Source organism: Gallinula chloropus (genome assembly GCF_964237585.1).
Source record: "Gallinula chloropus genome assembly, chromosome: 4".
Taxonomy (NCBI): Eukaryota; Metazoa; Chordata; class Aves; order Gruiformes; family Rallidae; genus Gallinula; species Gallinula chloropus.
The window spans coordinates 91,688,578-91,753,636 of NC_140088.1; the positions used below are offsets into that span (position 1 = coordinate 91,688,578).

At 51.8% G+C, this 65,059-nt stretch overlaps 4 protein-coding genes across 5 annotated transcripts; 1 reads left to right on the top strand and 3 right to left on the bottom strand.

Moving 5' to 3' along the window:
- Positions 1 to 3,483: 3,483 nt before the first annotated feature.
- On the bottom strand, positions 3,484 to 8,447 carry RCHY1 (ring finger and CHY zinc finger domain containing 1). Its single transcript, XM_084263012.1, has 9 exons — positions 8,385 to 8,447; positions 7,802 to 7,921; positions 7,546 to 7,661; positions 7,340 to 7,418; positions 6,876 to 6,920; positions 6,710 to 6,768; positions 5,912 to 5,938; positions 5,518 to 5,638; positions 3,484 to 4,820 (listed from the first exon to the last, which is right to left on the bottom strand). Exons 1-9 carry the CDS (start codon positions 8,439 to 8,441, stop codon positions 4,692 to 4,694), a joined length of 753 nt encoding a protein of 250 aa, XP_084119138.1. The 5' UTR covers positions 8,442 to 8,447; the 3' UTR covers positions 3,484 to 4,691.
- Positions 8,448 to 9,446: 999 nt separating this feature from the next.
- Positions 9,447 to 24,206, bottom strand: CDKL2 (cyclin dependent kinase like 2; the record flags this gene model as incomplete). The annotated part of the gene is made up of 13 exons (XM_084263522.1): positions 9,447 to 10,495; positions 11,347 to 11,439; positions 12,158 to 12,264; positions 12,385 to 12,496; positions 13,238 to 13,328; positions 13,973 to 14,247; positions 15,043 to 15,169; positions 15,650 to 15,738; positions 16,393 to 16,532; positions 16,848 to 16,960; positions 17,793 to 17,971; positions 18,739 to 18,933; positions 24,039 to 24,206. The coding sequence occupies 12 exons, from the start codon at positions 24,204 to 24,206 to the stop codon at positions 11,380 to 11,382; spliced, it is 1,656 nt and encodes a 551-aa protein (XP_084119648.1). The 3' UTR covers positions 9,447 to 10,495; positions 11,347 to 11,379.
- A 4,092-nt stretch (positions 24,207 to 28,298) lies between these two features.
- On the top strand, positions 28,299 to 46,696 carry AP1AR (adaptor related protein complex 1 associated regulatory protein; the record flags this gene model as incomplete). The annotated part of the gene is made up of 10 exons (XM_084262768.1): positions 28,299 to 28,375; positions 33,223 to 33,271; positions 35,160 to 35,186; positions 35,951 to 35,976; positions 36,829 to 36,925; positions 37,637 to 37,735; positions 40,774 to 40,835; positions 41,939 to 42,012; positions 42,887 to 43,015; positions 46,410 to 46,696. 10 exons carry the CDS (start codon positions 28,299 to 28,301, stop codon positions 46,673 to 46,675), a joined length of 906 nt encoding a protein of 301 aa, XP_084118894.1. The 3' UTR covers positions 46,676 to 46,696.
- Positions 46,697 to 51,242: 4,546 nt separating this feature from the next.
- TIFA (TRAF interacting protein with forkhead associated domain) lies at positions 51,243 to 56,017 on the bottom strand. Of its 2 annotated transcripts, none has more exons than XM_084263355.1 (2): positions 55,993 to 56,017; positions 51,243 to 52,484 (listed from the first exon to the last, which is right to left on the bottom strand). In XM_084263355.1, the coding sequence occupies exon 2, from the start codon at positions 52,462 to 52,464 to the stop codon at positions 51,901 to 51,903; it is 564 nt and encodes a 187-aa protein (XP_084119481.1). In that variant the 5' UTR covers positions 52,465 to 52,484; positions 55,993 to 56,017; the 3' UTR covers positions 51,243 to 51,900. The 2 variants fall into 2 exon arrangements, 1 of the variants encoding a protein (XP_084119481.1); XR_014617269.1 differs by lacking the exon at positions 55,993 to 56,017 and adding an exon at positions 55,717 to 55,848 and having other exon boundaries at positions 52,466 to 52,484.
- Positions 56,018 to 65,059: the final 9,042 nt, after the last annotated feature.

Here is a 65,059-nt window from a genome sequence, read left to right on the forward strand (position 1 = left end):
TCCTGGCACGCCCCTGGGCTAAACCAGCCCTGCTCAGAGCTGGAGAAACAGATGCTCTGCTAGCCCTGAGTTATAAATAGCAGGACACGACAGGAGGAGCCTTTCCCTAATTGTGTTCCTTCCAGTTGGAAAGGGAAAACAAATGGTTTCTCTGCAGCCAGGCAGGGGAAAGACAACAGCTTCAGCCCTGGGCAGCCAAGGCTCTTCTGCTGCAGGACAGGGGCTGTTAAACAAGCAGGAACCTGCACAGCTTCAGGGAAGGGTCTTCTCCCACCCAAGGCAGGGAGGAGACAGTGGCAAAATGCTCCCTTGCCTTTCCCTAAGCCCCCCAGGGATGCAGGTTGAACACCCACACACAGAGTGCTGCTCCTTCATTAGAGCTTTGGGTTGAGTTTCACAGCCACCAGCTCCGGGTACCACTGCAGCACCCCTCTGGCTCCAGCCCTGCACCCACACCCCCCTCCCTGGGCATACAGCCAGCCCGAGCCCGTGGGAGGGAGAAGCTGTACAGGAGGTTTAATAGGCAATACCCCCTCCCCCAGTGCTGTTATTGGACCCCAGGCCATCAGACCACACGTACCTGCTTTCTGCCAGCAAGTTCAGAACCACACAGACTCATTAACCCCATCCTTCCAGCCCCAAATCAGGGCTCCCCTCACCCACTGCTGCTCCCAAGCCACGGCCCTGCACCGTCCTGCAGGAGGGGAGGGCTCAGCCGAGCCCCCTGATCCTGCATCACCCCCCTGGTCAGCGTAACAGTTCCCTGTCCCCAGTCCTGGGGGCTACAGCAGGCCCTGGCGCTATTAATAGCTGCACTGGCCTTGCCTGTGCCTGCTGGAACACCGCGCTCCTCCCCACCAGCCCGCTCTAACCCCGGCTGCTCCCCACTGCTGCCGAGCTGAGGTTGGGGGCAGGCAGCGGGGGGCTCAGTGCTGTGCCCTGCAGTGCTGCGGACAGCAAGGCCTGGCCAAGCCACCACTCCCCCTTCAGCCCAGGGCCCCCACAGCGCTCTGCTCCGAGCATCCCTCCTGCTCTCGGTGGTGCTCAGCTGCTTGGCTGGGTTGACACACAGCAGGATGGAGATGGGGGCACCCCGCACACCCAAGGGCAAGACCACATGTCTCCCCTTGATGCCAGCCCACAGCAAGGAGGGGCAGCAGCACCAGCCCACCCTTACAGCCCCGCAACCTGCCCTGCAGAAGCTGAGCAGGCCCGGCTGCTCCATCCTGAGGGGCCAGGAAGCAGGGGACCAGCCTCCCCCGATGCCCCGGGGACAGGGCTGAACCCCAGGACACAGGATCAAAGCCCACTTGGCACAACAGCAGCACTACAGAGGCCTCTCCTCCCCACAGTCCCAAAAAGGAGACTGCATCCAGCATCCCTGCGGGACAGGGCAGCCCCTTCCATCCCGTGCAGCAGCTCCCTGTCTGCCTTTACCCCGACACTGCTCCCTATCACCTCAGCCAGCCACTTGTTTCCCTGCTGTGCAATGCCATTTATTTCCCTGGCAAGGGTTGGTGAGGGCTGGGTGCCAAGCCACACGCCTGATAAAGAGCTTCAGCTGGTGGCATCGGGTTGCCCAGCTGCCCCCCACCCCCACTCTGCAGAGACAAACGCCAAAGGCAGGAGAGCAAAAGGGCAGAGGCAGCTGGATCCCACCCCCCAAGAGCATTTCCCTCCCCGACCCAACGCAGAGAGCCCAGCTGGGGAGGGAGCTGCTCTCCCACAGCTCCGTCCCGCTGAGGATGTTCTTTCAGCCTCCTCTGGTGGCGGGAGCCGCAGCAGGAGCGTTTCCAGCTGGGATGGAAGCAGCTTACCGGTTAGCATCACGTCTGCTGGGTTGTGGACTTGCCCAGCGTGGTTTTACCGCTGGCCACACAGCCCCAGGCTGCTCCACTGCTGAGTGCTCCAGGGTGGTGATTACCGGCTATAAGGAACTGTAAAACCACCCCACAACACCCCCGAACAAAACCAACCCCCGCACCACAAACAAGAACCGCTTTGGTGGCAACAAGCGGAGCACTGTGGGAACAATAGCTGCCAAGACAGACAGACAGACAGACATTCAGCCTTGGTAAGCCACAGACCTGCACCGTCCCCATGTCCTTCAGCTCCAGGAGAGCCTCTCTCTTTAAACATCCATTGCACCCAGTTAACCAACAAATCTCTGCATCTGTTTCTTCCTCACAGCTGCTGGCAGGGAGAATTTGCCTGCTCTGGTTTATTTTAATTAAGGCTGGATTGCTGCTTCTGGCTGTCCCCAACAGCATCTGCTGGCTGAGGAGGTTTGTGTCCTCACAGCCCAGCATCCATCACCGCCGGCTTTCCTGCTCTCGTGACCACAGTGCTGCTCTTGGAGAGGGAAGGGCTGCCAGAGACAAGGGGGGCTGGCAGCCCCCGTGCCCAAAGGCTCGCCAGCACAGGCACTGGGGTGGGGAAGCAGCCCCCAGTCAGAGGGGGCAAGCCCAGCCCTTCCCGAGGAGGTGGTGGGGGTCTCAGTCTCCGTTTCTCTACTGCCAGCACAACCCCCTATAGAGACACTAAAAGGCAAGTTCCTCCACCTCCAGCAGCACTTCAGGTGTAAAATCACAAACCCTACAGCAGTTTGGGTTGGAAGGGACCTCCCCCCCGCCCCATCCAGAGACACCACGACACTCATCTGCAGCGACAGCCTGTCCCAGTTTTGGAGCCCAGGAGGACTAGACACAGCTCCTCAGCCTCCTAAGCATCCATTCACCAGTCTTTAACAGAGGACTTTCACTGTCAGCTCCTTTCCCTAGCTATGCTGCATGCCCTCAGCACATCCCCACGCTGTCTCTGCTCCTCAGCTACGACCCAAACCCCGTCCTTGCTACAGGCACTGCCTGTGGAGATGGTGTCTAACACCACTGACAGGCTTCTGGAGCCTCAGCCGAGTATGGTGAAGATTTTCTCCCTCCTCTTCAGCAGGAGAACTAATGCTGCTTTAGTAACACAGAAAACCAGCATTTCTCAGATTCATCTCAAAGACATCATTTGGCATCACTTTTTCATCCTATTTACTGCTCATTTCATAGACTCACAGCCTGGTCTGGGTTGGGAGGGACCCCAGGGATCACAGAGCTCCAACCCCCTGCCACAGGCAGGGACACCAACCTCCAGGCCTGGAGTTACACAAGATTGCCCAGGGCCCCAGCCAACCTGGCCTTGAACACCCACAGGGGTAGGGCACTCACCCCCTCTCTGGGCAGCCCCTTCCAGCCCCTCACCACTCTCTCTGCAAAGAACTTCCCCCCAATATCCAATCTAAACCTTCCCCCTTCCTGGGGAGCCTGGACTGGCACCAGTCCCACCACCCCCTCCCCTCGTACCACAGAAATACAGGGGTTGCTGAGACAGCTGTTTTCACAATGAAGACCCAGAAATGACACATCCAGACACTCAACTCTCTTTGTGTCCTTGGGTGGGACTTTCTGGAGCACAGGTGCAACAGGAGAGCACAGCACAGGTAAACTGCTTTAATAGAGATGTTCTTGTACAATTATTTAGAGTACTGAGGAAAATGCTGCAGAGAAAGATACTCCAGCACAGGCAGCTACAGCAACGCTGTCCTCCGAGCCTGGGAATTTCGTACAGAGGGACTTGGTCAGATGAAGAAAAGCTGCTGCTTCACCACAGAGCTGCTTTACACTGAGCAGTTCTTACAGTGAAGAAGAACTGGGCCTCTAAACGTGTACTGAGCAGTTATTTGTTCTACAATTCTCACAACCTAAGAACCTCCTGCAATGTTTAGACTGCAGAACACCTTAGGCAGGGTGTTACATCAAGGCTGGGTTGTAGTTCTCTTAAAGCACTCCTCCATCCTTTTTCTCCACCCAGTGCCATCAGATACCATTAAAAAACCCCCCAACCACCCCAAACCACAGAAAATTGGTCCCTGCACTACCCGAGTGTCCCTGTGAAATGAGAGCTTTAGCCAACATCTCAGGCTCAGCCCCATCAGACGGCTGGACCTCAATCCTGGCAGGACAAGGCCACTCAGAACACCATCTGTGTACCCACCTACAGCCCCACGGCACCCTGGCCCAAGGGAGTAAAACAAAACAAGGGAGAAACAGGTGGAAACTGCTCAAACTGAGCCAAGGGGATGCTACCTCTGCGCTCGCTGTGCCCCTTCCAGCCAGCTGTGCCCCCTCCAGCCAGCTGTGCAGCAGCTCTGAAGCCCCCGAACAAACCCCTCATTTAGGAGGCCCAAATGTGCTCATGCAGAGCCCTGCAGATGTCAGCTTGATGTACAAAGGGCGCTGTGGGAGCTTCCCCAGCAGCTGCACACAGAACAGCTACACCTCCACCTCCTGTGCCCCTCGCAACCTGCAGCTGCCCCAAAATGTCTGCTGCTGCGGCAGCTGCTGCTGGCTCCTCATCCTGGCTCGTTAAGTTACTCTTCTAGGCTGGCTCTGACAGTCAACAGCTCTTTTTGAGGGCATCGGTCTCCCTGAAAGTCTTCATCAGGATCATGTTGCTCCACAGGGAATTTCCCAGAGGGGGCACAAGCAGCGAAACTCTGTCGCACCAGCACTAATTAAGTCTTGGAACCATTTCACTGGTGCCACGACAACTCTGAATGGTATTTTCTTACTGACAAGCATGTTCTTTGTGTTTGGGTTTTTTTAAGTCTCCTCCAGGAGCCCTGCTGGTGCAGCTCCCCTCGCTCAGTGCTCCTCCGCAGGCAGCCGGCACGTCCCGTCTTGGGCTGTGTTGTACGACTGGCAGCTGCTGCACTTCATGCCCAGGAAGTGGAACTGCACTGTCGACCGGGCACTGCAGTCATTGCACAGGATCTGCACACCAAGGAGAGGTGGACAGGCTTTAGCACCCATGGGGCACGAGTATGTAACAACAAAGCCAAGTGCAGGGTCCTGCCCCCGAGCTGGCACAACCCCCGTTATCTGCACAGGTCAGCAGATGATGTGCTGGGAAGCAGCCCCAAGGAAAAGACTTGGGGAGACTCCTGGGGGAGAAGCTGAACAGGAGCCACCAATGTGCATCTGCAGCCCAGAGGGCCAACCCCATCCTGGCTGCATCCCAAGGAGTGTGGCCAGCAGATCCAGAGAGGGGATTCTGCCCCAGTGCTCTGCTCTGGGGAGACCCCACCTGGAGTGCTGGGTCCAGCTCTGGAGCCCTCAGCACAAGGAGGACATGGAGCTGTCGGAGAGCATCCAGAGGTGGCCACAAAAATTGTCAGAGGGCTGGAGCAGCTCTGCTGTGAGGGCAGGCTGGGAGGGCTGGGCTGGCCCAGCCTGGAGAAGAGAAGGCTCTGAGGACCACAGGTTGTGTGGTTGGTGGTTTGTTTAGTGTTGGAGTGCAGGTAGGGGGTGCTTTTTATGTGTATTTGTAAAAAGCTCCAGTCAGTGATGAGCACTGTAAGCCTACACACAACATCAGTTCATCATTCCCTAGCCATCAGCTGCAGGACAAGTTCCTGGCGCCCTCTACTGCCGGCAAGGCAGAGGGACTGCCCCGGGCCCCGGCTCTTACCTCCACCCTCATGTTCTGGTACTCGGCGGGCATGGGAGTCCGCGCCACTTCGTCATCCAGCTGGCGCCAGTACCGCGTCATGTCCAGGGCCGAGTGCATGCACAAAGGACACCGGTAGCCTCTGGCAGAAAGGGGAGGGGGAAAAGGTCTGCATCAGAAAACGGAGTGGGGCTGTGACACAAGCACACCAAGAGGAGAAACCTGCACATCGTACCGAAGCCAAACACCATGAGTCAAGACGTTCTCCCAAGCAGAACTGGGAATCAAAAGCCCCTCATCCCTTCAGGAGCTGGCTTTAAGTTACTTGCTACAGGATCAGCATTGTGACCTTTCTCTCCTGAAGTAATCTGCTGGGACTTTCCAAGAGCATTAAGAGAAGCTTGGAAATACTTACTCCTTCAGCATGTCCTCATAGCATGTTCTGAAAAGAAAATGCAGGGAGAAGGTCAGCAAAGAACAAGACAGTTCCTGACTGGAAATGCATCTGGACTGAACCACGGGAAAAGGCACACAGCTCTCCCCGGATCAGAAGGTAAAAACTATCCTAAGTCCAGGTGATAAAAAAGCTCTCCAGCAAAATCACTGGGTACTGTGGCCAAAATTCCAGAAAGAAAGCACACTTAATCCCATTCTAAAGTCTTCTAACCCATCACAAGGGAACAGGGACAAGGCTGTGACAGCTCGTGTGGTTCAGGTAGGATCTGTCACCAGGTAAGTTTAAGATGGAGAGGAACTGAAGCCTGGCATTCAGCCTGGAGGAATTCAATCAGGAATTCAGTCTGGAGAGACCCAAGTCAAACACAGAGGTGACTCAGTGCACAGCAACAACCAGGTGTGGGGGGAAACAAGAGAGTCAACCCAGTAACCAAACGCTGCACCTGCAACATGAGACAGGCACAGGAAGGGAGAATGGAAGGGGAGCACGTGGCAACTGTTCCTCCAAAGGCACCCAATGCCACCTATGGCATGGCTCTGACGCCCCAGCACAGCTGGCAGGCTCTGCACACAACGAGGCACGCTGCTGGCACGAGGGGCTGCATCAAGGAAAGAATCTAAACCCTAACTGACCACCTGCCTCTGACCTCTCAACACCATCGTGCCATTGCTTTCTGCACCAGGGAGGGTCTTCAAGGGCTCTTTAAAACTTAAATAGTACCAGCAGGAAACTCAGCGTGGGAAAATTGAGTTTTACCTGTGAAGAAGGTGACCACAGGGCAGAACGTGAGCTCCAACACGAGAGGTGTGGATGTCCTGTTCAAGGGGAGTTAGCAGACAGAGAGACAGGAGAATGAATTCAAGTGCAGTCAAAACAACACAGCTGCAGGCAAAGTCATCAGAGAGGAAAAGCAGCAGCTCACCTCCAGACATATGGGGCAGTCCTGCCTGGAGACATTCTCAATACACTGTGCAAAGGGAAAACCAAAAATAATTACTAAATCCAACAGTTACTGTGCTGTGTGGATAGCTGCGTTCTGAATCCTGGGCTGGAGTGAAGCTGGAGGAGGGAAGGGGGAGAGGAGAGACTGGGGGGAAGTTCTTTGCAGAGAGAGTGGTGAGGGGCTGGAAGGGGCTGCCCAGAGAGGGGGTGGGTGCCCCGTCCCTGGGGGTGTTCAAGGCCAGGTTGGCTGGGGCCCTGGGCAGCCTTGTGTAGCTCCAGGCCTGGAGGTTGGTGTCCCTGCCTGTGGCAGGGGGCTGGAGCTCTGTGCTCCTTGGGGTCCCTCCCAGCCCAGGCCAGGCTGTGATGGAGAGGAGGCACTGCCGAGGTGTGCTGTTTGGGTTGGGGTGGTTTTTTAAGGTAGGGAGTCATCTGCTGCCTTCTTACCTTGTGCTTTCCTCGGAGACTCAAGCTTAAGCATAAATTGCACTTTGAGCAGTGGAAGAAATCCTCCTTCGGGCCGATCCTGAGGAGAAAAGCGTGAGGCAGAGGCCGGTCCCGTCCCCAGCCCCGGCCCCACCTGAGCGGGACAGGGACAGGGCCAGGGCCAAGGGCCCCGCGGAGAGGCCGGAGCCCGGCCGCCCCTCACGCACCTGCAGATGCCGCACTCGGAGCAGTGATACTGCTTCTTGTCGCGGTCGAAGAGGTGGCAGATGCCGCAGTAGTACTCGCCGAAGAGGCTGTGGCAGCCCTCGCAGCTCTGCTGGGCCTATCGCCGTGCCGCGGCGAGCGAGAGGGCGGGGAGGCGGCCGCTGAGGTGCGCGGGCCGGCGCCGCACGCAACACGGCGCCGCCCCCGCGCCCCGCGCCCCGCCCCCCGCGCCGGCGGCACCCCCCTCCCCGGGCTCACCTTCTGCAGCAGGCGGCAGCGCGCGCACTGCACCTCGGCCACGCGGAAGCGGTCCAGACGGTGCCCCTCGGCGGCGTCGTGGCACAGCCGGCAGGCGTAGAGCTTCCCGCAGCACGGCGCCTGCCAACGGCACGGCTCGGCTCGGCTCGGCTCGGCTCGGCTCGGCTCGGCACGGCACGGAACGGCTCGGCTCGGCTCGGCTCGGCACGGCACGGCTCGGCTCGGCACGGCTCGGCTCGGCACGGCACGGCACGGCTCGGCTCGGCACGGCTCGGCCCGGCTCGGCTCGGCACGGCACGGCACGGCTCGGCACGGCTCGGCTCGGCACGGCACGGCACGGCTCGGCTCGGCACGGCTCGGCTCGGCACGGCACGGCTCGGCTCGGCACGGCTCGGCTCGGCACGGCACGGCACGGCTCGGCTCGGCACGGCTCGGCTCGGCACGGCACGGCTCGGCTCGGCACGGCTCGGCTCGGCACGGCCCGGCTCGGCTCGGCGCCACCCGCGCCGCCGCCCAGCCCCCCCCTCCCCTCCCCTCCCCTCCCCTCCCCTCCCCTCCCCTCCCCGCCGCGCCGGGTCCTCACCCGCAGCCGGCAGCCGCGCCGGTAGTGCTCGCAGCCCTCCTCCCCGCCCGCCGCCATGGCCGCCGCGCTCGCCCGGCGCGCTGGCTCCGCCGCTTCCGCCCGGCCGCTTCCGCCTCCTGTGCCCGGAGCGGGCCGGGTGCCGCAGCTCCGGCTTCCCGCCCCACCTCCGCCCCAGCGTCAGCTTTTCTTTCTTCCTCCCCTCTCCCCTCAACCCTTCCCCTCCTAAACTCTTCCCCACCCCTCCCTAAAATCCTCCCGCCCCACAGCGCGATGCCGGGCATCTCGGCACTTGCCCCCTCAGGGACTGTCCGGCTGCTGTAAGGTCCCCCCGGAGCCTTCATAGAATCACAGAACCCCAGCCTGGCCTGGGCTGGGAGGGACCCCAAGGGTCACAGAGCTCCAGCCCCCTGCCACAGGCAGGGACACCAACCTCCAGGCCTGGAGCTACACAAGGTTGCCCAGGGCCCCAGCCAACCTGGCCTTGAACACCCCCAGGGACGGGGCACCCACCCCCTCTCTGGGCAGCCCCTTCCAGCCCCTCACCACTCTCTCTGCAAAGAACTTCCCCCCAGTCTCTCCTCTCCCCCTTCCCTCCTCCAGCTTCACCCCAGCCCCTTGTCCTGCCAGTCTCTGCCCTTTAACAAGCCCATTCCCCTCCTGTTCCTGGGGTCCCTTCAGGGACGGGGAGGCTGCAGTGAGGTCCCCCCACAGCCTTCTCTTCTCCAGGCTGGACCCAGCCCAGCTCCCTCAGCCTCTCTGCGTAGGGGAGCTGCTCCAGCCCTCTGAGCATTGTTGTAGACTCCTCGGGCCCCTCTCCAACAGCTCCGTGCCTTTCCTGTCCTGGGGACTCCAGAGCTGGACCCAGCACGTCAGGTGGGGTCTCACGATAACTCTTGTGAGCAGCAGAAGGCAGAAGGGGGATGGAGGGTACCAGTACTATAGAGCCTGCGAGCTTCCTGGAGACAGATACAATACAAATAAGCAGGTAAAACACCACGTCCTGGGAAGGCTGAGTGAGCACATCTCATGGTTGTAAGCACGCACCAGTACCAAGACGTTTGGGATTTAAATACCCTTTTATTTACAAAACACGGCATAGCCAGAGAGCTCTGAACACCACCACACTTGTGCTGTGTTCTGCCATGACACACAGCTGGGAAAGGCCATGTTTTGAGGAAAGACAAGTCCCCAAATGACACCGTACAGGGGCGTGAGCTGTGACAGCAACCTCAAGCTCCTGGAAAACAGAGTAGTGAGCAATGTTGGGGTATGTTAGAGCTGGCTACAGCCAACCTGCGGGAAGCTGAGCAACAAATGTATCGTGACAGGCACAAGATAAAAGCCAGCGTCGAGTCTTGACACTGATGTGTCCCATTCCCCCAAGGAATGGCTCACAGAAGCCATTTCACATGCCACCTGTGTCACAGCTCAGTGTTTTACACCCACACTCTTCCTCTGCCACTAACAGCAGCCAGATACTGACCCAGCGCGGCCGGACAACAGCCCCACACCCAAGTGACAGCGGCCCAGAGCCCAGGGGGACGAAAGCTCGCAGGGAAAAGGAACCTGGCACACGTCACACGTGCTGTCGAGCATTAGCAAGGGTTTCAAAGCAGCAGCTGGGGACGCTCACACACTCAAACGTTGTATTCCTTGCACAAACGCTTTCGTCGCTGACATTTCAGTCAAGGCAAAGGTGACGTGATCCGTACGTGCCAGTACGGACGGGGCAGCCCCCAAAACACCGCCCCGCGAGCAGACACCCGCACTGCTCACTCACAGAGACAGCCCTCGAGAGGGCGGCCACTGGACCAACAGGGAGCCCAGCTTCCCTCAAAATCCTCCACATCAGTTTCTGCCCTTGCCACAACCACTTTTCGAGGGATCTCAGGTGAGACCCGGGTCAGGAAGTCAGACGTTTCAGGAGCAGTTTTGCATGCAGGAAATCCAGCAGCAACGGCACTGCGAGCCCTGTGCTCTGACTGGCCCCCAGCCCCGTCCCACGGCAGCCGGCTGCACTAAGATAGCAAGGGATCCTCCTTTGCCCTGCAGAGACCTTGCAGCCTCAGCACCTGGAAACTCAGGTGGATTGTTCCCATCATTCCCACCACCTGCATCAAGAGGAGAAAAGCAGAACGATGTACAACAAGGGGTAACAATACCCAAGAGGGAAAAAAGCCAAACAGTGTACAAATCCACGCCACAGCTTTGCCTCTGAGTTCTGTTTCAGACCAGAACTGCATGGCTTTCACTGGGCAAGGCAAGAAACCAGTGAAACCACATTTCAAAGGCTCAGCTTCAAACAACCTGGAATGAGAAGATGCAATGCACAAGTGCAAACAGGGTACTCTGATCTCAAGGGCACAAGTCAACCACACAGGCAGGACTCTTCCGAAGCCTCCTTCTCTCCCAGACTCCCGTTTCATGCCGAGAGCACTGAGGTATCAACACCTACATTAAATACATTTGATCACATGACACTGTAACTAAATAAATTCCCTAATATTAAACTTGACAAGCCCCCTCCCCAAATGCAAGAAGGGATCCTCTTCACCAAAGCCCATTTTCTGCGATGCACCTGATGGGGCTGTACACACAACCCGTGTTCTTCCCCATCCCAATGAAAAGCAGCCAGTTCCCCCTTTTTGTCAGTCTATCACTTTGCTCAACCCTCAACTTCACGAGCTCCTTAATTTCCAACCCCAGTGCCCAGCACCTCAGCTCAGAAAAATTATCTACCTACCACAGCAAACTTCCAGTATCCCTCAAGAAAGCTGCGCGCTGCCCTCAGCAAGGAGCCTGTTGTAGCTCCGTGTCCTAACCAAGGGTGTGAAGTGAGATTGTTCCTGCTGCACCTCCCAACCAGGTAAGCACTGATGGAACTCTCCACCTGAGAGAGCCCAAAGACTGCACAGCAAAGGGAAAGCCACCAGAAGGCTGCATAGCAGAAGTGATGGCCTACCTTTCACAGGCAGGTGTAGTCTTCTCTGTAGGGCTAGTGGTCGACTCTGGGGAAGCTGGATTCTGGTGCATCGGGCACAAAGGTCCCAGACAGCTATGAATCAGGAAGGAGGGAAAGGAGAGAAAGGCAGGAAGGAGAGAAAGTCATAGCATAGAGAGAATAATCACAAACCGCTTCTAGGGACGTATGCAGTGCCAACATGGAAGTGGAAACAAATGCACTCTGATCAAATCAGACTTCAGTACAGCCTGACAAATCCCAACTGGAAGCAAGGTGGCCAAAGCAACTGCTGACAGAATTGCTTACCTCTCCAACATCATCTGTGTTAGCAGGAACTCATCTTTGAGAGCTGCACGTTCTCCCTATGCCTGGCTCCTGTGCTTTCCCCCCCTCACTGCACTCAGCCCCCTCAAACGCCCAACACAGCCCCAGCACACACGTCCCTCCTGGCCTCCCCTCAACTCAGTTACTTCCACCTTGATCAGCCAAATGAAACAGTGGCACTTCAGATTCAGGAAGGGACCTCTGGAGATCATCTAGTCCAATCCCCCTGCTAGAGCAGGATTACCTAAAGCAACATTGCCTTAGCAGTGAGAGTCTAGTATTTAGGTAGGTGCTGAGACACAAACGGAGCCCCGTGTTTCATCCACGGCCCTTCCCTCTTTCCCCAGCACAAGGACTCCCTCAGGTCCTCTCACTTCGATAGTTCAGAAACCAAGGCAAGTTCTGCTTGTGTTAGGGGCCATGCCGTTAAGAAAGACCCAAACCAAACAAACCCAGAGCAGTGCAAACCCTTTTATTGCTTCGTTACCTGCTGTGAGGCCAGGCTGGGGTTGTGGAGGTCAATAGCAGCAAGGGAGGGGACACGGGACTCCGAAATGGTTTTGTTTTCCTTTTTCAGAAACCTGGGGTGCCACGCTGCAAAACACAGCCAGCACAACCACGTTACAGAAGCAAGAGCTGACTGCTCTAATCCACACTGCTTCCTGCCACTTATTTAGGATGTGGGTTTTATTTAGAGGACAACAAAGCTCGTACCTTCCACTCCTCTCAGTTCAGGGAGATGATTGAGTTCTGGCAAGCGCACATCTGTCTTGCAGAACTCCCACTTTTTCCTGTTTGCCTGAAGGATGTTTTTTTCATTAGTAACCTACAATCAAGAGCATAATTACGAGGTCATGCCAATACAGAAAAAGCACAGCAATTTTCAGGTTTCAGATCCCATCAGGCTTCCACTGTAGCTGGAACTCACATGAAGGAAAAGTCTGGAAATGCACATGCAGGGATCTGTTCTGCTCCAGCATCATTTATCCATTAAACCCTCAGGGCAGCAAACCCCCATCACCTATGGGAGACTGCTTTCAGAGAGACAGAGCACGACACTTGGAGAGTGGCTCTGTAAAGAGGGAAATGTTCCTGCTGGCCTTGGTAGCAAGTGCAGTGGAAAGCCTTTCATTCCATTTGTTTTCATCATGAATTTTTAATGCCTTTATGACAAGACTAAATGAGGCCCCGACTGTGTTAAGCCCAAATCCTAAATTCCACTTCAGTAGAGCAGCACGTAAGGCCTGCTTTCCTGGCCAGGCTGGAGGTCATGAGCCAGCAGTGTGCCCCAGGGGCTGAGAAGGCTGATGGGATCCTGGGGGGCATCAAAAGGAGCATGGCCAGCAGGTCAAAGGAGAGGATCCTCCCCCTCTGCTATACATTTCGTATAGGATAACTATTAGCAAAGGAAAACAGACAACACACCCGCAGGAAAAAAAAGGCTAAAGAGAAGAGCATTTCTAGCTGGGAGTTGTGGTGAAGGCTTCAACAGATGGGATTCTTGACAATCAGTGACAAACTGGAGCTCAGAATTTATTTCTGGGGAAAGGGGAGAGGGATGACTTACTGATGTCAAGCTGACGCTGTAACGGCCCGCTGGAGAGTGCTTCCGTTGCTTTAGAAACGGGTCCAAGTATTTTTTGCTCTTGTCATCAACTCTGTAATCAAAAATGCCCCAAACTTTTAATGAACTAGCTAACACAGCGAATAAACACACATGCATGACCCCCTGAAACACCATCAGCAAACTCTTCTAACAGCTCACGGGGAGAATATCCTTCATGAGCTCAGTTATGGGAGAAGTTTGGTCCAGAGGACAAGCTGCAAGTCAAAGAAAGGCCAGTGCCACAGCAGCTGGCAAACCCCTGCTGTCCAGCAGCGCTGTGCCAGACCTGGAAACCAGAGACCCTGTGCCAGGCTCTCTCACCCACTTACAGTCCCACCCCCAACAAGAGCTGTTTCTAGTCCTATCCAAAACCCACATCATCACCCCACACCCCTCTCAGGATGTTACAGGTCCTTGGAGACAGGACAAGGGGCGATGGGCTCAAGTTGGAGCACAGGGAGTTCCCCACCAATGTGGGGAAGAACTTTTCCCCAGTGAGGGTGAGGGAGCCCTGGGACAGGCTGCCCAGGGGGTGTGGAGTCTCCTTCTCTGGAGAGATTCCAGCCCCATCTGGACGCCGACCTGTGTGTCCTGTCCTAGGGACCCTGCTTGGGCAGGGGGTTGGACCCCATGGGCTCTGGGGGTCCCTTCCAACCCCTCTGTGACTCTATGATTCTTCTAGCTCTGCTCCCGTACCTGTAATTAAGTTTTCTGGGCACAGGACCCATCCCAACCGCAGTGGGAGAAAAGTTCTGGTTGATGGGAGGGATAACTATGCTGGTGTTCTTGGCATAGTCCAAGCTGCTGCTGGAATCTTTTAGGCTGGTTTGAGAGCTTATTTTAAATGGGTTGATCGCGCTGTCGTAGAAAGAGTTCAGATTGGAGGATCGGCCTGCTTTCTCTGCATCAGCTTTGGAGGGCTTTGTCTTTAGTAGCTTTGTATCCCTGTTCTTGGAGTCAATGCTGAAATCCTGCTTGGGAGAGATAAGCAGCATCCTTCTCTTAAAGTGGTGTTAAAAAGCAGCTTAGAGCAGCACAGGCAGGGGAAAAGAAGTCAAAAGCCTAAACCTGCACGATTATGCACAATTTGATGGAGATGGAAACATTTTGAGTCAAAACCCTCTGTGTTTTCCATCAAACAGGAGGAGACTTGTCAGGGTTCCAGCACTCTCTGTAAATAAGTTACCTTAGAATGGCATTGGAATGAAGGAGGAAGAACAGACACATCCTGTGTCACTCCAAAGAAGTGAAGTAAGAATTGAGCCTGATTTCACCTCAGAGCTACCCTGAAGCTTCTGCTTAGTATGTCACTGAAAGCAAAACATCATTCTGGGGCCAGGGCTTTACCACAGGCAGCACAGAAGCACATTTTCGTTATTCCACATGACTGAAGGCTTCCCAACTGATTCTTCCTTCAGCTCTGTACTTGCCAGTAACGGCATCACAACAGAGCTTACCTCCTAGGGGCTCTCAGACTGCCAAGCCAAGTACCTGTAGCAGCCCAACAAGCTCGAGGCAAGGGCACAGAGTGTCAGAGCTGTGGTGAGGCAGGGGGACTGCCCTGATTTGGGTGACAAGGTCTTTGGCACCACCTGGGCTCACAGCAGTCTCTGAAGGTGAGCTGCTCCGGCACACCGCGCTTACCCAGAGAAATGCACAATTATGTGTACATTTTTGCTAAGAAGAACTGCTGCACATTCTTACACAGAGATTTTAAAGCATTCACACAAAATAAATACAGGTCTGGAAAACAAAGATGGACCAACCTGAACACCAAGCATTTTTCTTTCTTCTAAAAGATCATCTTTGTCCCTTTTGCTGAGTTTTGATTTCTTTTGTAACTGACGGTCTCTGGCGTCTTTCTGAATCTTTACTTTCAGCTCCTGAGCAAATCTACATTCCAGAAGAAGAAGAAGAAAAAAGGCTTCTATTAATATCATCACAAGCTGGTGTTCCGCACAGGCTCCTGTAGCCTTCACAGCAACCAAACAAGTCGTGCTTTTAACTCAGGAGGAGCCAGCCAAATACAACATGCCCATTACAATAAATAAACCCCTGGAAGCCCAGGCTCTTCACTTCAGAGCAGTAAAGGTGGCTGTATCCCAGCCCAGTGCAGCGTGAGGCTGTGCTACCCGATCTGGTGGGACACTGGGTGCTCACACGGACAAGCTCGTGCCGTGACAAGGTGATGAGGCAAACACACCACTGCAGCGTTTCAACTCCTTCAACTGTGCTATTTCTAGGAAGGCTAAACCCAAAAAGAACCCCAGACATTCAGTGGCTGCCAGCTCTGCAGACTCAGCAAGCAATCTCTGAGCGCAGCTGCTGAACCTCCTAATATCTGCCTGCTTGGAGAAGACATTAACTCCTCACCTTTCAGCAAATCCATCCTCGTTAAAGAAATCGCTCTGCAAGAGCTCAGCACAGGACGGTCTTTTGTCTGGATCAATCTGCAAGCACATCTGTCAAACCAAGGAGAACATTAGAAGGCAAATACATCAGAAACAGAGCCAAAGCTTTACCATGTCCGAGTGGAAAGCCGCAGAACTCCCCTTTCCAGGGCCTGAGATGAGCCCAAGAGACACAACTACCAGAGAAGTTTAATGTCTGCTGGCTGCTTCCATCCCAATCACTAACACCCACAGGGGCTCGCTGCAAGGGAATACCTGGCACACAAACAGATCACCCTGTCCTCAGCAAACCTCCCCTGTTTTCAGTAACTGTAGAATCCGAGCGGATCATTAGGCATTTCAAATACAACCATGCTGGTTTGAGGTTTAGTTACCCAACATATCAGTGCTCCAGATTGCTGCATGGAAGCACAAAAACTCTCCCTGGAAGGATTCTGTGGGATTTATTCCAGAGTTGTAAGCTTCCTGTCTCCCACGTAGCAGACACATAGCTCTAAGAGCAACGGATGCCACCCCACCCAAGCCTACGTGCTTGCAGTGCCTCCACCAGCAGGTAGAGGAAGGGCTGGCAGAAAACATGCCCACAGCTCTGCTACTAAATACAAAGTAAGCTGCTGTGTATTACCTACAAAGCATCCACTTCGGCAGCAGGTGAGGGGCAAAGCTTGTTGGGAGACCCTTCCCAGTAAATGATGGGTTAATTACCTTGGCTAAGTGTAGTACTGCAGCAGGGAGCTTGGGATAGCGTTTGTCCAGAGATTCGGCCTCCTTCACTTCAGGCAACCTCATGCCAGCAAAGAGGGGATTTTTGTAGAATAACTCTTGGTGTCTTGGAATTAAGTTACCTGGAATCACATCAACAAAGCAACCATATGGAAGAAATACAGAACAGTCCCATAAAACATTTGAGGGGCTGAAATACTGGGTCAGCACTACTGCAAGGGCTACAGTCAGGGTCTTTCTCTGTCCGCCTGTACGCCATGAACTGATGCTGTACTTACAAGCTCCTAGCTGCCCCGGTGAAAAGGGCCCTAAGAGCACACACAAAACAGCTCAGCACACACCACAGCCTTTCTCTTCACACCCTCCTCCCCTCCCAAAACATATCTGACCCCCTTGATTACTGAGCAGGCCCCGAGAGCCCAACCGGCTGTTCTCACCCAGGCACTTGGTGATGTGGTAGAGCTGGTCTATGTCCGAATCTCCAGGGAAGAGGGGCTCTCCCGTGAGCACTTCTGTTACCAGAGAGCCGATGGCCCACACATCCACAGCCCTGGAGAAAGGAGACAACAAACGCCACCCCAGCTCAGCGTGGCTTTATTCATCACTTTGATCCCAAGGCCAGGCTGGCACACCGCAGGTTACAAGCCCCCAAGGGCAGTTGTGCCCCTGAACAGCAGGACAGCTGTTTCCCAAGCTGGCCAGTGTGCTGGTGAACGGGTTCCCCTCCTGAAGCAGGGAAACGCTGGCAGAAGCCTGACAGGTACAAATCAGTGCTTCCAAAATACACATACAACATAGCACACTGCATGCAGTGCAACCCCGTGCTTCAGAGAGCAGCAACTCCTTCTGCAGGTATCCACTCCTCAGGCACAGTTACTGGGAATTAAGCCATGCAGGGATACACAGAGACCTGCACAACTAACAGCCCTGTGGTAACAGGTGACACTCCAACCTGGGTGGCAGTAAGGAGCATCTCATTCACCCTACCTGCTCCCTTCACTGTACGCCTCTAGAGTTGTTTGAAAGACCTTTCTGCCTTCCCCCCACAACTCCAGCTGCACAGCAGGGAGGTCTACTGTAGCCTCCCCACGTGCTACCATCAACAACTGCACAGCTCCTACAGACAACAGACCAGGAATTGTGAGGGCTCTCCTCACCTGCTGGGCCAGGAAAGCCTACCCCTGGCAGAAGTTAGCTGCAGAGTGGGAGAGAGAAGAGCAAGGCTTAACCCTCTACAAGCGAATAACCACGGACCACTGAACAGCATCCCTTCGACCCGTTTGCCAAGCGATAGTCCCCTGCCTCCCCCAGAGAAACAGAGCCCCCCCTCGATACTGCCCCCGAGCCCACAACCCTGCTGCAGCCTCACGTGCCAGTCTTACTTGCCATACTTGATATCTCCCACCAGCAGCTCTGGAGCTCTGTACCACCGGGTTGCCACGTAGTCAGTGTAAGGCTCCCCAGAAGCTGCTAAGGTACGGGCAAATCCGAAGTCACACAGCTTCACCACTCCCGACTGGGAAACCAGAATGTTCTCTGGCTTAATATCCCGGTGTATTATCTGCACAGAGAAAAGCAAGTCAAGAGAAACGAATTCCCCAATTCTTCACAGCAAATTGGCTGGCTCACCAAAACTACTGGCTTTCTGAGACCCAGGTAGGGAGTGGCATTTTTGCAGGCAGGGGGAACCGAAAGGTGTTTTGAACAGGCACAATTCATTATGCTTGACAAACCCGGCCATGACCACAAGTTTAGAAGGTGTTAAGTACTGCAAGGGCCACAGGCATGTCCTGCAGTTAAATGCTAACAGTGTTTTAGGGATTCAGAAGAGACACCGTTTCCCTGCCATCAAAACAAATAAATAAATGCACATGTGCTTACACAGGTAGTTACACAGCTATGGTTAAACTGGCAAACCTGTCAGCAATCAGCTGAGCACAAGCCCCTGGAAACGGTGAAGAGGAAAAGCAAGGCTGCCTGTTTACAGGCATGGAAAAGGTTTGGGGAAAGTGACTACCTCCCTCTGCAAGACAAGCCAGCCCATGGTGAGGTGCCACTGAGTCTCAGATCCCCATGGACATCCAGGCCCTTCCTGTGAAACTCTCTCAGAAAGCAAATCAGAGACAAACTACTGGGTGAGCTGACATCAAGCTCTGACATTTTAATATGAAATTCACAGTCCAGCTCTTCTGCCCTGCCTCTTCCTTTACAGCCAAAGCTTTATGCCTCTAAGGTTTAATACACAGGGGAAAACATTAAAATAAAGAAATGCTTCTGTATCTGCTCATTCCCTGTTAACTGCAGAGCTTCCTCCCCAGGGATACTTACATTATGGCTGTGACAGAACGCTATTCCTCTTATAATCTGAAACAAGTATTTCTGAGCCCTGCTGAAGTCTAGTCCGTTTGGAAAGGCCTCAAGGTCATCAAGCACCGTGTGATCCACAAATTCAAACACCAGGTACCACCGCTTCTTCTTTTTATACACCTCCAGCAGGTTCACCAGGTTCTCATGCCTGAGTTGCTGTTATAGAACAGGAAATATTTGGTAAGAGTTTGACAGCGTATCAATGGGTAATACTTTTAACTGCCCTGGGATGCTGCTCTTGTCACGGCACACTCACTCATTCATTCTCAAAATCAGCTCACTGGTATTTCAGAATAGGTTGGATTTTACCAGTGTCATTTTATTTTAACATTACCTGGAGGATTCCCACCACCTCATATATACAGGCACCTGGTTTTGTAACGCAAAAATAAATCAAACACTGAGTAAGGACACTTCATCTTTATGAGGATGCTCAAAATAGACCATTCTGTTGCTGGGAGATGTCAAGCGCTCTGCTCCTCCCAGTGCTCTCCTGAGAGGCAACACTAACTCGTGCCCTGATCTTGACAAGCTTTAGAGCAAGCCTGTGTTCCAGTGAGGGAGATGGGTGAGGAAGTCAGAAAGAATTCCAGAGGAGCACACGGCTCTCAGGCACCTAACAGCGTCTACCCACAGGGACTGTGGAGAGCAAAGGAGAACCCCGAGCTGCCAGGGAAGGCAGGGCAGGACAGCCTGTAGCGGGAAGCTCGGCGCGCTGCGGAGGACGGCTCTGGCCTCAGAGAACAGCAGCACTCTGAGCCACGGTGAAGAGCTGCAGAGACCCCTGGCTCGCTGCCTGTGTGCATTACAGACAGCTCGAGCAGCAGCCAACGCTGCTGTACCCCAACGCTGGGCTGTATCCGTGAGCCAAACCCCTTTAGGAGATATTCTCCTCAAGGTGCCCCTGCTCCCCTGCCTGCTCCCTCAGGGCAAGGCGCAAGGAGGCAGCTCCCAATGTGCTGCTTTAAGGAAAAGCTTTTCTCTCCTCTCCCGACAGCCCAAAGCTGATACACCTTTTCTCCCATGCTCCCAGGAAGCTTTACTGTTCTCTGCCATACCTTTCTCCAGCTCATCTTTTAAAAAGCCTCTTACCTCCCCACTTAAAAGGAAAACAAAAGCAGTTTGTTCCACCAGTCTGCCAGTTCATCACCAGCTACTCGGTGTCTGTATCTTATTTTTTCCTCATACACCTCATAGAAGATGGATCTTTTAAGCTCCTACTGTGCCCCAGAGCATTTCTCTCAGCACTGGCAGCTGACACACATCCACAGTAATGTGTGCCAGGACACCAGCACACTGAACAAACAGCAAAGTTCAGCGTTCTTACCTAAAACAGCGTTAACAATTAAAGTGGCTTTTATTGAGCTAGTGGGTTCAGAGTGAAAAGTCACAGGCCAGGGCTTTGAAGAGGGCTTTGATTTTTGTTTAGTTTATATTATGCAGAGAGGAAAGATGAAGATAGGTTAGAGCTCTTGCAGCTGGGAAGGGCGATGGGATCCTGGGCTCCATCAGCAGAGGGGTGGCAGCAGGGACAGGGAGGGGATTGTCCCTCTCTGCTCTGCCCTCCCCAGCTGGAGTCCTGTGTCCAGAGCTGGGGCCCAACACAAGGAAGATGTGGGGCTGGTGGAGAGGGGTCAGAGGAGCCACGAAGGTGATCAGAGGGCTGTAGCAGCTCCCCTACGGAGAGAGGCTGAGGGAGCTGGGCTGGGTCAGCCTGGAGAAGAGAAGGCTGTGGGGGGACCTCACTGCAGCCTTCCAGTCCCTGAAGGGACCCCAGGAACAGGAGGGGAATGGTCTTGTTAAAGGGCAGAGACTGGCAGGACAAGGGGATGGAGTGAAGCTGGAGGAGGGAAGGAGGAGAGGAGAGACTGGGGGGAAGTTCTGTGCAGAGAGAGTGGTGAGGGGCTGGAAGGGGCTGCCCAGAGAGGGGGTGGGTGCCCCGTCCCTGGGGGTGTTCAAGGCCAGGTTGGCTGGGGCCCTGGGCAACCTTGTGTAGCTCCAGGCCTGGAGGTTGGTGTCCCTGCCTGTGGCAGGGGGTTGGAGCTCTGGGACCCTTGGGGTCCCTTCCAACCCAGACCAGTCTTTGAGTCTATGAAAAAACCCACAACATGAATGGGGAAGAAAAAGAAAAGAAGAAAAAAAGAAAAAAGTTGCATTTTCTAATTCTTTTGTCATCCCATTCTAACCAGCCCAGAACCCACCTCCCATTCGTTAACGTTTGGAACGCTGGTTTATCACACACCCCTAAACAAAACAGACCTTGCTACAAGGAGCAGGTATTTATTAGCTCGGAGCCCAGGAGGGAAATACCATGGGAGGCTGCCTGAAGGCAGCACCACAGCCCAGGGATCACAGCCAAGAAAGACACAGGGCTGCAGAGCACTGAGACTCGTATGAGAAATGACTTCTCAGGTCTGAAACATGAAGATTTAAAAACAAGGTGATTAGGAAAAAATCCACCTCCCCTTGAGAATAATCTCCTCCCAGACCAGGAGACCTGAAGGAGTTTTGTGAAGATTAAATTTCTGTCCACACTCTGGAACAGGAGAAAAAAAAAGAATAAATAAATAAGGTTCACAGGGAACAGACAAGTGAAGAAACTAGGAAAAGATTAAATCCCTGGGTATTAATTTTCACTGTGGGAGGCCACATTTATTGAGGTACCTGTGGGAACCTTCCCCTTGCTAAGCTGCCATTCAGCCAGGAAAACAAGTTAATTCCCAGCATGCCTGGGAGGCAGTTCGTGCTCTGACTCCGTAACTGAGCGAGCCTGGCCGAGGATCAGGTACAATCCAGACTCACACAGGTCTGCGGCTCAAAGAGTTGGAGGGGACAAGGCCTGGAACTCCTGCTGCCTGCGTCTCAAGCTCCAGCATCTACATTTCTCTTCATTCTAAGTGTCTGTCCATCTTGTGGTGACAGCAGGGATCACTTTTTGTGTCCCCTGTAGCACAGGGACTAGAGTCTGGCAGTCCTGTGAAGACACAGCAGCCAAGGAAAGAGATGGGCTTGCACGTGTTCTCACCTCTGGAACACCCTGTGCTGGAGGAAAAGCCGAGACACACTCCACCTGTAGTAAGACTTCCCTTCACTTCTTGACCAGGCAGATCACCCATGTCCCGAGACTTAAAACTACCTCGTGTGCCTGTGCACAGGGGGAAGGGGAAAAAACGCTGCAACTGCTGCCTGAGGTTATAAACAGAGGCTGCAGGTGGTCAAAGGAGCACGCAGAACAAGGGACGTGTGCCCTAGCACTGAATGCCACCCTGCATCCTTGGCATCCCACGCACTAAGGAACGCAGCAGGGAAACAGGTTAAGAACCTACAAAAGCTCCTGAAGAAAGAACAAGGCCAAGAGGAGAAGCAGGAAGACTGCAGGACAAAACACTGAAGAACACACACACAAAACCCTCTTTAAATCTAGAACTCCTGGGTATTGTGTCAGACAGGCTATCTGCAGCCCACGAAGAGAAGGACCTCTAATAAACCATCCCACACAATGAGGGCACACCTCAAAACACCGCCAGTAAGAAGCCAACAGGCTGAAGAACAACTGGACATCTAGTATGAACCAATAAAGCATCCACAGTTGGTACCAGGCAAACCACGCTCTCAAACAGCAAAGGAGGTGATGCCAGCTGGCTTCAGCCTAGGGGCATGCTGCTGACTGATAAGGCTCAGGGAAATGGATACCTGCCCTTCTCCAGCCTCAGTACAAGCCTGACAGGAAAGTGCCACCAATAAAACAACGTACAACATTCCTAGGAGCAGATATCTGTACCAAGGAATGCTGGTAACCAGTCTGGTTAGGCACACTGTTATGCATCCAGATCACCACTCACCTGCAAGTTTTAGAAGTCCAGCATTTCTTTCATTTTCAGCAAATTCACAGCAGCAAGGTACTTGAATTTGGTACACAACACTGGGAAGGGGCACAATTACAGCCAGGAAGCAACAGAAACCTTGAGGTGGCTCCTCTCTTACCTTTCTTTCCCCGCTGAACGCAGGGGGCACAGGCTGGATTCTCATCAAGTCAGGTTTGGCCGGGCCAATCCGGCACAGCACCCAGCCAGACAGAAAAGCAGCTCTACTACAACTCAGAGGCTAAATGTCATCTACCATGGCTTAACTGTCCATGGAAATACAAACCGGGCCCAAAGCCTTTTTTCACAGAATCACACAGTTGGAAGAGACCTGTAAGACCATCGAGTCCAACCGTCCCTGTCCTGTGCTGACCCAGATCCCTGAGCACCTCATCTCCCCTCTGTTAAACACCCCCAGGGGTGGGGACTCAGCCCCCTCCCTGGGCAGCCTGTGCCACAGCCCCACAACTCTGCCAGGGAAGAGCTTTTCCCTCCCAGCTGAGCTGACCCTGCCCTGGGGCAGCTTGAGCCCATTGCCCCTTGTCCCATCTCCTGTCCCCTGGCTGCAGAGACCATCGCCCACCTCTCTGCACCCTCCTGGCAGGGCAGTGTGGGTGGGGAGGTCTCCCCTCAGCCTCCTCTTCTCCAGGCTCAACACTCCCAGCTCCCTCAGCTGCTCCTCAGAGGATTTGCCCTCCAGCCCCTTCCCCAGCCTGGCTGCCCTTCTCTGCACTCGCTCCAGGACCTCCATGTCCTTCTTGGAGTGAGGGGCCCAGAACTGGACCCAGCACTTGAGGTGCAGCCTCCCCAGTGCCCAGTCCAGGGGCACAATCCCCTCCCCAGACCTGCTGGCCACACTATTTCTTGGTCTGGACTTTGTTAGTTCTGCTCTGTAAATCGTGGTCATAAACAACCGTGTCTGCCTTTTAAAGCCGACCCAGCAGCTTAAATTGACGCCCATCCTATAACTTCAGTGGCCGAGCATCGCTCCTTAAAGGAGTCCAAAGGGGCAGCTCCCTCCCCAGAGCCAATCACCTCCCTCACAGGTGGATCCATCGCTCCCAAACAGCTGGCGCCTTTACAGCGAGGGAGGCTCTGGCCAGAGCTGCCAAGGCCCCTGCTCCAGGCTCTGGCCAGAGCGGCCAAGGCCCCTGCTCGGCTCGCAGGAGGTGGCTGCCCTCGGGGCTGCTCTCCCTCCTCAGGGAACATCCCCCCTTGCCTGCAGCAGCCCGGCTCGCTGCCAGAGTCACCTCAGGAGCTCCAAACCAACCTGGGCCTCGCCCTTGGGGTCTACCCAAGCCAGAGTGCCCGGCGCAGCGCTGCCCAACGGGTGTAACCGCCCAGGGGTGAGGGGGCTGCCCGCGCTGGGAGCGGCGGCACAGACCACCCGCCCCTCACCTTCAGCAGCTTGATCTCCCGCAGGGCGATCTTCCTCACCGCCGCGTCGTCCTCGCCCTCCAGGAACTTCTTGACGGCGACGATCTGGCCGGTCTCCTTGTTCCTGCAGCGGGTCACCACGCCGTAGCTGCCCTCCCCGACCAGGCCCAGCACCTGGTACTTGTCCATGGCCGCGGCTCTCCGGCCCCGCGGGCGGCCGCAGGGAAGCGCCGCACGGCTGGACGAAGCGGGACCTTCCTGCACGGCGGCGGCTCCGGGCCTAAACCGTCGCCGCCGAGGGACGGGCTGCTGCAGCCGCCGGGTAAACGGCCACCGCAGCGGAAGGAGCGGGGCGGGCCGGGCCGGCGTGAGAGGCGGGCAGGGCCGAGGGTGGTGCCGGGGACGCGGCTGCCGAGGTGCCGCCTTTCCCTGGCCCGGCGGCGGGCGCGTCTCCGCGCGGCAGGCGGCGGCGGCGGAGCGCGGTGACGCTGCTCGGCCGAGCGCGGGCGCCAGCGGCGGGACGCGCTGCGAGCGGGGCCGCAACGGGGAGACGGAGGGGATCAGCGGGCTGGAGCAGCTCCCCTGGGGAGGGAGGCTGGGGGAGCTGGGCTGGGTCAGCCTGGAGAAGAGAAGGCTGTGGGGGGACCTCACTGCAGCCTCCCCGTCCCTGAAGGGACCCCAGGAACAGGAGGGGAATGGGCTTGTTAAAGGGCAGAGACTGGCAGGACAAGGGGCTGGAGTGAAGCTGGAGGAGGGAAGGGGGAGAGGAGAGACTGGGGGGAAGTTCTTTGCAGAGAGAGTGGTGAGGGGCTGGAAGGGGCTGCCCAGAGAGGGGTGGGTGCCCCGTCCCTGGGGGTGTTCCAGGCCAGGTTGGCTGGGGCCCTGGGCACCCTTGTGTAGCTCCAGGCCTGGAGGTTGGTGTCCCTGCCTGTGGCAGGGGGCTGGAGCTCTGGGACCCTTGGGGTCCCTCCCAGCCCAGACCCATCTATAACTCAGATAAAGCGTTTCCCCGCGAGGTTCTTATTTTAAAGGCATTGAGACACCTACAGAACAAATGACTGAGTGGTCCTGGCGTGAAAGCGTGCGGTGGGCAGGGTGCCGGGGTGAAAGCCCACCCCGTGTGAATTACCATCGTGACTGTTCCGCGCTGCTGCGAGGTGGGTTGTGTTGCTAAGAATGGGGCAGTGAGAAAAGCAGAGTAATCTGCTATGAAATGTGCCCTTGCTGCACGTTTTGTTTTAAAAATGTAATTTCTGCACACATTAGGCACAACTTAACACCAGGAGGAGTGTTGGGAGAGGGGTACTGTGCTCTGCCAAAATACCAATTCCCTGGAAGAACGGCATTGTGAGGCACCACGTATTCCAATAACCTGTCTGAAACCCTCATCCTGTTTCTCTTGAGTCATGGTGATATGCATCACCTTCTGCAATTCATTCCTGGTTGCTCTTCACCCTTGTGATGGTTCAGCCCCAGGCAGCAGCTGAGCACCCGAGGGGAAAACAGACAGAGCACCCATGGGTTGGGATAAGGACAGTCTACTGACAACACCACAAAAGGGGAACAATAGTCAAGCCCCATGGCAGAATTCACCCAATGATAACACTTCACCAACTCAAAGACCAAGCCAACACCCAGCCACTCTCAAACTACCCCAGAGCCACAGGGCAGCACCCCCTCCTCAACCCCCTTTTATGGGGGAGTGATGCCACCCTGTGGAAAACAGCCCCGGGGTAACTCAGCTCCCCTGTGCTGGCTGCTTGGATAAGTTAACTCTGTCCTGGCCACGACCAGGACCATCCTCATTCTCACATCCTGTGTGCAATCACCATGATGCACCTCTCAAGGCTGACCTCATGTTTCCAGGAAAAAAACCCAAAACTCTTACAAATCTGGAACTCAGTTGGCATTAATTTATTATATTCCTCCCACCTTCAACTGCTCATCGGTATTGCAGCAAGAGCCTTCTCTGGGTCCCAGCATCCGTTCTGCACGGCTGATGGATTGTTAAACTTGGCAACCAGTGAATACTTTGACTTCTGAGGTACAGATTTTGGCATCACTAAATGAGAAGCACAAGCACACATGCACAGCAGACTTCAAAATCTCACTTTGTGGGCACAGACAGCTCTTGTATTTTATTTTTAATCATAGCAAACAACACGAGCAATCAGCCTTTCCCACTTTCTGGACTGTGACCGATGCCAATTCATGAGATTCCAACCACCTCACTGTCGTGTAATGCTGTTTTTTACCATCAGCAACTAACTTAAAGCTAACAATGATTTCCTTTGGCTACAGGTTGTTTTCTGAGCAGCCTTCATAACGTCACTGTCAGCTTGTGATGATGTGCATCAGTACAGTGCTATGATTTAAAGCCAGAGACTTTAAAAGAATGAGAGATCTTGCTAAGCCACGTCGTGCCCATGCTCAGTCTGATGATGCTGTCCGAGTTCAGTGTTGATAATTTGAGAGAAACCCTTTCATCTCTTCTCATGTGATGCCAAAAGCCATCAGGGGCCTTGAAATGGATTCTTTTCCTCAAAAGTATTAATTACTGGTGAAGCTTTTTCACATTGGCCTATGGAACCCTGGAATATTTTTCTTCCATCAAGCTCTTCTGATGTTCCACGACCATGGGAAAGGAAATCCCCCAGGTTAATGACAAAGGGGCAAGACAATTTTAAAGCTGATAGCTAGAAGAGCTTTTTCCCCCCGAAAACTAAATTGGTAGCCTTCCAGTGAACCCAGCCCTGCATCTAAACTAATGAAGAACCAGATAGTTTAATTTTTCAAGTATCCACAGTGTAAGTTAGACATTTGCGGTGTTCTGAGCTGAGTGCAACTGATAACAATTTCCATCAGGGTGGATTCGGGATCCTTTGAATGTGGGAACACCCTGTGCTCCAGCTTGAGCCCATCGCCCCTTGTCCTGTCCCCACAGACACTGAGCAGAGGCTGCCCATGTCCCCTGTGTGCCACCCTTCAGCTATTGATCCCCATTGATCAGATCCCCTCTCAGGCTTCTTCTCTCCAGGCTGAACAGCCCCAGGTCACTCAGCCTTTCCTCGCAGGGGAGATGCTCCAGGCCCTTCATCCCCTCCGTACCCTCTGCTGGGCTCTCTCCAGGAGATCCCTGTCTGTTTTGTCCCAGGGAGCCCAGCACTGGACACAACACTCCAGGTGGGGCCTGAGCAGGGCAGAGCAGAGGGGGAGGGAGGTTCCTCTCCTTTGACCTGCTGGCCATGACCCTTTTGATGCCCCCAGGATCCCACCGGCCGTCTCGTCCCCCGGGGCACACTGCTGGCTCATGGGCACCCTGTCACCCACCAGGACCCCCAGGTCCTTCCCCACAGAGCCCCTCTCCAGCAGCTCACCCCAGCCTGTACCAATACAAGCGGCTATTCCTTCCCAGGCACGAGGCTCTACGCTCAGCTTTTATTAAACCCCGTGAGGTGTTTTCCCTGCTGCTTTCCAGGGCAGCTCTGTGGTAAGCTTGCCTTCCCCCCACTGCCCCATCGCGTTTCCCCTCAGGACACAGCCCCGCAGTTCCCATGCGGGTTTCTCACAGGCCCTGATGCCCCACCCGAGGCGACTCCAGAGAATCCCAGCCTGGGCTGGGCTGGGAGGGACCCCAAGGGTCCCAGAGCCCAACCCCCTGCCACCGGCAGGGACACCAACCTCCAGGCCTGGAGCTAGGGGAGCTGCTCCAGCCCTCTGAGCATCCCCGGGGCTCCTCTGACCCCTCTCCAACAGCCCCGCATCTCCCTTGTGTTGGGCCCCAGCTCTGGACACAGGACTCCAGCTGGGGCCTCCCGAGGGCATCACCCACCTCACCCTTATCCCCCGAACCGCACCTGGAAGGGAAATAAAATACCTTTGGCGACAGACTTTAAGGGGAACGACCTCCGGCATTTCCAGCGCTGACGGGATTCTGGGGGGAGGAGGGGGTTTTGGGTGTTCTCTTGTGTTCAGTCAGACGGACGAGCCCGCCGAGCCCGCCGGCCCCGCCGCCCTCCCGCCAGCGCCCGGGAAGGGGCGGGCCGGAGCCGCCGGGGCGGTGCCAGCGCTCGGGGCATGCGGCATCCGCCTCTGCGCAGCGGCCGCGGCCATGAGGCTGTCGGCGCGGAGCCTCCGCCCGTCGCCCGGCCCTTTGTGTTGTAGGGCCAGCGGCTGCCCTTCCTCTCCGCGTTCCGCGCTGCTCCGCGGCCCCTGGGGGAAGGGGCGGCTTGAGCCCGCCTGAAGGGAGGAGGAGGAGCTGTTGCCGCCGCCCAGGATGCGATGGGGAACTGCTGGGCGCAGTGGTGCTGCGGGCTCTTCTTCCGGAGGGAAGCCGGCCGGATCCAGCGGGGCGGAGGGTAAGCGGTCAGCCCGGCTGCTCCTTTCCCCTCCCCGGGGCGGGGAGGTGCCGGGCCCGCCCGGCTCCGCCTTTCCCGCCCGCGGCGGGAGGTGAGGCGAGGGGACGCGGCCGGGCTGGCGGGCCCTGGGCGGCAGCTCCTCGGGGCTGCTGCTCGCCGCTCCCCTCCCGTTCTCGGGGGGTTTGGTAGCGGGACGGGGGTTGACGAGGCCGGGGAGCCGCTGTGGGCCGGGCGGGGCGGGGGGTCAGGAGGTGAGGTGCGGGGGCTCGGGCGCGCCCGGGCGGCAGGCCGCCCGCTCCCCGCAGCGGCGGGGGAGGGAGCAGAGAGCCGTAGACCGCCTGTGGAGTGCCCGCTCTGGCAGCGGGAGCTGATGAAATGCTGTCGAGAGGTTGCCCGTCCTTGCGCAGCTTGCGGGCAGGGTAATACGGCTCCTGGGGAGCGTCTGTGGGGACGGTGTGGGTCCCGAGCCCCCTTCCAGGCTGCGCAGCAAGGAGAGGCGGCAGCTTGGGCTTCTCTTCCAGCCCAGCCGCCCGTATCCCGGCGGGATGCTGTGTTTGTGCAGAGGGAGGGGAGACCCAGCGTTGTCGGGAATCCGGTCTTGTGCTCTTTGTGCCAGGCACTGGGGCTGGGGGGTACAGGGTGATGGTTACAGGAGGTCAGAGTGAACTTTTATACACCCTGTGAGCGAGTCACCTGTTTGTTTGGGGGTTTCTTTTGTCTGCTGCAACAAGCAGCGCATGGAAAAGCAGTGGGGAAGGGGAGGATTCCTTACCTGCACAAGAACTTGGCTTCCTTCCACATACCTATCAGTATTTTATACTTATTTTTGACTGGTGCAGTAGGAGCGAAGCTGTTCTGGGCGGGTCGGCTGGGTGTTTTACACCTTGCCAGCCTGCAGCCACATCAGCTCTAGCAGGCAAGTCTGGTGTTCTGCTGGTCCCAAAGGCCTTTTAGGAATACTTCCCAAGAGACGTGGGTGAAAGACCAGGGCAGTGTGTGTGGAGGATAGCTGCTGCTTAATGCTTTCTAGCAGAGGATATGAGGATATCTAAAAGCCTCCACATCCATTACTTGTGCTGTGTCCTGAGAAAAACAGGTAGTACTTGAAAGGCTCTTGCTTCGTGTGTCTCATTGCAGAGTCTCAGCTTACAGGCTAATACTGGTTGTTTAGCAGCCAGGAGTAGTTACAATAGGTCTGTCAGTATGTGTTTGCCCTTTACATTACTGCTTTGATTGTGGGTCTCTGGTCTTTCATTCCTCCACACCCTTTGACTACTGAGCTGACTTATGAACACTGGATGGGAGGCAAAGTCCAAAAAGGCACAAGACTATCTTGGCTCTAACAGCAAATTCCAGATGCAGGGTAACCTCTTATCGTTCCATCTCATCTAAAGTGACTGTTAACCACCAAATGAATTTTTAGTTTATTTTTTCTTCCTCCTGTAGTCTTTTTTTCTTGTATGTTGTAATGCTCTGTTACCCCTTCGTGTGTTCGTTGGTCTTAGCAGAGTCATCTGGTCTAGCACTTGGCTTCGGTAGGTGTGTTTGATGAAGCATCGCTCGTTAGCTCTCTGCCACGCTGCCTCAGTCTCCCGTTCCTTTTCAGCAGATGGTTGCCAGAGTTACTTGCCTAATTGCCAGGCTTAGTGCATTGCAGAGCCTTCCCTGTGAGTAGTGCCCTGCTGCCTGGGTGGGCATTGGAGTGGCACATGAGTGCCGACGCACCAGTTGATGAGAGAGGCCGTTCTCTGAAGTGATGGGGAATTAAAGAGGACATTTTAATAAGCATACTCTGAAAGGAGAAGTTTGTTTGCTGTGATGGCTCAGCTACTTCTGCACGTGTGTGTTGCTTCTCTTAGTTCCAATATCAGAAATGAATCTTGCTGCCTGTCTGCTGTTGAGAAACTACACCCTGATGTACACTTGTTTGGGTGTTGCTTAGACTGTAGTGAAAGTCTTAAGAAGATGAAATGGTACAGAGAACACCTTGGGATGCCTTTTGGAGCCTGAGCCTGGAGTGCTGTGTGCAGGGATGGGCTCACAGAAACCCCAAGATCATCAGTGCTGCCTGTGGCAGCTGGTTCATGCGTGTCTGGTGTTATCTTTGTTTGGTGAAGAGTTGAGCAATTTGGGTATTTTCCTTCCACCCTGGCAGGAGGGGCAGGGAACTGTGTTAAAAAACAAAGCTGTAAAATGTGTCTTACAGGTATGGGAAGTTTGCAAGTTAGATTGCTACCAAATGCTGCAGGCTTGGCTACTTCTACAACAGGGTGATGTAATTCATCAAGTTAATGATGTTTATTTTCATCACCTATCTACCACACCCCCCTCAATTAGTGCTTCACTGTTCTTGGATCCTCCAAGACTTAGTTATTTAACTCAGAGTTTATTTCTTACAATTAAGTATACTGTTTTTAACAAGTGTTTCAGTATCCTGCAAGATTACAAGTCGCCTTTGCTTGGATTTATGCTGAAAATCTCAGAGACTGAATTATGAATAGCTGCAGTGATTTCTTAGAGTTATGTTGAGCCTGTGTAGAGAGAACAGAAATGCCAAAAACCTTCATTAGTGTGGTGCAAGTTTAACTTTTTCTGTGAAACCACAAACTTTCAGGTGGTAATTCTTTTATTAGGGAGTCTCTTCATGCTTCAGCTGAAATAGTTTTGCTCTAAGTACTGCAGCTGTAGTTAGTAAGTAGGTCATAGCTAATTTGCCACTATATTTGACCATAAGTTTTTTTCTATTCCTAGAGGAGTGTTTTGAGGGGTGGGGGGAAGAGAGGAAAGAGTGTGAAGAAGAAATATGGCTTATCTCTAGGCTGTGGTTATCTCTAGGATGTGGTTAGCTTGGGAGGGTTTCTCATGTGGCAAGATGGAAACCATTATTTTAGGGTTTATTGTGGAAAAAGTAATTTCAACTTGTGCCCTGGTTTTAAGAGACTTCAGTGTTTGTTTTCAGTGGCCCCACACCCCTGTGTGACCTGTATGAACTGGTTTTGGGTTAAATAAAAGATAACATTGCTTTGCATGAAAGCAGAATGGAGCACCAAGCCCTGGCACTCTGGGACTCTGATAGATGTGTCTGAGTGCTGGAAAGTTAGGCTTTTAAACAGCTTGAGGTCCTCGGTGCTCTGACGTCTCTGTAGGGCCTGTGGTCTGTTAGCTGAACTGTTTTCTCTGGTATCTTACCAAACCTAAATACTTCTCAAGTCTCAGGAAATAGTGTAACAGTTTAAAGGTGAATAGTAACAGCTGTCAGCATTTCACTGGGAAGTTGAAGCCGTGCGTGGGGGTGAGGAGGTGCTGGTCAGGGGCTCCAAGTCCAGGTGGAAGATGGTGACAAGTGGGGTTCCTCAAGGGTCTGTGCTGGGCCGGTGCTGGTTAATGTCTTTATTAATGATACTGGCAGTGGGACTGACTGCATCCTCAGCACATCTGCTGATGGCACCAAGCTGAGTGCTGAGGTTAATGTGCTGGGGGATGGGATACCAACCTTACAGATTCTGCGATTTCTCTTCCTGATGACCCCACTCTGCCATCCTTGCTCTGGGATTTAAGGGCTCAAACTCTGGTGCAGAGTTAGATCAGCAGGTAGCAGAATGTCTACCTCTTCCTGGAAGTGTCGTTGCTCTTTGGCTACCTGTGGTTGCATTTAGTAAGCTTCTGCTGCCATGTCTCTTTCTATAGGTTCCCTGTTGATGTTTGTGAAGCTGAGCATGAGTTACAGCCTGGTGATGTAAGCTGTACCTGCTGTGTACATCGGTTTCTTAATGGTGTTGGTGCCTGTGTGCTGAAATGCTGCTCTGAGGGGGAGCAGTGAAATGACACGTGCATGCCACGTGTCCCACTTACTCTTGGGATGCAGTGCAGGAAATCAAGTGGCCTTCTGTCTCTGGCTTCACAGCTGGGGATCGACTGGAAGGCAGTTCTGTGCTGCTGTAGAGAAGGAGAGGCTGTGCAGTGAGTTCCCAGGAGAGGTGTACCCAAACAGGCTCATCAAGAAAAACCTGATGCCCATGAAACATGATGCAAATCACTCAGGCTTTGGCTGGTGCCTTGCTTTTGGTGTAGGGGAGGCAGGTGTTGGCTGCAAGTACAGAGTGGTCTCCTGTGCCAGTATGGAAATGCCTGGGTTTATTCCTGGTAGCAGTCATCACTTGCAACTGGAGACTCTGGTTTTTAAAACAGCTGGGTGAAGGGGATGTCTGGATGTTCTTTGGGATGGTGAAGGGGATGTCTGGATGTTCTTTGGGATGGTAGCCAAACCTCTTTCAGTAGGTATAAAGCTGCTTGGGTAACTTCCTACTGTATTGCTTTTTTATGGTGTTAAGATAGTCTCCTCCTCGATTCTCAACTAATTCCCTATATAAAGCTACAGGCTGTTAATAATGATTTCTATGGGAGAGTATTATCCTGACCTCTTTGCAGCTGTCTTTACCTGAGGATCAGCCTTCCATCTGTGCCCAGCTGCCAAAATAAAATGTGGGGGGTTTAATGCTGGTGTTGTACAACCTGAGCACCATGGTGAGCAACAGTTCTTTCAGAAATACTGGGTTTCTGAGAAAAATGGATTAAAGGTGTTGCAGAACGTGTGGGGTGTCTGTAAGCATCAAGCCTGGCCTCCTCAGGTGAGGAGGGTGTTCCTTTTTGCAGGTCTGTAGAAGATGTTTACATGCTTTTGCATCTCTGCTCTAGTAGAGATGCAGAGCACAGGTTAACAAGTAAAGGTGCTTAATACCTGAAGACTTTGTTTGATTTAAGAAGTTCTTTGAAATGCCCAGGCTTGTTTTCCTTCTGCTGTGAACTGAAGGCTGTTCTGGAGTGTAACTGTAGCCTTATTTTTCCAGGTCAAAGTATTTCAGAACATGCTCAACCGGAGAACACTTCACTATAGAGGTGAGTGCTTACATTTTTAGTGACTTCAAAAATACCCCCAAGAACACATAAAAGTGAAAAAAGCTGAGTTCTAGTAATGCCTTTAACACTTTTTACCATTTGTGTAGATATAAATATTCTGGGTTATTCCAGACCAAATTAATGCTGTGCTGGGTGGCAGTTCATGGAGCACCTCAGAACATTAATGTGCCATCTCAGTTGAATCTGTCCCTTGGGAAGAAGAGAAGTAACTGCTGTGATCTCATCCCTGGCACCAGAGCATTCTGAAGTCTGCCTGCTGCAGCTTTCATCCCTGCTGTGTTGGGAGTGACTTGACAATGGCAGGACAAGGGGCTGGAGTGAAGCTGGAGGAGGGAACAGGGAGAGGAGAGACTGGGGGGAAGTTCTTTGCAGAGAGAGTGGTGAGGGGCTGGAAGGGGCTGCCCAGAGAGGGGGTGGGTGCCCCGTCCCTGGGGGTGTTCAGGGCCAGGTTGGCTGGGGCCCTGGGCAGCCTTGTGTAGCTCCAGGCCTGGAAGTTGGTGTCCCTGCCTGTGGCAGGGGGCTGGAGCTCTGGGACCCTTGGGGTCCCTTCCAATCCATGCCATTCCATGATTCTTGTCTCAGTGTGGGATCATGAGTCTGATCCTACAGCAAGCTAGCATCTGATGGGGTTGGTTACTTTATAGTTAGTTGTGTTTGTGTTCCACTTGGCTCACTGCAGAGGCCCTTTCTCAGCCATCAGGTACCCCCCTCTGGCTCAGGGTAGCACGAGGTTATTTTGTGTAAATTAAGCTGCTCAGAATAACCTGGTTTGCCTTCTCAAAGTGGTTCTTAAGGTTAAAAATCCCAGACTGTCCAGACTGCCCCCGTTCCTGAGAGCCACCTTGATAACTGTAATCACTGCTTTGCCTTTCAGGAGAGCATCAGGCTTCTGTGGTGGGGGAAATGGGTTTTAGCACACAGCTGCTCCTTGTGAGGGAGTGTTCCTGCAGCAGAGACAGGACAGGGAAAAGAAGGTTCTGTCCTCCTCACAAACTGTTACTCATATTACAATTATTACAGCAGTTATTACAGTTATTACAGCAATTAGTGTACAGGTCAAGGAGGAGCCCTCCTGTAGGGACTGACCTCTGTGTGTGCTGTACTGACTGCACGTGGAGAGCTTCAGTCTGAACTTCTGCTGGATGTGTTTGGGCAGCTTGGTGTGTTCTTGCCTGGTCTGGGCTGGTTTGGCTTCCAGCATTAAGCACTGCATTGCCTTTAGTCCCTACCTGCAAGGCTGGGAGGGGGTGGTGGCTGTTGCTGCTTTGGTTTTAGGGTTGGGGATAGAAGGTAACCCATCCTCAGTAAAGGAATTGCTTATCCAAAAGTGTTTGGAGATGTGTTGTGGGTGCCATGTGAGGCAGTGGTTACATGTGCTATACTCCTTAATATCCTCTGTTTTTTTCAAATTGAGAGCTTTGGGTGGAAGCACCAGGTTTTTGGGGGTTGTGCTCGATCTCTGGAGGTCCCTTCCAGCCCCTACGGTTCTGTGATGTCAGCTGTGCCACTCTTCCCACTGCTTGTGTTATAATGCTGGAGATACACCAAATTAGTAACAGTTTTATAAGATCATGAGATTTGTGTTTTTTAATCAGGGCACTCACTGAAGTACATGAATGTCTCAATTTTGACTCTTCTCCCTTTGGGAGAATGCTGTGTTTAAGAAAAGAAGCTCTGGTAAGAAGACAGGTCCTACTCTAAAAGTACTGCTCTCTGAAAGTAGGGGCTTTACTAAATTCTGTTGCAGACCCCCTGTTACTGTTGGAGCAGTGTCTGACACATTTAATCTGTCTGGTATATTTGCTGAATGTTTTTAGCAGCTTGTTATACTGAATTGTAAAGACTATTTACTTCTTTTTCTCTGCAGTTTGAGAACCTAGTGGAAAGTGATGAGGTAAGTACTGATGCCATAATGTGAAACCTGCTACTACAACCCTTAACAGTGGCTCTGTGCTACATTGTAGGCTTCAATTGCAGGGCTGGGTTTTTTTACTTGGAGTTTTGCTTGCTCCAGCAATGAGTATTTGGCACTTTGGGGGAGATGAAGATGACCTAAGAGAGAACTTGCTGGGGGGAGTATGGGAAGTGACCCTTTTGGGAAGAGAGTGCTATGGACATTAGGAAGGTGAAGGGGTGGGCCGGGGCAGTGTCAAGACTTGAAGGATAGTTTACTCCTGGTGTAACTCATTTGTGAGACTCACTAAATGCTCTGTTAAAGGACCTGGTTGCTTTTGCAGCCACTCCTGGGAGCGCTGTCTTTGCAGTGATGGGTAGACTGGCTGAACAGCACTTCAGTAAAACAGAAGATGGCCTTAAAACTGCGCTCATGTAAATCTGATACCACTTGGTAGTGGGTGGAATGCACTCTGTACTTCTCAGTACCTTGTGTTTAAAAAATTGAGGACTAGTGGTTTGGCTTCTGAAATAAATCATGGGTGTATTTATTTTCACTTGGGAGTACTTGTTTTACTTAGCTAGCCACTTCAGTTGATTGATTAACAAGATTTGATTTAAGCTCCAAATTAAAATGGGATTTCCCTCCCTGCATCCAGCTCTAAAACCAACATATGGGAGAAACTGATTTTGTACTGGAGCTTTTCCCACCCTAAAATTGATTGAGATGATCAAATACTCAGTCAATTTCTTGTTGTTTAACAGGGGGAAAGCCCAGGAAGCAGTCACAGGTAAGACTTGGACTCTTTCTTTAGGGATGTGGTTTAGAGAGCCGTGTAGGTTGTTGGCAGACAGTTGGACTAGATGAGCTTGGAGGTCTTTTCCACCCTTCATGATTCCCTCTGCTATCCCACTGTGGCTATTGCATTTCTCCAGAGTTCCCATCAAAACCTTTGTCTTTTTAGCTGTCAGACATGTGAAAACAATGCATGTCAGACTAACCTTAACACTTAATGGTGTCACAGCAGCGTGGATGATAGTGCAGCGTGCAGAACCATGCGGGAAGAGAATCCTTATCTGTATTCCTGTTCCCAGAGATCGCATTTAAAGCTACAAAACACTCACTGGGGTTGAACTGACACCCATGTGAGCGTGGTAAAACTCATGTATCACTGGAAACTTAATGCCCTGCTCAGAGGGGGTGTGTGAAGGCACCAGGATGCTTTGGTGGTGGAGTGTTAGGCATCTGGTGTGAAATGTGATAGTTCCCAAAGAGATCACTCCCTGTCAGTGGTCCCAGAGAAGCAGGGCAGTATAACCATGATGATCTCTTTGTGGTCTTGTTTGTTCAATGAGTAAAAGTAGGATTAAAATAGGCCACAGATTGAAGGGGAGCAATTCACAATGGGGGGACCAAAACAAGCAATGAGGAGTGAGCTCTGCCCCACAGTGATGCTAACCATTCTGTTCCAGTAGTTCTGCTGGCAAGGAGAAGGTGTTTGGAAAACATGCTCGCTGTACAGATCCAGAGAAAGGCTCTGGGAATAAGGAGAGACAACAGAGACTGGGGGGATGTGGTTGAGTGCCTTGGGCTTGTCATGCACAAATAATCGAGCCTTTTTGTGTTTTCCCTGTGCTTTTAGACCTCTGACTGAGGAAGAAATTGCTGATTTGAAAGAGAGGCATTATGACTCCATTGCTGAAAAGCAGAGAGTGGTTGATATGAAGCTCCAGTCGGAGGTAAGTGGTTACAACAGCTAGTAAGGTGCAGGTAGATTTTTCTTGTGAAGTAGTTAAGATCAGCCACGGACACAGGGAGATCCCATTCTGGTGAACACACCGGTTGGGTGTTGTTCAGCAATCAGTCAGTATTTTTTAGGCTGCAGGATAGGCAGATGGGTGCACAGCAAAGCCTGCATCAGAGACTGCTGCTGAGCTGAGAGGTTGAGTGGTTGGGCTGGTGCTGTGACAGATCTGTTAGGTTTGAGCGTGTTTTAGTCTCTGTGAAAGGCAAAACGTAGCTTTTCTTGTGGTCAGCTTTTTACAGAGCTGCCTGTAGAAGGAGGACAAGTTATGGGTGCTTTTCCTTGCTTTGGTGTGCTGCAGCAGTCAGTGCAGTATGATGAAGAATGCAGCATAGAAATTGGGGATGACTTTTAATAAAGTACCAATGAAATATGCAGCTGAAAAGACTGAACAGATTTTACAGCTACTCCCTAGAAATGATGTTTATTCCATAGGGTGATGTTTAGTTGTCTCATTTTGTTGGGATGTTTGGGAGGGGGAAGCTGTTAGATCCAGTTAATGAAGAAAAATGTTTTAGCTATAGCCAATTTTATTTTAATTTTTATTTTCTAGTAGCTCTTTTGTTTTATTGAACTTATGGCTTTATTCATAGGAAGATAGATAGGTTCTGCTTTTGTTAACCATTATTGTTTTGTTCATATACAGTTAGCCTTACAAGAGGAGAAGTTAAGAATAGAAGAGGAGGCTTTATATGCTGCACAACGTGAAGCAGCCAGGGCAGCAAAGCAGAAAAAGCTCTTGGAGGTGAGGGGAAGAAGACCCCAATATATATCAGAGCTTCTGTTCTGTTTCTATGTATGCAGACCTTCCTAATATCCTTTACATCTCAGGAAATGCAATGGGGAAATGGCTTTGGCTTGTGAATTCCAGCAGAGAAATCCTACCTGATGTGGGAGTACAGCTGAAAACAAGCATGCCTGTTTGAAATGACTTGCCTCACTGGGTATAGATTACTAATGAGATGTGTGATTTCAATCTCTAATGAGCCTAACAGACTTCTTACAATCTGTGCAAGCTACTGATGGGTGAAGTGCTCTGAGGTGGCTGTATAGCACACCCCACCCCCTGAAACTAAGCATGCAAGCATCACTTAAACTTGCAAACTGTACTTCTCGTGTTGGGGACCTGTTTGTGTTAACTGGAAGGTATGTTTGAGTCCTCTGAATTTCCTGTGGGCCTGCTTGGAGTGGGAGGTTGGACCTGATGACCTCCTGAAATCCCACCCAGCCTGGAGTGTTCAGCGCTCTGTGGTTTGTGTGTGTTGCAGCCTGAGCGCAGTGATATCTTCCAGCAGCCTTGATTTGACATACCTGTGCCTGCTCTCAGATGGCTGATGCCTGTGGTTTTGGAGCTTGATCAAGCAAAACAAAAGCCACTTTATCTTTTCCTGGGTTTTTTGAAGGCAGATGCTGTTCTCTATCCCTATAGCGTTTATTACTGATGTTTCTTCTGTTGCAGTTTAAACGTTATCAGTGTGTTTAATGCCACTTTAATAAGCTGTTCAAGTATGTGGTCTGCCCCAGTTTTCAGATTGCCTGAAGCGTGTGTGTGTGTTGAAAAGAGCACATTCATGTTTCTCTGTCAGCCTGTAATGTGTGTGGCTGCAGGTGCAGTGTGTTCAAGGAAACTGTGTGATATGCCTTCATTAGAACACTTCTTAGAGTTCAGGTTTGGATGAACTGGAAAAAGCCTAAAATCTCCAATGGGAATGGGGAGATCTTTAACCTGGTCTGTTGCCTATATTCAGAAGGGTGAGTTGTAAGTTGTTCCCAGATTGACAGTGATGACTGTGTTTTCATCTGTTATTTATGCTGCTAAGTACAGGTCTCATTTCACGTCCTGCTTTCTCTCCTCTTGCCATTTGGTCAATTTGGGAAGCCTAATTCCTTCTGACCTTTTTTGCCTGCCTGCTTGCTTGCTTGCTTGGGTTTTTTAAACACTTCTGGGCTATGTAAAGTCAGCAAAAGTAAGTTGTTCTATGGCTTTAATGGGGTTTTGTGGAAGTTCTGTGTAAGAAATGCTATTTTTCTTGTTGCCTTCTATTTTTAAAATGCATCTAAGCTGGGACCTGAGACAGAATGTATTGTAGAGACTTAATTTCCTCTTCTCCTAAAATTAGTGCCACTTATCTCCTTTGCAAACAACCTCCTCCCAGCCTCACAGGGATTTCTTGTCCTGATACACAACAAGGGTTTAACCTTTCTAAATTAATCAGAAGCCATTTCCGAATACCTAAGTGATCTCTCTCCTGCTTGTGGGCACTTCTCCATGAGAAAGTGGCTTTCTCCTTGAAAGTATGGCATCCCTGAAACTTACTCTGCTTGCTGATGTTCCCTCACTGAATGCCAGGGTTTGTAACAGCAGGAATCTGAGTACACGTGTGTCCTGGAGCTTGCAAGTGTCTAGCACAGTGTGATGTGGCAAAACAGCCTGATAATTTAAATTGGATGTGATGCAGGTATATGAAGCTTAAAATTATGTGTGTCAGCAATAGGTATTTGCAGAGTTGTTAACTATTTTGGTGCCAAATCCCCTTCTCTTTCTCCCCATGTACTAAAGTCTCTGCACCTATAGCACGATTATGCAGTACTGCTACTTCTGTGCTTCCCATTCCCTTACTGGTTTCAGCCTGCTTATTCTGGCTCTCATTCAGATACCTGAGATGGAGAGTGTGTGCCAAGCACCAAAGCCATTGTTGGGATGGCACAATACTCTCTGCAGTGAGTTCAGAAGACCTGCTGGTGAAGAGCAGTTCTTACATGAAGTCCAAGCTGGCATCACAACCTCTAGTTTATTTAGCCCCACTCTTCTTTTGTGGGGACAGATCCATCAAGGCTGAGAAGAGAATTCTAAACACATGGTAGCTAGATACATCAGGCTTGTCTATAAAACTAGCTCATTTATAGCTCAGTTTTTGCCATAATTGGTGAACAGCTACTGCTTTGTAACTGACCTTCAATCACCTAGGTGATGGGCTCAGGTTTTATGCTCCACTTCTTTCTTTCAAGGTGGGGGGAAAAGAGACTTGAGACAACTTAGGTTACCCTAACCCCAAAACTGAAGCAGAACCTCAGTTCCATGACATGCTGTTCTTCTTGCAGCTGCAGAAGAAATGCACTTACGGCTTGTCTTGCATTTTTCATTCTGGCTTTGCCTAGTGATGCCATGCAAGCTTAAGAGCTTACCTTAGGAGCACAAAGGTATTCAGATCTTTGGTCCAGCAAGGCAACAAAGCTTTTATTAATATAAATGAAGTACTTAGTGCTGATACAAACAACTTGAGGAGACAGCAGTATTGCTCTGTGCAGGGATAAAAGCACCTGCAGGAAGTATTTCTTTTAAAGTACTAGGCTGACATTGTCCACAGAGCAGAACAAATGGAGCAGGACCTGAGTGTGTGTTGTGTGTGCACAGTACCTGCTTGAGAAGAGAGGATGATCGATGCCATCACAAGTGAGGTGATCTTCACCTGTTTCTAGACAAACTGATGTTTGTGGGACTCTGTGTGTGTGAGAAGTTAAAATGTTGAGAGCTCTGTTCACAACACTGCCTTCTAAATGCAGAGATGTCTGAGACTGCACCCACTGCCACTTCCATGTATCCCTTCAGTGTCATAAAGCATGGTCTTTGTTTGACTGAAAGTTCCTGGGCTGTACTTAGGCTGCTCCAGGGGCCAGGACAATGCTGCTCCTGCTGTCGTGGTTAAGGGAGCAGTTAGTGCATCGAGTGTGTTACTCTGGGTGGCTGCATTCAGCTTTTCAACTGTTCACTTCTCCCAACAGCAACGTAGACAGCAAAGGATAACACAGAGAGCACATGCTGTTAATAATGGAGAGTACCAGAGGTAAGAGAGAACGCTTTATTAATGATAATCCAGAACCATGACTGTTCTACTTCTGTTGCTCACCTTTCCCTCCCAAGAAGAGCAATTCCACGTTTGTTGAACACAGGCAGGGTTTCTGAGCCAGTGGGTTCCGTTTGTTGTGGTTCCCTTCACACTGCATAGCTGCTGACTGCAAGCCAGTTACTGCCATTCATCTGAAATCAGATGATAAATTGATTGCATTGATTCTGTTTTTCACTGTAGTTATTAGACTGATACAAAACTGAACCTATTCCCAGCCCCTGGATCCCTGGCAGGGCTCAAGGCCGGGTTGGATGGGGCTTTGGGCACCCTGGGCTGGTGAGGGTGTCCCTGCCCATGGCAGGGGTGGATTAGATGGGCTTTGAGGTCCCATCCAACCCAAAGCACTCTGTGGCTCTGTATATGTGTGCACATAATCTAGTGGTTTATATTAAAAAGGTTTTTATATGTAAAATATTGGCTAATAAAAATGTGGCTTGAAATGCTGGGTAGAAAGACATGTGAATCAGATGGGTAATTGAGTGGTTTATATAGTCTGCCTGTTTCTTCATTCATTTAATCCTCTTTGCTCCCACCTTCTGTAGTCAGTGGGAGAAGGGGGAGAACCCCAGAGAAACTGGCTGTGAAAGGAAGCTGAGTTTAGGAGAAGTGGCAGAAGGCCAGGAGGGATTTTCAGTTAGCGAAGTGCAGTTAGGAAAGGAGCTGTGAAAACTGAGATCTTTGTGGCATGAGTGGGAACCAGCCAGGTTCTATGAGCAGGACTGCAGTAAGCAGGATGGGATGTGTTAGTTAAAAAGGTAATTGAAAATTTAGGGGGCGTTATCTAAAGTGATACAGGATGAGAGGGGAAGAGTTGTCTTGTGATGGAAGTTCATTCATTTTCAACTGAAAATGGAGCAGAAACAGACTGGGAGAGGCTGTGATGAGTAGGAATGAAAAGGCACTTTGTAGATCATATTATAAAGATTTTAGTACAAGGTGTGAGCAATCTGTAGCATGGGGGAGTATCTGCATTAACACATCTTTTCTGGCATCCTCTGAGGTGTCTAAAGCTAAACCCAACACGTGCATTGTTCTTACAGCTCTGTGGCAGAGGAAGATCTTGATTCCTTCTTAAGAAACACAAAATTCCAGTATGAAGCCTTTCGAAGTAGCAGTAAGTCTTCCTTTCCTTACCTGTGTCTGTAAGTGACTCTGAGGAGCACAGTGTGGGATTTCTTTTTCCAGGTGACTATTCAGCTGTGTTTGCACACTAAGGATGTGTATACACTTTTTTATAAAAACATGGGAGAAGTTTCTTTTCCTCTCCAATACCTGATGCTTCTAGCATTCAAAGCCAAAAAAACCCCAACCCACAGCATACACCACTCGTGCTACAGTCACTCCAGTTCCCAAAATCAAGGTCTGTAAAACAAGTCCAGTGTCAGGTTCTATTTTGCTCAGGCTTTCCACTCAGCTTCGTGGAGGCAGCATCAGTGCGGTGAACTTCAACTGCATGTTAAAGATGCAAATGTGTGCATAGCTTTTTAAATCATTTCTTAGCAAAGTAGTCATACTAGTGGTTATTTTTTTTCTAATGAAGTGCAGGAGAGGGTTTGACTGATGTAGTAAAAAATCCACTAACAGCTCAGAGGAGATCCATGAGCTGTGATGACAGTACATATGTGATAGCGACTTAGAAGTTGGGGGACTGATGGTGATTCTTGAGAAGCACAACCTGTGGTTGGGTTTTTTGTGGGAGAGTTGATTTTTTGGGTTTGTTTTGCAAGTCTGTAGGTCTGGTGTACAGATCACTAACTTTCTCTGTAGTTCTAGTCAGTGTTGCTAAATATCTCCCCTTGTAATCTCTTAGTGATGCTATTAAAAAGCTACCATGTAATCTTTGAAGTGATGGATGAAGTGTTGCTTTTTCAGATGTTCCTGAGGCTTGAAGGCCACAAAGCCCATTAAATCCTTTCTTTGAAAGTTTAGTTGTGTGCATTGAACATAATTCAAGTGTGTTTATGGATTAAAATTACTCTTTTATGTAGGACTTTCATCTGATGCTACAGTGCTGACACCCAACACAGAGAGCAGCTGTGACCTAATGACCAAAACCAAGTCGACCAGTGGCAATGACGACAGCACCTCCCTGGACTTAGAGTGGGAAGATGAGGAAGGTATTGATCCTGCTCCATTCTGAGCTCGAAACGCTGACAGTCTGAACTACATTGGCTGTAAATGCTGCTTTCCAAAGGGCAGGTGACTTAAAACTTGATCCTGATGGAATTTAACTGTGTGATGATTAAACTGCAAATTATTTTTACCTAGATTTATTTGATAACTGGTTATCTGCCTAATAAAACTGTGTAACTGGCTTGTACACTGGCAACAAAACTGCTGGTGAGGAAATGCTGCCCTCTTGTGAGGCAGTGTCAGAGGGAGCAGCTCGTTCTATGGTCAGGCAGGACTCTGAAGTATTTTGGGGAGCACAGTTTCTCTGACCCCTAATTACTTGTATGTTAGCTTCTACTGGAGCATTAGGTCTGCATTCTGAGTGAGTGTCCCAGCTATCCTCCTAGCTGCAGCTGCTTGTTAGGCATCTTCTCTGTTCTTTAATCCAACTGTAAAAGCTTTTGTGTGTGTGTTAAGCTCAAAACCAAGCTAGGATATCTCTTAGCCATGACATAGTGGACTTCTTAATCTTTTAATGTACTCTTTTTACAATCTGTGTGTAGCTTAAACATGGCACTGTTGAGAGCACTCAGATGTTTTTTAAAGACTTAACTTCCACAGATTTCCCTAAAACCACCCAGCATCTCTTATAGCTTGTGTGCACAAGAGCTGTCAGCCTTCCAGAGGAGCTGGGGCTGGATCATGTAGTTGGAGTACACTGATGTGGGGAGTAATTAGCACCAGTGTGGAACAGTGTTCTGGGAACTCTTGAGTTCTACACAGTGACTAAGATATGGGAAATACCTTTCTCTGCCTTTTCTACACATTGAGTAGCCCTCCCACTCTTCTGTTAATGTGAGATCTTTCTAAATAACTACTGGCAACCACATGAGAGGAGGATTCATTCCATTCTGACCACTACTGACCTGTGCCCTACAAAGGGGAGTAATCTGCAAGGGTTGGCTGTTGTGATGCTTGCATCTCTTCTCCCTGGTAGAGAAGAGGTTTGGTTACTGTGTGTGCTGTCATGAATACAAACAGGAGGGGAATGGGCTTGTTAAAGGGCAGAGACTGGCAGGACAAGGGGCTGGAGTGAAGCTGGAGGAGGGAAGGGGGAGAGGAGAGACTGGGGGGAAGTTCTGTGCAGAGAGAGTGGGGAGGGGCTGGAAGGGGCTGCCCAGAGAGGGGGTGGATGCCCCATCCCTGGGGGTGTTCAAGGCCAGGTTGGCTGGGGCCCTGGGCAGCCTTGTGTAGCTCCAGGCCTGGAGGTTGGTGTCCCTGCCTGTGGCAGGGGGTTGGAGCTCTGTGATCCCTGGGGTCCCTTCTAACCCAGACCAGGCTGGGATTCTATGAATCCACTGTGGAGACTGAAGGGCTCCAAAAAGAAGAGTTCACCCTGGGTGTGGATTGTTACCTGTCCTGTTCAGTTAGGGTCCAGTCACACTTTTCTACTGCTGGTAGGCAGAGTTGTATGGGGGCTGAAGAACCAGTCTTGGAATAGTAACAAAAGATGGTATTGCTTGGCTGAATCACAGGATGTTGGGAGTTGGAAGGGACCTCAAAAGATCCTCTAGTCCAACCCCTTCCAAAGCAGGGTCACCCAGACTGAATCCCACCGGAACACATCCAGGTGCGTTGGAATCTCTCCAGAGAAGGAGACTCCCCAGCCTCCCTGGGCAGCCTGGCCCAGGGCTCCCTCACCCTCACAGTGACAAAGCTCCTCCCTATATAAGTCACTAAGTTAGGAGGCTCTTCAGAGGGAATGCCTAGATTCTGAACTAGGTGTATGTGTTACTACAGGTAGTACATGCTGTTAGGTATTGGTAGTACTGAAATGGGATTGTGCATTGGAGCTCTGTGAGCACAGCAGGTGTGTGGGTTGTGCCCTGCACTGTTATAACAAGTGTACAGAAAGACAGAGGGTGCCAGGAGAAGATGGGCAGGGTGAGTGTCCTGGGTTTAACACAGGAGTGTTTCCATACAGTGATTCTGTCCTTTGGTGTCACGTACAGGGGACAGGCAAAGAACCTGTAGTACCAGTGTTGGATTGGTACTTGTGGCAGGCAGTGTGTGTTGAGGTGGACAGCAGCTTCAATCAGCCCCTGGTGTGGAAGGAAGGATCAGGTTGAAAACAGCTCTGTAAGACCTGTGAGAGGTTAACACCAAAATCTGTCACTTGAGTCTGAGGGAACAAGTTTAACTCGTTGGTGACTCCTCCTGTGGCTCCCTGCACAGCCCTGTGTGCTACGTGCAGCGTGTAACTTCTTGTTGCAGTCAGTTAGCTAGTCACTCCAAGTTTGTTTAAGGATGTAGAAGTCATCCAGTGAATAACAAGAGCATCTTAAATCCTCCCCTCTCCTCTTTCCAGTGGTGTGGGAGGGTTTGGATAAACCATGAGAGAATATAATTACTGACAAAAGAAACAGCATCTTCTGATGACTTTGTGCAGTTTCCTGCTCCTTATTTTGTGTCAAATGCATCAGACCTTTTCAGACAGACTGGAGCCCTTTTCTAGACAGACATGCCTGATTGTCTATCTGCAGTCTAGCTGCTCTCTTCGTGTTTCACATGATGCAGTTTCATCTGTTTGTCTGTAAGTTACAGGAGTGTTACAGGACATTTACCTCTCCTGGAGATAGCACAGTACCAAAAATCTTCTAACACTTAAGTGCCTGTAGCATAGGATCAGCAGGCTGTGTGTGCAGGAGAAATAAACCCTGCTAGTGACCTGCTTCACTGTGGTGTCTGTCTTCCTCTGACCTCTGCAGGGTAACACAGCTGGCTGTTGTGTTCACTTGGGCCAAAGCCCACTGCAAACTGGATTTGCCTGTGAACACCACCACCACCAGGAAAGAAATGGTGATGGTGAGGTGTGAGATTACCAGAGGCTGGGTGTCTGAAGGTTTCTGGAGGTGATTAAGGGCCTGGAGCATCTCCCCTGCTGAGTGAGCTGGGGCTGTTCAGCCTGCAGAGAAGCAGCCTGAGAGGGGATCTGATCAATGGGGATCAATAGCTGAAGGGTGGGACCCAGGGGGCCACAGGCAGCCTCTGCTCAGTGTCTGTGGGGACAGGACAAGGGGTGATGGGCTCAAGTTGGAGCCCAGGGAGTTCCCCACCAATCTGGGGAAGAACTTCTTCCCAGTGAGGGTGAGGGAACCCTGGGACAGGCTGCCCAGGGGGTGTGGAGTCTCCTTCTCTGGAGAGATTCCAGCCCCGTCTGGACACCGACCTGTGTGCCCTGTCCCAGGGACCCTGCTTGGGCAGGGGGTTGGACCCCATGGGCTCTGGGGGTCCCTTCCAACCCCTGTGACTCTGTGATTCTTTTCATGGCTTTTAAACAAATGGTGAGGTTCTCTCCCCAAAAGGATGCCCCTCTCACGAGCGTCTGTTCCATCGCAGGCATGACCAGGATGATCCCCATGAGGGAGCGCTCCCGGACAGAGGAGGACATCCTGCGGGCAGCGCTGAAACTGCACAGCGGGAGGACGGGCAGTCACCCCGCTTCGGCCTCCGACGACTCCAACGGGCTGGAGTGGGAGAACGACTTTGTCAGCGCGGAGATGGACGATAACGGCAACTCGGAGTACGCGGGGTTTGTCAACCCGGTGCTGGAGACCCCCGCGCCCGGCGGCCGGGCGCCCGGCTGCGAGCGCCAGGACAGGTAGTGACCCCGTGGCGCTGCCTCGCCGCCGGGCGCGGGGACGGGGCGTGGGAGGACCGGCCCCGGGGGCTCGCTGAGCGCGGGGTCCCTCCCCCCGCCCCCGACCCGGCGGGAGGGACTCGCCGTGGAACGAGTTCTGAACCAAGTGCAATTTTATCCTCTACCTTCTGAACTCCTCTGAGAACTGGGGTGGTTTTATTGTGCATATCTCTGGATATCCGGATTTACTATGAAATTACCTGCACTAATTTAAGCGTCACAGCTTGACATGCCTGTATTTTAACCAGCCTTTTCTTCCAGATGATGTTTCTACTGATTTTGTTTTTAAAATCCATCGTGGGCCTGACATTTATCTCAGAAACAGTCTTACATAATTTATCTGATACTTGAATATAGGAAAGTAATTTTAAACAAATTTATTTCCAGACTGTGCTTTTTGACTTCATTAGTTTAGAGAGTGTACTTAGCCAGCTGCAAAAGGAATTCCACACACAAAGTGCAGTTCTCCCCTGTCTAGCTTCTAGTCTTCCTAGCTCTTCCCATTTTTTATTGCTTTATGGTAAGCAGAGTTAACCTCAAACATAGTGCAAACTATCAGGTTATTGTCCTGTGTAATATGCCAGACAGTGTGTGCTAGATAGACAAACAACTCGTAAAAATTCCTTGTGTCAAATGGGAGGTTTTAATCAGTATCTAGTGAATGACTGGGAGGAGCAGAGTGTGGATTTTCCCTTGCTCCCTCCCCACAGACCAACCTCTGTTACTGTGTGGCCCTTAAAATCCTGCAGTTGTGGAAAACTTACCAATCTGCTAGACTGGGAGAGCAAACTGGGGGAGGGCTGGTTGCTCTGCTGCTGGGGTGGGAAGGGAACCTGAGAAGACTGAATTCCTAGATCTGTGTTTTAAAATGGGGGGGGAAATAACCTTGAGGTTAAACACATCATTTTTAAGTGCTTTAGCTTTCCTGTGCCTCTAACCTGGATGGTTAATACTGCTGATAGGGACTGAAATTTAAGGAGTGGAGTTGATGCACATCTGGTGTGATGCATGGTGAGGTCTGCCCTGGTATCTAATCTAAGTTCTGCCTTTTAAAACCAATTAAAGGATGTGCAAAGCACTTGTAGATCTCCAGCTCTCCTCAGAGTTTCAGTAAAGCATTTCTACTCTGTTGTTCCATTGTGTAGCTGTCTGGTTTTTACCTGAGTGAGGGGGACAGGGTGTTACCTCACCTTTGTGGAATTAAAGTAGTAAATCTGTGTCACTGGAAGAACTGAACTGGTGGCTGAAAGTTGTGTTGCTCTTCTAGATCCTTCGAGCCTGTATGTGATAGCAGGGTCACCACAGCCTGGTCCTTTCTGTGGTAACTTGAATAAAATACCTACAGAAGTAAACACAGAGGAGCAGAAGTGGTGTCTGACAGCATTCCATGTCCCAGTTTGTTGTAGCCATGTCATGGAGGATACTTTAATGTCGCTATGGACGCTTGCAATGCCTGTCACAAGCTTTAAAAATTTGTATACATCAAATGTATATTTTTGGTTGGGCATAAGCTGCTGCTGTGTAACTTCTGAGCGTTGATTTGTGTAATATATTCCTGCAGCAACTCTCTCAACATGTAAATAACAGTGTTTTTTACCTGCTGAAGTGGTACCGTGCCCTGCAGCGGCTGCTGCTCTTCCTGGCTGGCTGATGTGGGGCTGTTAACTTGTCCTGACTGTGCTTTGAGGAAGGAAATTAGCTGACAGTCCTGCTGGTAGGGCAGGAAGAAGGAAGCTGACTTCAGCTGAAAGCTTTTACCATCCATGATGGGCATGTCCTGTAGCCATGGTCAGAATACACACGCTGCTCCTCAGAGCTCGCTGCACCCCAGTGACTCAAGATCAGTACAGTCAATGCTTGTGGGAGTTTTAAGAAGTGTAAAGATTTGTATAAGCAGCTGCTGTGGAACAACTCTGGTACTGCAAAATGCCTATCTGTACAAAGCCATTAAAACCTTCAGCCAGTCTCAGTGTGTGGTGGAGTTTAATCTGGTGCTGGTTCTGCAGCTGCCACGTCCTGCGCAGCGAAAGCACGGGCTGTTAAAAGGTGACACCAGAGCCACCCCTGTCAGCTGGTGAGGGACGGGGAATGAGCTGGTCTGCACTGAATTCCAGGTGTTCCTTATGGAGGCATGTTGCTTTGGAAGGGAAGCTCCCACGGAGGCTTTGAGGAACCTCAGTGCAGAGCCCTTCTCTGAAATGAGCAGCTGCACACTCTTACTTCAAGGTAAGATTAACCCCCCTCGTGTAACGATGTCGTCTTGTCTGTCTGAGCTTGGCTTAACAGCTTGTGCCTGTGGACAGGGAACACAGTTGTTCTAATAGGAACCTGTTATTTGTAGTATGTTTCTGTGAAGTTGAGCTGTCGAATACAACATCATTTCTCATGGCAGCCTGTTTGGGGTCACTGGGTTAAGCATGAAGTCGGTGTTCTGGTGTTTCCCCATAGTGTTCTGTGGCTGTGAACAGCAGGACAGCAGGGCTGAGCCCAGGCTGGCAACAAACGCTCGTTGTCCTGGCACACACAGCGTTTCTCACAGGTCAGTTAGCAGTGTGTCTCAGCAGCCTTGGGGCTGGGGAAAGTGGAACCTCCTTCTGGTGGGGGGGTAGTGTGTTCTGGTACACCTGTACTGAAGTAACACTTGCTGTGCAGTCAGACTGACTGCTGGTCAGCTTGGCAGGGGGACAGGATCCTTTTCTTAACACCTGCTTTGCAGTTGACTCTTCACCTGCCAGGTGAACTGAGCTGCAGACATTGTTAGTGTTTGGAAACCATTACATTGCTGGGGGTTTATTTTCCATTCCCAAGGCTTTCTCCTGGCTCCTGTGCCTAAGGAATGCTGTGCTCCAGATCTGGGGATACCTCGGTTCCCTCTGCACAGAGTGGGTACAAATGCTGAGAGGTTCTGCAGGTCCGATGGCAGATTTTGATAGGTAAGCACTGTCTGTACACACTGTTGGCACGTGCTCCTGTTTATGTATCAGGCTGGAAACTTGAGGTGGGGGTTGTTACTGTTCCTTTAGATAGCATCCCTGAAAGTGTAAGCAATACAGTCAGTGCTGTGAGTGTTCTGTGGACAGGGCAGTGAACAGAAAGGGGGTAAGGATACTGGTGGTATTGGCTACTTGGTTTTTAAGGCCAAATCAGTCTCAAACAAGAACTTTTCTGTAAAGGTTTGAGTGTTGATAGGAACAGAGGTGTTTCTGGGGAATGCAAAGCTAACTCTCCCTCCCTCTCACACGAGCCAGACTGGTGAATGTAAGAAATCCCCACGTGTTTTATGTGAGGGGCTGGTTTTGTTCAAAAGCATCGGTGTGTAAGAGCTTGTTTCAGGTGACATCTGCATCTTGCTCTCTCTTTCTAGACAGCTCACATGTATGTGTATTGTAACAGTGAAGGGAGAGCAAGAGCCTGCTCCAAAGAGCAGGGAAGCTGGTGTCCTGAGTTTGGCCAGGACAGAGTGAATCTCTCTCTAGCAGTGGTGGATGCCCTGTTTGGGAGTCAGGATGAGGCAGTGCTGGTAACACAGGGGTGTTTCCAGTTGTTCCCAAGCAATCAAGGGCTTTTCAGTTGTTCCTATTTCCCTGCTAACGAGAAGGGAGAGGACCCAGCCAGGACAGGTGACCCGAACTGGCCAGAGAGGGTATCCCATGCCAGGTACCTCATGCTCAGCATAAAGGGGACTGGGGGTGAGGAGCAGGCAGCATCAGGACACACAGTGTTTGGGGACGGCTCTGAGCTGTCCCTGAGCTGTGTGGGTCAGTGAGACACTGCACTGTGTGTCACCAGTTTCACACATTTTGCTATAAAGTCCTGTTACTGTTATTATCTCTCTCTGCTATCCCAGTATAAACTCTCCTTATCCCAACCCGTGAGGTTTTAGTTTCCTGGATTTTCTTCTCCCTCCCTTTCCCCCTCCCTCACTTTCTCCCCTTCACACTCCCCCTTAAAGAGCAAACAGCTGCCTGGTGCCTGGCTCTCAGCTGGGGCAAACCCACAGCAGCTGGGAAGGAGGTATTGTTGGCAAGCACAAGACAGAGAAATAAAATCCTCTGTAAGGCTGTAGCAAGAGCTTTGTTGCCTCCTCACCTCTTGCTTGTGGTTGTTTGCCTTGATCTTGGGTTAGTTACATTGTGTAACTCAGCGATCCTCCCCTGGGTATAGTGCTGGCTTCCCTGTAATGATTAACACTGAAATGCAGCCCAACCTCCAGAAATTAAAAGTTGGGTAACTCTTCAGTAGGCTCTGCTCTGGCTCTTTCTGGTGTGTCTTTCAAGCAAGCTGAAAGACCAGAGTCCCAAGCAGAGAAAGCTGAACTTAAACAACTTCTGAGAAATACCTGGGGGGGGGGATCTAAGAAAGCTTGGGGTGGGGGTAGAAGTAGAAAACTTGCTGAAAGAATTTATCAACTCTTCTGTTGCAGTGATGCTGCTTTTTCTAAGCCCGGAACAGTGCCAGTGAAAACTTCTCATCTGGATTGTCCTGGAAATGATTTTATTCACTGTAAGTGCTTTTAGATTGGAGTTGGAGGAGGCAGCAGGTCCTTACTAGGCAAGGAAATGCTTTTATTACAAAAGGCTTCTGGATGTTTACACACTGTGACCAGCGACACCGCGTATTTAATTCCATCCACAAACAAAAGTTAACTCAAAAAAATAATTAACTTTAAAAACAGGAGAGAACTCACTTCAAAACTAATAAAAACATGAAGGACTGTGCTGATAGAGTGTTTCTGAGCTGCAAAATCTGGGTAGTTACAGTCGAGGCTTGAAAATACTGTTTGGGATGTCGTGGCAAAGCAAAGCACAAGTACAATGGGTGCAGCAGGACGTCGTGTCCCTGCTTAGCACATCAGTGCCCCAGCTAAAGCACTGCTCTGTGTCAGCGCCTGTTAGAGACCTCCCAGGCGTGTGGCTGTAGGTGAAGCTGGTGCAACAGATCCCAGTGGCCCTCGGTGTCTCACACACCTTTATGTGGCAAAGGGTGGTGGTCAGAGAGCACCCTGGTGAAGACAGCAGCAGCGATCTGTCTGCACTGAACGAGGCTTGTTCTGGAATGTCTGTGCTGAACAGGACACCTGTGTGCAGCAGCAGGAGCCATGGAGAAGGGCAGACTGTGGTGACAGCCTTCGATTTTGGAAGCTGTGCAGGTTGATGAAGATCAAAGTATGACCCAGCCTCCTTTCTCCCACTAGCATGACTCATTTTCATCAATCTCAATGGGGCTTTTGCCTTGGGAAGGGAAGGAGGAAGGAGAAATGCCGTTCTCTGGTATGGGCTGCAGTGATGGCAGGTACCTTTCTTGTAAAATGGGCACTTCAGCCAGGCGTAAATGAGTCTCAAAGTAATCCACAGACTCCCCCTCCTGAATCTCTGCCAGAATCTGGTAGTCCCCAAAGCAGATGATGCACTTCCACGGCAGGTCGATTTTGTTTAAGTAGCCCAGTTCTGTCTGGTCCACCATCAGCTTCGTCCTCTTGCTCATGTTCTTTATCTCAAAGCCAAACTCTGAGCTGTTCAGCTTCCTGTAGAACTGCAGTGAGAACTGGACCCGCGACACACGAGCGTCCATCAGGCTGTAGCGACAGGCGCTGGAGTCGCGGCCGAACTTGGGCGTCTCCTCTGCCCTGACCTGCTCCCGCTTGCAGAAGTTCAGGCAGCGAAACATCATCTTGTCTGCTTGGCAGGGGTGGTAAAAGGTCATGTGGAGACACGTTACTGTTTCCTCAGTTTCAGCCTCTTCAAAAGAAGTCATGACGGACACAGACCCGGGAGCTGCAAGGGGTAAAATCACAGTGTGGAGTCGCGGTGGGACTGGAATACACTGGCTGCAGGGTGCCATTAAAACACTCCATGTATCTTTGTACAGTGACTGTGTGTGATTCACAGCAAACCAGCTGAGAGCAAACGCAGTGAAACCCCTGGAACAGAGATGGGGATGAGCCTTCCTGGGCCGTGATGGCCACCGCTCCCCAGCGCCTCGCCACGGCGCAGAGACGGCTCGCTCTGCGCTCAGCCCTTCCCAGCCCTCCACCTCTCACAGGGGCTGCCTGGAACTCCCAAAAATACTTGTGGTTGTAACTTGCTGCTGACTAGTTCTTCATGGGGATTCACAGAATTTTAGGGCTTGGAAGGGCCCTCCAGAGCCCATCGAGTCCAACCCTCTGCCAAAGCAGGGTCCCTGGGACAGGGCACACAGGGTATCTGCAGGTAGATCTATCCTGGGAAGAAATATGTTACTGAAGAGTGACAGTAAGCTTTACCTTATGGATTTAAAATGGAGCATGAAGTGCTACTGACTGGGCTTGTGTGCTGTTTTACAGTGTAGTTCTTTGGCTAGAAGCTATCGGACAAATGACTGTGGCAAATCCAGTCTGACTGTAGGCAGTAACACTTCAAATGCCTGTAAAACCCTCTCGTTTGGCTCCTGGAACTTCCCTCCTGTATGTAACATAATGCAGTTTAGAAGCAACTCCTGTAAAATGAAAGCAAAATCTAGAATATCAGTGAGACCTGAAAGGAGGACTTGTCAATGGCTCCAGGTATTTCCCTGCTGCCTGTCGGGAAGTCCCAGCTGTCTGCTGCAGAAGTACTTAAAGAAGTTGTTTTCAGTGCTTAGGTTTTGCTTTGTGAGCAGCTTAAAGAGATGCTTGCTTAGGGACTAAATTCCATCCCAAAGTCTGAGTGACTGCAGTGCATCAAAACAAAACCTGGGACACCTTAGGAAACACTGTCATCTGGTCCTCTGTATGTGAGGCCACTGTTTTCCTGCATGGAACCTTGCTCTAAAGAGAGAAAAAGCAAGGTATGTATAGTAGGAACCAGAGAGAGCTCTATAACTCACCAGAGGAACACAGGAGCTGGAATTGTACCAGCCATACAGCCATTCAGCTGGAATTGTACCCTGCAGATGTTTATGATGTTCCTCCTGGAGACGCAGTAAGTTCCAGGCATATGCCACACTGATCATGAGCTTTCTCATCAGCTCTAATCAGTGGATGATGCTGAAAAGCTGCTTACAATGTCATGTTTTTATGGGGGGGTGAATCATCGCTGCAGTCCAGCGTGGGTTGGCTTTTAAGGCTACATTACACCACTGGATGTAACCTCCAAGCACAGTGAACCTGTGGTGTGTCAGTGTGTCCCTCCTGTGTGAAACCTCAAAATCGGCTCCTTTTTACACCTTTAACATAGTAACAGCAGCAGTTCTGCACGAGCAGTACAGCAGCCTCAGCTTGCTTACTGAAGTGGCCTGCAGCAGTGCTTCTCCCAGGCTTAGCTGACGAGAGAGATGGAAAGTTGCATGTAGCTCTTACTGAAGAACTTACTTGGGAACTACCATCTCTGTTTCTACCAGCAGCACAGGGAGAGGCCCTGATGGCAGGTTATTCCTTTGCTGTCTTTAAGGCAAGCTGCAGTGGCATCTGTATCCATCCCTGCTCCACCTCAACTCGCAGAGCTGGAAGCAGCTCGCCCCCCTTGCTGTCTTGCACCACTAGGAGCATGTGAGACAGTGTATGAGGTCAGCTTTGGCTAAAGGGGAAAACCAAGGCATGTGGCTTCATTTCGGGTCAGCTGACAGAGAAAGTTTGTGTTTCTGGCTGAGTTTGATACCAATTTGACAAGCCTTGTTCTGCTTCTGTCAGTATGGTCCCTAATTGCTTTCTGAAGCACATCAGGGCTAGGCAGGAAGTACACTCTGAGAAATCAGAAGTGCATACAACTGCATCAAATCAAGGTATGATGTTGGCTTTATTCGCCTGTTTGTGAAGTCAAGAAGGGGCTGCGCTCGCTAAGGAAGGGCAAGGAGCAGCACCCATGGAACCTGGAGCCTCCCACAGACCCTCTGTGCTGGTTTTGGCTGAGAACTTCCCGTGGTAGCTGGTGCAGGGCTGTGTGTTGGATTGGTGTTTGCAGCCAAGAGATGTTTCTGTTATCGCAGAGCAGTGCTTACACAGAGCCAAGGCCTTTTCTGCTCCTCCAGTGAGGAGGCTGGGGGTGCACAAGGGAGGGGACACAGCCAGGGTACGTGCCCCCTGTGACCCAGGGGATATTCCGTATGGTATGGCATCATGCTCAGCATACAAGGAGCGGGGGGAAGGGGGGAGTGAGGGGTGGTTTGGAGTGATGGCATCTGTCTTCCCAGGTACGAGTTCCTGGGGATGGAGCCCTGCGTTCCTGGGGACCCAGAACACCTGCCTGCAATGGGAGAGGGAAAGGGAGCCCCTCGTCTTGCTTGGCTTGCATGTGTGGCTTTTCCTTTCCCTGTTAAACTTGGTCTATCTCAACCTGCTGTGCCATGAGGAGTGGCTGAGGGAGCTGGGGCTCTTTAGCCTTGAGAAAAGAGAGTCTGAGGGGAGACCTCATCACTCTGCAACTACCTGCAAGGCGGCTGCAGAGATGTCGGGGTTGGTCTCTTCTCTTGGGTGACAAAAGGAGGAGAGGGAATGGCTGCAAATTGCCCCAGGGGAGATTTGGGTGGGATCTCAGGAAGAATTTCTGCCCTGAAAGGGCTGTCAGGCCCTGGCACAGGCTGCCCAGGGAGGTGGTGCAGTCACCATCCCTGGAGGGGTTCCAAAGCCGTGTGGATGCAGTGCTGAAGGACAGGGTCTAGGGGTGGGCTGGGCAGGGTCAGCCTGTGGTTGGACTGATGACCTAAAGGGTCTCTCCCCTTCCCTCCCTGTGCCTCTCCCGTCCCGCCGCGGGGGGAGGGAGCGAGGCGGGGCCGAGCCGCCGGCCGGGGCTCAGCCGCGGGGCCCTTCTGCTCCAGGCTCGGAGGAGAGCCCGGGCTTGGCTGGGGCTCCCTCGGGCTGTTCCCGCGCTGTGCTCCGGGCAGGGCGCCGTGCCCGGCCCCGCTACAGCCTGCGGCTGGTCACTGGCGGCCCTTCTCTCCCCGTCCCGTCGCTGCGCCACCCCCGCCAGCTCTCAGCCCGCTCTGCCCGTCCCGGGGCCCGGCCCGCCTCCTCCCCCGCACCTCGGGCCGCCCCCCCCCCCCCTTCCCCCTCACCTGTCAGCGGGGGGAACGCCCTCCGCCTGCCTTCCGTCCCGCCCGTGGCGGGTCATGGGCCTCGGGTCCCTGCCGGAGGGTCCTCGCCGAGCCGCTCCCGCCGCCCGAGCCTGCTCAGCCACCGGCGCGGCCGGGCGGGGAGCGGCCGGCGGGGCGGGAGCTGCGGGGGGGGAGGTGCCTTGAGGCCGGAGGGTTGGCCTTCGGGTGCCTTTCGAAGAACAACCACCACCCGTAGACCGAGACCCTCTCTTCCTGTCGGGATTAATCCCGAAATACCTTGTCTCTTTCTCCCCCCAGCTCCGGGGCGTCCAAACGCTGCTCCCGCGAGTCGCTCGCTCAGACCGGCAGCGGCGGGGCCGTGGGGCGGCCGCGGTGCCTGGTGCTGGGGACGGGACCCCAGGCGGGCGCGCTGGGGTGTTGGGCGAAACGAGCTGTCTTGCCCTCCAGCCCCAAACGCACAGTCCGAAGGGTGAAGCGCCTCGGTGCGCCAGGAGCTGGCTGGTGCCGTCCGCACCCTGCGTGGGGCGAGAGTCCTTGGCCAGCGGTGAGCAAGAGGGGCAGCTCCAGTGTGCCTGCCTGCCCAGGAGGAACCTGAGCAGTTCTCCCTGAGGCAGCTGCCTCACCTTCCCTGCGAAGCCACTGACTCCCGGGCCTGGAGGAGGAGACTGTGGGAAAAAATACCAGCCCCGGTTTATCTTGGTCCGAATCCCAGACACTTGGTGCCCTCCTTTTCCCGGGCTCTGCTGTGCTTGGCAGAGCGCCGGTCCTGGGTACGCACCGCGGGTTCGATAGCCTTGGCTTATGTAAACTCACTTTTTCATTGGTGGGTCCCTTTTATTTATTGGACAAACAGCTGAGTTACTTGTGGCTTGATAAGCTCTTTTCATGGTTCTCACAGAAGTTTTTATCTGTACCCAGGCTCGTGTGCCCTGCTTCCCTTCAGTGAGGAAGAGGAGAAGGCTTGGGCTGTGTTTTGTAAGAAGTTACCTTGAAAAGCAGAGAGGAAAAACAGATTATTTTATTTTTAAAATTCTTTCCTGCCCAAGATTATCCTTTGCCTTTCCTGGAGCAGGCAGGGCTGGGTGTGCATGCTCACACAAAAGCACTTCGGTGCCTCCTGGAGAAGCTGGAGTTGTGCAACCCTGGTATTTATTGCATGCGGTGGCTGTAGTTCCTGCCAGCCCTTTGGTTCCGGAAGCAGGCTGCTTCCCCACAGCCAGAGTGCTGCTCTCAGACTTGCACCTACTGAGGTACGTAAGAACCCTTCATTTTATCTCCCTAGCGTTACATAACCTCATATTAGCTCTATATTTGTTATTAGCTGGTGATTTAAGTGGAGCTCTGCGTGATTTGGTGCAGGAGAGAACAAGAACCGGATTTGCCACTCCTCTTTTCCCTGTGTTTCTAGCTGGTGTCCGGAAAGCAGTTCCAGGTTTGCTCCCTGCGATGAGAAGGAAAACATTCAGGCACTCCATGCTTGTGGGTCTTATGAGGCATCTTCTTGCTAAAAGGGTTTCATGGCTTACCAGAGCTCATTTCTGTATTCTGGTAACTTCTCTCTCTTTTTTTTCTTTTTAAATTGGAATCTCCTTCATCCAAAGTGAAACTGCAAATCAGTCTGCAGGGCTGAGCTGCCCTGTGTGGTGAGCAAACCACTGGGACTGGGGCCAGCAGAGATGATCTCAGCATTAACCTCGCTGCTCTTGCTGCTGTCCTCTTCTGTGTTGGCTTCCCAACCCCTTCCTCCCCTGGTGATTGTCCTCAGACATGTTTTCCTTTCCAGACCGTGACATCTACTCTGGTGTTCCTGGAGTTGTCCAGCGGATAATTGAGGTAATGGACACTCGAGCCTGCCCGTGCCAGGCTGCGGAGCGGGTGGCATACGGCATTCCCCTGGATCAATGAGCACGCAGCGGTGTCTACAGGCGGAGTGAAGCCACACTCTCCTTTCAGACACCTGCATTCGCTGCCCTGCCATTCCCTAGGCAGGAGGAAGGCTTAGGAAAAGCCCTGTTCGTGGCTGGAAATGGGTGTTTCCTGCTCACCTGTTCCTGGCCTGGCTTCCCTGTGTAATTACTGGTGCCGCATTATTGATGCTGGTCGCTTGGGCTAATTAAATGTTTGTAACATGTGGGCTGAAAGACTGAGGTGGCTGTGGCTTGGCTGCAGAGGCCTATTGTCTTTTTAACAACAGATTCCTAAGGCTCTGGGTAACTCCAGACCCTACGTCCAGGAACCCTTATGCTGCTTTGAGCCGTGACTGGCTTGGAAAACCTGAGGATCCATGAGGGCAAATATGGGTTTTCTTGGAAGTTCCTGGTAGGTCTGAAGAATTCCAGGAAGCATGTCCTGTGGTCAGTGAGGGGAAGGACTGCTTTTTAATATCTGCCTTCCAGAGAATTCTTTCTGAATGATGTGATGTGATGTGATGTGATGTGAAAGCTGCTTCTCTCTGCTTTAACACACTGTTAGAAGCCTTGCCAGAACATCCCTGTGGGTGTTTTGGGGGAGTTTGGAGTGCTCTGGCACATGGTGCAGTTGGCGTGGTGGTTAATGTCCTGCCTGGCAAGCTGGGAGTGCTGCGATAACATTTCTCAGCCGCTCAGGAGTCACATCCATTATAATCCTGTCTATCTTACTGTGTACAAGCTGCTCTGCAGCTGCTCGAGGTGAGAGAAGAGACCAGCAGACATGCTGGACCAATCTGAAACCCTTCTATTTCCCTCTGCTATTTAAATTAACATGGTAAAGTGTCCGTATCCTGTTGGATGGACAGGGAGTCTGGCCTGATTTCAGTGGTGCTGAGGTTTCCTCACGCTTGGGTCCCTCCCTCCTAAGGCCAGGTTTTACACTGCTGACGTTGCGCTTAGGTGGGTAGGGTGTAAATGTTGGGTAAGTATCATTTCTGTGCTTTCTTCTGGTGGCCCTTTGTTGTTGTTGTTGTTGTTGTTCCTGGCTTTCCCTTGCACAGCTTGTCAGTGGTGAAGCAGGCACTGAGACCCAGCGAGCCCTCTTAGGGCAAGCTCAGCGCTCGGAACAACTCGCGCTGGGGTTTGGGTACACCAGGACTGGGCTTGGAGGGGAGTGTGTGTGGAGATGCCCCTCTTCTGCAGGGCTGGCCCCTCGCCACAGGAGGTCCCGTGTCAGGCGTGGGGAAGGCGTGGAGCACAGCCTCTGTCCTGGGGTTAGCAGACAGCCTGCACAGCGCCTGACGGGCGAGCCAGTCACCCCACAGCCCTCCCTGTGTTCCCCCGGTCTGCGCAGCGCTGTGGGCACGGCCTCTGAGGAACGGGCACTCTGCCTGCCCACTGTCCCTGTGCTTGCTCTGCTCTTACTGTGGCAGCCACCTGGCTCCTGGCCTGGCCTGCTGGGTGGCAGGGGGCACGCTGCCCTTGTACCTTGTCTGTCTGTCTGTCTGTCCTGGTTCAGCCAGGACAGTGTTAATCTCTAGCAGTGGTGGATGCCCTGTTTGGGAGTCAGGATGAGGCAGTGCTGGTAACACAGGGATGTTTCCAGTTGTTCCCAAGCAATCAAGGGCTTTTCAGGTGTTCATATTTCCTGCTAATGAGAAGGGAGGGGACCCAGCCAGGACAGGTGACCCGAACTGGCCAGAGGGGGTATCCCATGCCAGGTACCTCATGTTCAGCATAAAGGGGGGGCTGGGGGGGGGAGGAGGAGGCAGCTCCAGGACACACAGTGTTTGGAGACAGTCTGGTTTTGGGACAGCTCTGAGCTGTATGGCCTGAGCTGTGTGGTGAGACACTGCACTGTGCATCACCAGTTTCATACATTTTGTTATAAAGTCCTGTTACTGTTATTATCTCTCTCTGCTATCCCAGTCAACTCTCCATATCCCAGCCTGTGAGGTTTTGGTTTTGTGGGGTTTCTTTCCCCTCCCTCAATTCCACCCTCCCAGTCCTCCCTTTAAAGAACAAGTGGCTGTGTGGTGCCTGGCTGGGGCAAACCCATGACACTGTCCCAGGCTGTGCTCTCCTGGGGCCACCTGAAATTGTCCTTCACTCATTCAGGGGTGTACAGACACAGAACGGGAGGCTGATGAGAGCCGATTGCAGCTTTAGAGCCATAAGATCTGGGCTGTGGGATGTGTTGGCAAACGTGAAGATGATGCTAGGGTAGAGCAACATTCACTGCTTACCCCTGAAGCACACGTCCTTGCTTGGAATACCAACCTCTGCCCTCCTGCTGCTCCACCTCTCTGCTTCACAACCTGTTTCTTGATCCAAACCACCTTAGTGCTGCTGAGGGTTTGGGGGTGGGAGCCGGTAGGTGGCAATGTGTGACCAGACATGGGGAGCCGCTGTTTGTTTTGGGGATTTCCGTCTTTTGTGGCTTTTTCTTGTGTTGGGTTTTCGTTTGTTTGTTTGTTTGAAGTCAGAAAGTTCATTCTGATGTTGCAAGAGCTGTTGAAGCACCTGCATGTTCGCAGTAACAATGGCAGTGGCAGCCACTGTAGCTGGGCTCTGCAGAGAGGTGTTATTACTGTACAGCAGTCAAGTGCCTCATTCTCTAGCAGAAAAGAACTAGATCCTGCTCAGAGACACGTGTATGCTGAGGATAAAGAGGGATATCCAGCTGGACCTCAGTGTGAGAGGGAGGGGAGATGCGTGGGAAGGAGGTGCGTTCACTGAACACTTGGACCCCAGTGCCAGGAACAGCTCTGCTCCAGGAAGCAGAGGGGAGGCCTCTTGAAGGGAGGGGAGAGAGCACAGTTCCCTCTGTTTCTGCTGTGCTCCTTGTTCACCTGGGGAAAAATAACTCCACCGTTTCCCATCTCATCGGACCGGAATGAACTGGTGAGGAAGCTGACCTTATCTACTGATGAGAACTGTTCCTTATGAGATGGACCTTTGTTTATGCCTCTCTCCAAGTTTATGCCACTTGGTTTCAACATCACAGCCTACCCCTGGTCCTCCTCCTGAATCCCTCTGGCTGCCTCCTCTCGCTTCGTTCTTGCCTCTCTGTTATCCCGAGTTTCTCTTCTGTGTTCCTGCCTTCTTGCTGCCTGTTGTCCTTCCCTCTTGCCATCCTCCTGATTGTTTTTCCTACCCCCTCTGTCGTTTCCTCCACCCGTTGTTTGTTTTTTCTCTGGGGCCTTTCTCCCTCTGTCTGGATTCTCTCCCTTTCATCCATCCCACTGCCCCTATTTCCCCTTTCTCCCCAGTTTGACCAGACACCTGGGGAGTGATTTACAGGACAAGTGAAACCAGAGTCATGGGGCAGCAAGGAAATAAACACTGGGAGGTGGAGCAGGCCCAGTGGTGGGTCATCAGCATTTCCCTCCTTACTTGTTTTCAAGGATGGCTGCGATCCCTGTAAATGACTGACAGAGAAGTGGGGCTAGGAAAAAGCTCAGCAGGGGCACTGTGGGAAGGGCTCCTTGTGGCTTGGAGCCCCTTCTTATTGACAGCTCTGTGTTTGGAGGAGGTTTTGTGCAGCTTGATGGCAGGGAAGCTCCTGCGATTCCAGCTCTCGTTGGAACAAGAAGTGGAAACCAAAGAATTAGGGGGTTCAGTGCCACAGAGCAGGTGCTTCCTTCTTGCTCAAAGTTAAATCATCTTTAAGCCCTGATACAGAAGGAAAATTGTCAGCTCTTCCCTGTTGTTTTTTGGTGGGATGTTTGTGTTGGGTTCTTTAGGTTGGAACAAAGCCCAGAGTCTTAAGCACCTCAGAGCATCTTGTTACTCAGAAGAGTAGAGCAGAAAAGAACTTGTGCAATTTAAACACATTGGGCAGCACCAATAACTGTGAGTCCAGTTATTGGTAGTCTTCCCCTGTGTGTGTATGTGCTGGTGGTGACTTGCCAGCTGAAGCTTTGCTCCCCTAGTTGTACATACCTGTGTTTCTAGCTGGCACATACATCTCTCTCTGTTTGTTATTTTGTGGGCTTTCTCTCAGACTAGAAGGGGAAAAGATGCTTGGCATACAGACAAGGCTTTCTTCCTGTAATTGCATCCAAGAAGTATGCAATCCCTGTGATTATTTCCCTCACCCCCTACAGATAGCCTGTGAGCTTCCTACGTGAGACCCATGATATCCTGCTGGTATCCCAGTGTTTGAGCCTCTCAGATTCCCAAGCTGTGTGAGACCAGACCTGATTGAGGCTTGCTGGAGAGAGGTCTGCAGGCAGCCTGACACCTTGAGTCCTGTGTGACAGAGGGCATGCCAGGCAGTGGAAGCCCCATCTTTGCTTCACATCAAATCTCGTGTTGAAGATCAGCACAAGGGGAGGCTTGAGCTGGTGTGTTAAACCATCAGGTGAGGGTTTATCAGCCTTTATAATCCCACTGATCCACTGTCACTGTTTGCTGACCCTGCAGCGTTCTTTGCAACACCTGCAGCAGTCCAGATGTGCTACAAAGGCTACAGGAGAGGTAGGTGTCCTCTCCCTAGGCCATCACCCTCACGCTTCAGATTGCTGCTCGCTGAGTAGCCAAGCACTGGCTGTAACTGAAGGCATCGTGATAGGGTTTGACTAGCAGGGAGTGGTTTAAAGGCTGTGTTGGGAATTGATAAGGTTCTAAGGGTGATAAAATCGTATTACCTGCCTTTAAAAAACCCAGCTTCCTCTCGGTCTGAAGCAAATCCGTTGGAGTGTAAAGTCTGAGGGCTGCTGTAGATGCCAGTGAAGTGGTCTGGCTGGAAGCAGAAGCTTCACGGCTGCAGCACGCTTGGGAACAGCCTCCAAAGCACCATCCGTGTGCTGCTTCCCAGCTGCCACACGAGGGACACTGCACTCTTCTCTCCTAATAGCAGCAATCCTAAACGTGTTCACTTCCCAGCTCTTTTGGGTAAGATGCTGTTTTGACTGTCAGGGACCTTAACCTGCCTTCACCAGGACCAAGGTTTTGCCCCAGGGAGTGAATCTGCTCTGTCTGGATGGAGACACCGTTTGGCGTGGGGATAATCTGGTGTGTGCAGTGCAGACTGAGCAGAAGCAACCTTTCCAGCTCCCCTCAGAAGCAGGGATCAGACAAAGAAATTATTTCAGAGTTACACAACTATAATAAACTCTCTTCTGTTGGTACCTAGTGGGACCAGCAAATCTAATGTTTTCTTTCTTTTTCCTTTCGATTTGTGTCGTTGTTGAGGTGTTAGAGATTCTACTTTCTGTGCTGTGTGGCAATAAAAGCCTCTATTATCTCAGTTCATAGTGTTTAAGGGCACCCAGCTGGGAGAGATGCAGCCTGCCTTGGAGGTACATGACCCTTTTGGGTTACAGGGGGGTTTTCCTTTAGAATATATCCGATTGTGTCCCAAACTGTTCTACCTGTGGTGTGGTGATGTCGTGGAGCTGACTGGCACAACACATCTGAGGAAAGCAGGGAACGTTGTAGGCTTTAACTGTAGTTTCTAGTGGATCTTTGGTATGGCTTTTGCTTTCTAGTTGGCATCCTAAGGCCAAGTGACCTGAAACAAGCGTGAACCTTGCTGAAATAGATGCAAACCTTTCTGCAGAAAGGGACCTGAGGTGGACCAGAGGCAGAAAGAGAAGGCAGGAAGGGCTGTGTTTCAGGAAATACTCTCCCTTTGGTGCCTTGGGTCTCAGTCTGAATTCTATGGGCCATCTCCCTTTCAGCTTGAGCTGCAGCATCCTACTGCATTTCAGAAGCCTTGCTGGGCTGAGGGAGGATTTACTGAGGAAGCAGGTGCCTGGCTCATCTTCACCTTTTCTTGCCCTGGTAAACACTCCCTGGGAGCCTGATGTTTAGAAACAAGGCGTTTGTACTCCTGTAGGCTCTGGTTGTGAATTGGCATGGAGAGGTGGGGAGGGCAGCCCTGCATCCCTCCTCCCTCTTGTGCAGCCCCTCGCAGGGGACTAGGGAGGGTCTGTCCCTCAGAGAAACTCTTGGTGATGGAAACAGTGGGATTTCACAGCACAAGGAGCGCTGCCTGACGGCTCTGTGTAGCCTCACAAGGGAACACTGTTCAATAGGCTTCAAAGTGATCCAGCCCTGGCATAACCGTGGCTGTGGCCACATGTAATATAGCCTGTAGCTCTTTAGAGAGGATTAGCCTTAGATCAGGGACAGCATTCATCGCTAGATGCCGTGTAAAGCAGAACATGCTAATGAGATGGAAATGTCTACAGCAAACATTGCATAATACTGTAAACCTCAAAACTGAGCTTTGTGCCTTGGTATCTCTGCTGGAAGTCAAGCCTTCCTATTCTGGTTGTTACTTGGAGAAAAACTGGAGCTTGGAGGAGCACCACAGGCTCTCTGTGCTAAATCCCAGGCTGGCTTGCAGCTTTTACATGCCAAGTTTTGAAGAGTTAACAAGCACCTGAAGGTAACTTTTCAAACACTGATCGGTGCTTGAATGATGTCCCAGCTCTCCCAAAGGAGAAAAGTCCACCACATGTTAAAATACCTTCATTTGGGTTTTCTGCAGCAGTCACAGGCTTGCTTTGATCCTGCATTCTCTCCTTGTTGCTTTAAACACTGTATTTGGCCTTAAGGGAGTTTCAGCATCAGTCCTGTAGAGACACGGTATTTCTGATGTGTGTTTCTGAGCCGTTTCACCTCTTAGAGGCACTTTCTGCCTTAAGCCAGCTTCGACTGGCAGCCCAGTGGGCTTCCTTCGGCCTTTCTCTTCCAGTTTCATGCCAGTCTTTCAAATGCTTGAACATTAATATTGTATATACCTTTAAAAAAAACCCCAAACCCCACCAGAAAGCCCTCCAAGCTTCATAGGCACTGGTGATTCAAGCTGCCTGGCATGAGGTGTGGAGGATTTTGTTTAGGGAAGGTCATGAACGTGTCTCAGGACACCGTTTTAGTGGGAGCCCTGGAAATCAGCAGCCACTTTGAAAGCCTCAGTTGTGTGGTTGCACGTAAAGGACCCAATTCTTAGTGTGCTGTAGGTAGTTCATTAAACATAGAATCCTCTTTATTTTTAAATGTTGTGTATTTTCATGGGAAACTCGTTACCCTGGTACGGAGCTGACTTGGGAACCTTTGCCCAGGAAGGCGTTAGACCTGCTCTGGGTGCTCTCCTCCTTGCACAGTCAGTGGGCATTCATGTGAGGCCCAGGCTGAGCAGCCCAGCGCTGTGTATTCCCAGCCTGGGGTGTGATGCCCACGCAGCACATGGAGACAAATGCCAGGTATGAAATACAGCCATAGACACGACACACCCCCACGGGCCGCTGTGCTTTTTGTCTGCTGCTGAGTTATCACTTGAAGTGCCTCATCCCAGTCTGCTGGGGAGTAAAAGTCCAAAGAAAGCTTCTGGGAGGAAGATCCTTCTGCCTCCGTTTCCAAAACATGTGCTTTCCTTACTCATTAGCTCTTTCTCTCCTCACAGCTCCATACCTCAGGAT

What these genes read in the sequence shown, in the direction of transcription:
- RCHY1 (XM_084263012.1), bottom strand. Translation starts at nt 8,441, where the DNA reads ATGGCGGCGGGCGGGGAGGAGGGCTGCGAGCACTACCGGCGCGGCTGC. An exon ending in GGCGCGGCTGCCGGCTGCGG is followed by an intron (nt 7,922 to 8,384) that starts GTGAGGACCCGG and finishes TGCCGTTGGCAG; the next exon opens with GCGCCGTGCTGCGGGAAGCT. An exon ending in TCCGAGTGCGGCATCTGCAG is followed by an intron (nt 7,419 to 7,545) that starts GTGCGTGAGGGG and finishes TTTTCTCCTCAG; the next exon opens with GATCGGCCCGAAGGAGGATT.
- TIFA (XM_084263355.1), bottom strand. Translation starts at nt 52,464, where the DNA reads ATGACTTCTTTTGAAGAGGCTGAAACTGAGGAAACAGTAACGTGTCTC.